A 71,589-nucleotide genomic window follows, 5' to 3' on the forward strand; every position below is an offset into this window, starting at 1 on the left:
ATATGCTTTCCTCCAAGCCATGAAAAGCATAGTGCAGCAGCATAGAAAGGAACACCCCAGAGAGTGGGTGCCAGCAAACAAACCTGCTTCACTCCACTCTGTCAGAGGTTGATCCATCAAACTGAACTGTGGGCTGCATGTTTTCATAGAAAGACCCTATCATACTGAATAATGTTGGGGAACAGCCAATCTTTACCAGGACCTTGAACAAACCTGCTCTGTGGACAATGTCAGAGACTTTTTTTCAGGTCAACAAATGGGTACAGATACAGTGGCTTTTGTTCTCTGCATTTTTTTTGCAGTTGGCAGAAGAAGAATATCATGTCCACTGTTGATCTCCCTGCTCTGAATCCACACTGATTCTGGGTAGACACTGTCAGCAAGTTATTGCAAACATTTCACGATGGTGCTGGCAAATGTCTTCCTGTTACACTGAGGCAAGATGCCCCTATCATTGTTGCAGTCACCCTTGGCTCCCTTGTTCTTGTAGAGAGTGACGATGTTAGTGTCACACGTGTCCTGAGGTACTTGACCTTCCTTCCAGCAGCACACTAGGAGTTGATGAAGATGTGATTGGAGGTATGCCAAACTCAGATAGGGGTAATTAAATATCATGCTTAGCGTAATATTTCCCTCCATATTTATATCATTGCATAACTGGCAACATGTAATATTGGGGTAGAAGAGTTGTCTGTTTTTGGGTAATCTATGTTACTATCAGAGGGGCCAAGAGTTTTGCTGGATCGTTAGTACGATCTGGTGTGGCACCTTTTGAGAAGAAAAGGGTTTTTTGTTTCTTTGTTTTGGTTTGTTTTTACCATGAGCTGTCCTTAAACAGAAAAATAAAAGAAGACCTGCTTGCTTTCAAAATGTATTTGTATAAGGAAGTTGATCAGGAATAAGTGTACTTAACATAGACAGACGACAGTACATGATTTGGAGATTTGAGCCTTGTTGAGAACAGCAGTATTATAGCTGCAAGGAACTAAATCCTATGGCATCAAGTCCTCTGATAATTCTTCCATGGCATTGGTAGCCAGACCAACCATACACTTGTTCTAAGTAGGCACTGCTCCAGGTGTTACCAAGAGACCTGTTAAAGGAACACTGGGAATTTGTCTGTTTTGTGGATAAACATAATTTTACCAAAACATTAGCCAGTATATTAATCAGTTGTCTCTTCACTTTTTAAGTACATTGTATAACTTATGAAATTTGAATTGCCAAAGTTATAAGAGCCTGAACCTGATTAACTAATAAATAACCTTGTTAGTTCTGCGAGGGAATAAAACATATAGTCTATATGTGTGACTACAGCGATGTTGCTGTGCTGTGATCTAGTACTTTCAAAAGGAATTACAGCCCATGCTATGACGTATATATGGTGCACGGTTATTTTTAGCAGCTACTTCACTGTAGTGGCACACTATACTGGGGGAGCACATCACTACAGCACAGGAGCTGCTGGTCATATGTAGACACCTGTGCATGCTATGTTGCTGTAGCGTGTAAACACGCCCTAAATTATGTCTTGCTCATAGCCTAGTGAATGTACATTGCAATGATGAAGTTCCATGGTATGGTTGTGCAAACATACCAAGATGTGCTTCTTGTCTGTAAGAACTTGCCATCTACTTTGAATCAAGAGGCAGCCAAGTGAGTGATAAAATGAGGAACAGGCAGGAGGAACAGGTAATACAGATAAAATTGTACCTTTTCAGGTTAATTATGGTTCAACATAATAGTTCTGATGTTTCAATTATTACTGTTCATATTTTATGTATGGGAAAATAGAAACTTGTATTTCTCATGTGCCTTCAGTTACAATGTGAGTTTCCCAGTTCCCATCTGCCCTATCCATGTTACTTCTCATAATGCATCAGTTTTCCTCCAGAAGCCAGGATACATGTAAAACTTGATTTTCATAGTTGTTAGGGGCTGGAAGGGACCTTACAGATCATTGGGTCTACTGAGCCTTTTTATCCAACAGTGAAATGCACATTTTTTTAGAAGATGGTGAATTTTGGAAATATACAAAGGAATCCAGGTAAAAGGAGACCAAAGACCTTTTCCAGGTCACTTTCACTTAGGCTAGAAATAGATGTTACTAAATGAAGCGCTGCAACATTGGGCAAATATGTCACCTATTGTCCCACCCCTTGATCCTGTGGGGCAACATGCAATGTGTACCCTACTTAGAGACATGCCTCTAGGATGCTTTTCTGTAAAGAGGAAAGGCTGCCTTCCATGCAATCCCGGGGCTGAAAATCAGCTGATTGGCAGTCCCAGCTGCAGGATCACACCAAAATGTTGAACCAGCACATCTCTCAGCGGAGCAAAGCTAGGTAAGAGTTTAAGAGGCCTGGTCCAATGCAAGAATTCCAGGGGCGCACAGAATTGGGCCACTCAAGCCCAGGAGTTCCTCTCCTTGGCAGCTGAAGAATGAGCTTTAAGGGAAACAGATGTCTGCTGTTAAACAGTGGCACAGATTGATACTACCTACTTTGCAGCCAGAACGTTTGGACATGTGTGGTGTGACAAGAACCAAGGATGTCCATTTGCTTGGCCTTCGTGCCACTATAAAAATTCTTATGGCAACACAAAAGCAACAAGTTTCCACTCAGATTTTTTTGTTTTCATTTTCTTTTTTTAGTCCTCGTTGGTAATGCACATGAAATGAAATAAAGTTCTGCTTTGGCTGAATAATCCAAAAAGAAAATAATTAAAAAATAAGCATTTCTCAACTACCCAAACAATTTCCAAAAATGCACCACTTTACTTCCAAATACATTTCTGAAGGAAACCTCCCCACAGTAGTTCCTTTTCAATAGATTTTGTTTAAAATGATAAAAAATGCACTATTTTCCTTTCTCTGATGAAGTCCTATAGTTATGCCTAGTTACATAGTTCCTTAAATATTTCCAAAGTTCCACAACCAATCCATCTAATACCCAGACTGTTATAAACATTCCACACTGCTAAATGGTGAAGAGTGGCTTGGTATATGGTGAGTTTTGAGAATAATTGCCCTTTGACAGTAGGGAAGTTCACTTTCTAGTACCACAGAAACTGCTGTAGGGTCTTATGGTTATAATCCCTATCTATCCTAATACTGAGAGAACATGGCTAGTATATCTGTTATGTGGTTAGGGCAGACTGTTTGTTTTGATGCATTATTTCCACTCAGGTAATGTGTACAGCAGTGATTTTTTTTCAACGCTTTTAGGTTCAAGGCACCCCTCAGAAAATGCCAGCCCTTAGGTTTATCTTATTGATTACAGAAAAATAATAGAACAATTTTTCTGTTGCAAAGAATTTGGGAAGACCACAGCAGGTCAGGATGTTGTTGTGTAAGGCTATGGCACCCTTGAAAGGATTTCAAGGCACCCTGATTGAGAATTACTAGTGTACAAAAATAGTCATCTATTAAGGGTTTAGCATATAGTATTGGTTTTAAGTTTAGGTCTGAAGCCTAATGTTTTTCCTGAGATGCCTGCTGAGCGCTCTTATGCTAAGTACAGAAGTTACACACAAATCAGTTTAAGTGATCAGAAATTGGTTTAAACCTGTAACAGAATGTAAGTTCAGTGCACATAAACCAGTTTCAAAATGGCTATTTTAAGATAAGTCTGATACTACGATCAACTAGGTTTAACTGATTTGGGTCAAACTTGTTGATGCAACTTTATCTCAGACCCCTTCCTGATTTAAGTTAAATCAAAGCCCCACAGCATCCTAGAAACTTTACAGCCCTGGGCTGGGCTGGGCAGTGCTCTCTGGAGCAGACAGCAGTGCTAGTCCCACCCCTCTTCCCCTTCCATGGTTCCCTGTGAGGGTGGAGGCAGCAGGACCAGCCTGCACTGGGCTGCCAGGTCTGGGTCTGCAGCAGGCTACAGCTGGGGCTAGGGCTGCAGGAGCTGCGTGGCTCCCTTCACCCAAGCTGGGTGGGGCTGTCATGGAGCCCTAGCTGTCTGGGACAGCCTGGCCCAGCAGCAGAGGTTGGGGGCTGGGAGGAGGTGCTGGCTTCCTGGGCCAGCTTGGAGGTGACCTGGAGCCTGACAGCTATTGTTGCACCCCCTGCCCTGTGCAGCACCCAGGGCTGCATGTGCACAACCAGCAGGGTGCTGTTCTGCCCCCCTCGCCTCCACCTGCCACTGCTGTACTACACCACTCTGGGGAGGTGGGGGGCAAGAAGCTTCAGCCCCACAGCTTCTGCCAGCATGTGGAGCTCAGGCTTCAGCTCCTGAATGCCTTGGAAGGCAGAAGGCATCCAGGGGCTGCAGCTGGATCTCCATGTGTGGGGCTGAAGCTCTCCCCACTGCCTCCCGGAGTGGCACAGCAGTGGCAGGAATAGGAGGAGGAGTAGCTGCTGGAGGCAAGGGGAAGGGGGCTTGGCCTGGCAGGAATATTTTTTCTTGCCTTGCCTCCAGCTGCAGCTCCAGTTCCAGCTCCTGCTGTACCACACAGCACTGCTTGGGGCTACACACGGTTCCCGAACAACTGGGGCAAGGGGCTGGCCACACCCTCCCACTCCCCGCAGGGTCCCTCTCTTGGAAGATGACAGGACAGCTCCCCCTCATGCCAGTGCTGCACACTGAGCATGCCCCTGCAGCGTGTCCCCCAGTTACTGTGTGACAATCTGTGCAGGCAGAGGGCAGCCCAAGCCACTGGGCCCTGCTCCTGCTCCTGCTCCTGCTCATCCTGCTGGTGCCCCGGCATACCTGTACTCCTGGTTTGGGACCCTGAGCTATGATAGTGCTGGGGACAAATCTAGGCTGCCATACAACCTCTGCTGATGGCTGGATGGATGCCCATTGCACTGCTACACGTTCCTGCCCCCTGCCACTGAGGATGATATTACCACAGGAATTGACACCTTCCCGGGCATCTGAGAGGCCATTGCCTGCATGGCCTGAGAAGCACAGACAGTTCAATAAAAAAAATCTTATAGTATTTCCCTCCTGCGCCTCTGTGTGCTGTGAGGGCGCAACCTGGGGCTAGGGGGTGAGCAGGCAGGCCACGCCACTGCAACTCCTCCCATGTCATCAGCAAGACATGGAAGAAAATTCTTTTGAAATTAATCTAAGACTTTATTGAAATATCAGTAAAATGAAGCAGAACAAAAGAAATGCAATGACAGCTAAAAACCCATCACCCTTCATTGGCCCTCCACCCCACCCTTGCACTCTCTGGCTCAACCTCACTTAGGTTTTCCTGTGGAAGGATGAGTAATTCATTCACTCACTGCTGAAAGCCTGTCACCCATCATTGGTTCTGTTTCCCCCCTGTCCCTGCACCCTCTGTCTCAACCTTTTTCCTTGGTTTTGCTATAGAAGTATAAGTGAGCAACTCACTGATAAAGATCCCATCACCCACCTGTCATTGTCCCCCTTCGCCACCTTGCAACCTCTGTCTCAACCTCGCATAGGTTTTCCTATGGAAGCATGAGCAATTCAATCACAGCTAAGAATGCAATACAACCTGTCACAGGGTCTTCTCTTCCCCACCTCCCAAGCCCCTTCTGTCTCAATTTCCCCTTTGTCCCTAAATTATACTAGTACTTTCATTCCATGGCTAGAGGAGGGGCGCCCCTCGTTCACAGGCACAGAACCTGTCAGTGAGTTTATCTCAATGGGGCTGTTGGTCAGTCGTTTAAGGAGCTCCGTTCTAAACTTTCCCTCCTGATGCCAGCTCCGCTCTGCATTCAGGCAGAACTTATCGGCCAGGTCAAAGAATCTTATTATACTGGCCATGATCTCCTGGTGAACTGCTGCCTCTCTACAATCTTTAAAAATGACTTGAGCATTTCATCACCCAAATGATCAGTGGCCTGTACTCACAATGGAGAGGGCCGCCACCAAAGCCTCCATCATGCCTTTCCTTGAATGTCGCTGCCTGCAGCAGTACTCAGACATTCACTAAACTCCAGTGTGTGCTGGTGTCTGAGCTTCACACACGTGTGGATGAGGTAGCTGGTAACAGGAAAAAAAACAAGCAACCAAGAGGAGTCCCAGCACGTACACCCCCATGTATGTGAAACATTGTGCGACTGCAAACAGTGGACATATTTGCCACTTCCAATTCTAACCCCCTCCCTCACTCACTCCCATCCCATCCCACTAAGCCCTAGTCACCCAAAAACATCTAATGTCCCTTTCTCATAACTTATAAGTCCCTGGGCATGGGGATGCAGAACAACTCCAGCGTCAGGTTCATGGTGGAGTGCTGCATACTCCTCCTTTGGGATGTTCAGAAAAGACCAAACAGAGGTTGAGTCAAGTTCAAGGTAATTTCTTTGTCTTGGTTCTTCATTTCCTGTAGCTGCTGTGAGCACTCATCCCCTGCCTCCAAGTGGTTAAGTGAAGGCTGGCTACTGCACTGCCTGCTCTGGTGTCAGGACAGTCTGGACTTTTGCTGGGTAGGTGATGCTGTGGCCACCTCTGGCACACCTGTTGTACTGAATGGTCATATGCAAGCATCAAAGGAATTGCTGCTGGCCCTTCAACCACCGCCCTGGCAGCAATTGCTCCTGGATGCCTGGCGTAGCTTTGGGTGTGTTAATGAGACATATTGGGAAAGATGGGGCGGCGACCTGACACCCACAGTTGCCAACCGAACCTGAATTTGGGGTTCAGGCATTCAAGTTCTGCTGGGTGCCCATGTTGTTTTACCACTAAGGGCATCTTGCGTAAAAAGGTGGTGCTGTGAGACCTGGCAAAACTATTAGTGTATTTTTAGTCTTGGGTTCTGGCACCTAGTTGTGGCTGTGATAATGGGACCTATTAAGAAATGGGGTGCGGGGACCAGACACCCGCAGCAGCCATTCAACTCTGCATTCAGCTTCAGCTGTTTAAGTGTTCTGCTGAGCACCTGCATTGTTTTGCTGCTGAGGGTGTCTCATGTAAAAAGAGGGTGCTGTGAGACATGAACGGCGTGTGCCCCTGGTGGCTGGGGGTTACGGTGGCGGTGGGAGCACGGTGGCAGCGGGAATGTGGTAAGTGGGGGGGCTCCCCCAGACTTCATTGGTGCTGTTGGCAGTGGGGGGTGGGGGAGTGGCAAGTGCCGAGCAAGGGTTGGTGACCACCTGCAGCCGCTGCCAACAGCGTCTACAGAGGCCAGTGGGAACTGTGGACCGCCCGCAGATGCCACCAGCAGTATCAGTGGCAGCGTGATGAGTGGCACCACTGACTGTGTTGACAGCGCCTTTTTACAGGTGGTGCACTGTCAGGCTTGGGGGTACACAATGCACCCCCTATGTGTCACCCCTGCTGTGAGACCTGGCAAAATTGGGAGTGCAATTTTCCTGGCTGCTTCTGGCAGGCGCCTAGCTCTGGCTGTGAAAATGAGACCTGTTAAGAAATATATGGCAGCGACCTGACATCCACATTAGCCACCCGAACCTGAATTTGGGGTGTTGCCATTTCAATGTTTTGCTGAGCACCCACATTGTTTTACTGCTCGGGGCTTCTCATTTAAAAGGTGGGGGTTGTAGACCTGGGGAAACTGGTAACATGACTTTACTGAATGTTACTGTGCTCCTGTGCTCATGGATGCCTATCATAGTTCAGCCACCCCAATCTTCAACCCCAACAATACATCCTAGCTGTCAATACAGTGAAATTGAAGACAACTAACATAAAATGCTTTGTTTGAAATATTTATTTAGAGAAGTAAGAAAACGAGGTCAGCAGAAGGTTGATCCAAGGAAGGCTCTACAGCTACACCTGGTGTGCTAAAACATTCATTACACACAAATACCTGCAAATGCAAGTACCTGCCAATTGTAGCGACACCGGGTGGGGAAAGGGGGCCCACGACACAAAAGCTGTAGCAACCCCCGGTGGACAAAGGGGCTCAGTACACATAATTCAGTGAATTTCTATGTATACGTGACAGATTTTTGGCTGTATTGGTGCAATTTGTGTTGTGTCAAACTAAACTACATTGGGATGTGGTTTAGTTTGTTATGATGAGGAATAATTTGGGACACCCAAACCTCGCATACGTGTAAAGTGCGACACCATTAAACTACACAAAGGGAGATTTTCATCATATTTATATGGCAACATTGTCACGTGTACAAGCACCCTTAGTTACAAGGAAGTTGGTATAAAGACAGAAGCACATGAAAGTGTTGCTTATTGGCTGCAATTTAAAGTTAGGGTTTTTTTTCCTCATTTGTGCATGCCTGTTTTTACTGAAACTGATAATCACAACATGGTATCAGAACTGGTGAAGTAAAAGGAACTTGGAAGAATTTGAGATTCAAACTACAGAAGCTGGAAGCTTGAGAGCACATGGAAGGACAAAGACCCTTGTGAATGTTCTGGCTGCTCAGCACAGTTTGAGGAGGACACCCGGCTAGTAACCTCACCTCTGTAGATCAAGAGTCAGCCACCTATGGTCCATGGGCCAAATCTGGCCTCCAAAGAGCTTGGATCCAACCCACAAAGTCTATTTCAGGCAGGGGTGCAGCGCATTTAAAGAAGCTGCATTAAAGCAGCCAGTCAAAGCCTTTTGCTGCCTTATAATTTAAAAGAGTGAGGGAGTTGGGAATTAGGAGATGGTCCCTCTAGTTGAGGGGAAAGGTTATCTGTTTGCTGCTCCACAATTAAAGTTTGATGTTATTTCTTTATCACCCTGTTTTTATTAAACCTGATGATTGCTACAGTCATAGTTGTTGTCTGCAGGTTGACAGTGGACTGTGAGAGTACATAAGAGAGGCCACACAATGCATTTTTTAAAAATCTTATGATTTTAAGCATCTAACCTCAATTTTTTTAACTTTAGAATTACCAATACTGAGCTTGTGTCCTCTGAGCATTAGTATAATAGACTAAAATTGATGCATTATGAAAAGTAGCATTAGTATAATAAACACATTTACAAACTGAGCAGACAGAGACTACATAGATCTGGAAAGAGGAAAATAGATGGCAGGGGGAAAGGAAAATAAAATGACAATGGGCAAAGGGAAAGCGCACAAAAGGAAAAACAGTTGAGTGAATGGTTGGGGAAAACAATCAAATTAAAATGCAGGGTCTTTAAAAAAAATAAAAAAGACATCCTGAAGTGAAAAGAGGTGCCAGTAGAATAGTGGTTGAGAAAAGCAATAGAAATGCATCAATTATTAAACAGTAATTAGACTAACAGAAAATGGCAGAAGAATATACCAGCTCTGTCATGCAGTGCAAAAGTGAGAATGTGAAAATGGAGTAAATGAATATTTTAAAAAGAGTATGAAAGTGCTGTAAAATAAAATAGTGGCTGCAGCTTGAACCCTCATTGACCCAAGCAGTGCTCAGATGTGATCTGAGGAAAAAGGAGAAGAACAGATCCCATGTGCTGAGACACCAGCTCTTGATGAGAGTTGTTTCAAGCCCCATCTTCACAAGCAAACTTGATAGGTGATTAGTTATCAGGTGATGACATGGTGGTAAAAAAGCTATGCATCCTGTTTACATTTCAGCTTATGATGTTGCTACCACCAGCAGAGTTATGACTATGGAGTTTGTTAGAATAGCCGAAGCCCTAGGGGATTCTATATTTGAGAGCTGTACGGACATCATTTGCAGCAACACGTGTGGAGTGCCATAGGGTAGCCATGCTGTTTTGTTTTGGGTACAGACTGTGTCCACCCTTGGTACACCCATTAAGTGTTTCTAGTCCTGCAATGTGTTGGACATGCCCTAGTGCCTGGCATAGCTTTCTGAAGCAAATGCAGCATCTGTATAGTTCAAAATGGCTTATGGCAGCTGCTCACAGATCTGGTTGTGTTCAGTTGCTTGCTTTGGACAATTCTTCCTGTGCAAAGTCCTTGTGTGAGCCAGGACGCAGCAAGCCTGTCCCCTCTCACAGCAGTGATGATGAGGCAGGCGAGCCCTTTGTATTTGCAATGAGCCTAATGCCCCTGAGTGGTGCTGGTGTTAGTGCTACCTGTGAGCACTGGTACTGGGAAGAGCAAGGTGTCTGGCTTTTATTCCTATATTTGGCTCCTTTAATATCTTCTTTGTTTGACGTGTTGTTGATGTTGGTGCTGAGCTGGATTTTGCTTCTTTTTTTTTTAGAAGCCAAAGATGGGAGCAGTGCAGACTGAGGGGGAATAATCTTCTGAGCCACTGATTTCTGATCCTTATGTTGCCTTGCACCCCTGCGGGGGAGGATGTGGTGAGCAGTAAGTTTTGAAGTACCAAGGAATAGATTTATCTGATAGATTATCTTGTATCACAAGATGAGCAAGAATAGTTTTTCAGTGTATCCATTAACTGATGCCCCCTGTCCTTGCCTTTTTCTTGACACCTTTCAGCAGCCAGAAGATACAGCAGAGACACTGCCCCCATCCCTGACAAACCTGGGCGAGACACAGGTTCTTGTCATGTGTGTAAAACCATCGCTCTTTGTTTGTGAAGAGACTCCTGAGGGGCTAAAATCATAACCAATAACTTTTATAAAATGCATGTTTGGGTACCGGCATTTTATGTTGGTCTTTTTGTTGTTGTTTCATGATACCAGTCAATTTTGTGTTATGGAGCTCTGCCTGGAGACCAGCGCAATGCCGCTCCTGCTGCTAGGACTTCAGACAGAAGTCTGCCGCGCGTAAAGCCGGTAAACTAGGCAGCGGCAAGAGCAAGAGGTGCCTGCGGCTGTTTCTGGGCTTCCAAACTCCTCGGTCCTGCGCTGCATCAAAGCTGGCTCCGAAGGACGGTGAGGCGGCGCCGGCAGAGCTGAGCGCACGGCGGCAGCTGCTCTTTGCTTGGCCCCGTCCCCGCTCGTGTCCAGGCGCTACTCGGACCCGGTGGAAGGGGACCCCGGCCTGTCGCTGGGGCGCTCGGGCCGCTCCCGCCCGCCGGCCCCGGGGCGGAGGCTGCGCAGGGCCCACACCCCTAGCGCCCGGGCCGCCCGGGCGGAGCCTCCTCTCCCCGCACCCGGGCAGCCCCGCCACGGGGGCGTGGCCTCACCTTCAGGCCCCGCCCTGCCCGTGACGCAGCAGCGGGTGCAGTCGGCGCGCGGGAGCTGCCAGACGTGCTGTGCCGGGCCGGGGCCGCGGAGCTGCCGGCGCCATGCGGAGCGCGCTGCCGCCGCTCGGCCGCTCGCTGCGAGGGGCGCTGGGCGGCGGGGCCGGGGCCCGGGGGCTAGGCGGCCCCTGCCCGCCGCCGCAGAAACCCGGGGCCGGGGCTCAGGTAACGCGGGCGCTGCCGCCCACGCGCCGCCGGCGTCTTCCAGCGTCGCGGCGCCGGGTCCCGTGCGGCCGCGCTCAGCCGGGTGTCGCGGCGGGCGCCCCGGGCGGGCGGCGGCGGGTCGTGTCTCGGCCCGCAGCCTACGCCCGGCCTGGGCGCCCCTACAACGCCCGCACGTGTCCCGGCCCCCGGGCTGCGGGAGCGGGCGCGGCGGCGCCAAGGTCTCGGGCCGGCTTCGAAGCCCTCCCGAGGCACGTGGGAGACACGAGCCACGCTTATTCCCCCCGGCCTGTCCGGGCGGCTGCTCTCGCCCCGGCTGACCGCCTCAGCGGCTTCCACACGGGTCTGTGACTTGCCCCAGGCCCGCGGGCGCTATCCGTCAGCAGTTTGGTGACACACGTCGAGGTCCTGAGACTGAGGGTCCTGAGACTCTGAGGGTTGACCCAGTGACCTCATGCAAAGACTTTGGAACCGCTAATCTGTCTCCATCTCATTCTGGATTAAATCAGACTGGCTTCCCTGGCAAGGATCTCCTCTGTCAAATTCCCTTCCAGATGCATATATATGTCTTAATTTGACCCTGTTATGATGAGTTAAAAAACAAACAAACAAACAAAAAACCATCAGTCATTTCCCATCTTAACACCTGGCTCTCCTCACAGATGGAGTAATGCAAGGTCAGGTCCTGTTGCTGGTTCATTTGTCTGGATTCCTGATTACACTGAATTCTAAATCAGTTCAGGATTCAGACAAACTAGCTTGAAGCTGATAGAGAAGTCAAAGAAATCTGTTAGAAAACAGGTGAAGTCAGTGTGACAGGAAGATGTTGGTGTATCTTCTAGATGTTATTAAATATAGCTTTGAACTTGCAGGGGAGATGAAGGATGGGTTAATTTGTGTTTAGTGTAAATGAAACTGTGGATGATGTCAAACAGGCAAGCTTCTTTGGGTAGATGTGGTATCTTTCATTAAAACAACCAACTTGTTGGAAAAAAGTTTTTTGCAAGCTTTTGGGCATAAGCCCCCTTCTTCAGGTATGGGGAGTCTCTGCTGTTCTGAGACTCCAAGAAATGAAGGAAGCTAATGTGGATGATGTTGGTCTGTCCAGATGAGAGCACTGAGGGTCATAAAGAAGCACCGGTCCTTTCTCAAAAGGAAGAGGAGGTGGCTCTGGATGAGCGCACCAGCGAAACTTTTCTGTAACAGCTCCTTGTCTTTCTGGTGTTGTAAGCTAAAAATGTGACCTTCCATTGGAGTCCTAGTTGTAATTATTCATTATTGCAGCATAAGGGTATCTGGTCCTTGACAAGGTTTCTAAGGCATTGTCTTGGCTTTTTTTTTTTTGGTGGGGGAGGTAGGGGGCTTTGGGGGTGTAAGGGAATTGGTGAAGCAGGGTGTTTGGAGGATGTTGAGGACCTTATCTGGCAGCTGTCATCTTCTGTCTTAGGTAGTCTCTGGCTTTCATGTGTATGTGGCTAGCTTGTCTTTGCTGTCTTGCTTAACTGTTAAACAGCATAATTAAAAGAAAAAAAATTGACTTTAAATCTGGCATTTTTTTTAACATTCATCTGATCAACATTTTATCAGATCCCTTGTCAATTATGGATTATGAATACAAGTTTTTAATTATGTGTTGATAGGTTATTTTTTTTAACAGGACCTTTGTCTAGTCTTGTTCATAATAAGCAGTTACACTGGGGGTTTTTCTCCCCATTATTTAGTGTATGACCCTATTTACTTCACACCATTCCAATTTTTTTTTTGAAGGCAGAGTCATTAATTTTCTTATAGGCTTTGTGTGACTCATTATTGTTAATATGAGGGTTCTTTGCAAATATGTATTTTCTTTTTTTTTTCATTTGAGATGAGGAAGCATTCTCATTGGGTGCATCTACATGTTCATTAATGTGCCATAGTTATTGTGCATTAAGTTTGGTACTTGGATAATCAAGTACTAAATGTCCAGTAACTTGTGCTACTGTGCAGTAGCATATTAGCACAGGTTTTGCCCAGCTACTGCGCAGTGTTATTAAGCTACTGCACAGTTTGTAGGGCTGTGTGAAATTTTGGCAGCTGTTTCATTTCGGTTCATTTTGGCACCCAAAACACTGAATCCAAAATGAAACAAGGCTCTGAAACATCTCCGAAATGAAACAAAACCATCTAAAATGTTTCAGAACGTTTTGGAGGTGCCCCTGGGAAGAGTCCAGCACAGCCCCGCAGCCCTCCTTTTAAAGTGCTGGGAGTCTGGGGCCAGGCAGGGCAGCCATGGGGTCTTCTCCTGTGGCTCCTCTGGCTGTGCCTGCCTCTGCTCCAGCGGGGGGAAGCCGTGGGAAGCCCCCATGGCTGCTCTGCCCGACCCCATCCCCTGCCCAGCCCTAGACTCCCAGCACTTTAAAAGGAGGGCTACAGGGCTGTGCTACTGCAGGAAAAATAAATCTCCGGGGGGACAGTCAGGTAGCCCCCTTGCCTTCCATCCCCGTGTGAAGGAGACGAATTTGAAAACACTGACCTTAAAATCAACATGTTTGTAGTAATTTTGCATATAGGCAAGTTATTACAGGTACCCATATGATTAGCTCATTCAGAATTGATGCATTTTACCTTTTTGAAACTGCTGCAAGTTTTAGCACAGGTACTCTGTAAACAGATTTTTAAGTGGCACTTTTCTTTTTTTTTTCTTTTTTTTTACCTACTAAGATATAGCACAAGCTATGCATGACATTAGTCCAAAGTCAAAAGGCTCATTATTTATCATATTTTCAGGCCATGGTAACCGCACAGTACAGCACTGTGTGTGTGTATTCCAGATACACTCTTCTGTCCCCCAGCCCCACCAAGAATCCATATACTAATTTGGCCTCTGCTTATGGCTGGAACCAGGTTATGAGAAGAGTAAATAGGAAGGCAATGTGATAGGTAAAGACACCCAAAGCATATACAGGACTAGGAAAAAATGCTGGCTTTAAGAATAGTATGTGTAGTCTCTAGCAATGGGCAAATCTTTACTGAAGTTAGAAGCCTAGCGGTCAGAAGAGCTCTAAAATAGTTGAAGAAAAAAATTGGGGGTCAGAGGGGGAGTTTAGGAGTTACTTGTCTGTAGCTATATAGAGAGGTAGATTGACCTTAACTTTGTGGAGGGAGTCTGTGAAAATCAGCTTTTCCAGAGCCAATGGAAAATGACATTATATTTTTTTAGCCTTAAATTTATTTGAAAAGGTATGTTACTTTAAGGAGGCTATTTGATCACTGATTACTGTTATAAGCATCCTGGAGAGAGCAGAACGATTGTGCTATCAGGGCAGGGTACTGTAATCTTTACTGAATGTGTGTAATGATGAAAATAATGAAATACTTTTTTCACCTATTTTTTGTCTTTATAGCCTCACACGCAGCCTACTTTTGGTTTTCTCTTTGACATCGATGGAGTATTGGTACGAGGAAAGACTCCAATTTCTGCTGCTAAAGTAGCTTTTCAAAAGCTAGTGAATTCTCAAGGACGTTTCTTGGTGCCTGTTGTGTTTGTCACCAATGCAGGGAACTGTCTTCGCCAGAAAAAGGCTGATCAGTTGTCTCATATTCTGGGAGTGCCAGTGAGTAACTCTTAATTGTGGGTATTTGGGGGGGGAGGGGTTGTTTGTTTTGTTGGGGGTTTTTTGTGTGAATTATAAAGGGAGGATCCTGCACTAAATGCATTTCAGTTTTTCAATTAATGATCTTTACTATTAGAAAAGACATGCTTTGTAAAGCCCTTGAAATAATTTGGTTGGAAGGAGTATAAGGGTGTAAGGTATTGCCACAAGCAACTACTACTAATGGAATTTCATAAATTCCCAATGGGACCCAAGTGTTTCTCACTACCTTGCTAAGGTTAGGATGATGGTGTTCCTAATGCCCTGTTCCTGGACTTGGCCAATTAATGGTGTGTCTTAGCTGATTGTACAGACCTGACAGTAAAAACCCTATGAATAAAGGAGTTCTAAAAGATAAAAGGGGTGTGTGATCTGTCCATTTGTAAGTTTTAATAATCTTAAAGTTTTTTTCTGCCTTGTATCATACTTAGTATTTTTGGCTAGGAAATTATGGCAAAAACAGAAAGATGCATCAAGGGTATGTTTGGGAAGCACTGTTTTCTACAGTGAGTTTTGGATGTTGCCCTGTGGGGTCAGGCCAGCTATCAGGATCTCAATATTGCACTGTTAGACAGGAGGGTGTGACACAATTGCACATATACAAACACACAAATCAATTAGGTGCATGCACATACACTACCAGCTCAGGCACACCATTGTCCAGCTATATAGAAAGGAGGCGTGTCATCTTCAGCTGGTTTGAAGTTAAAACAAAACTTAGGCAGTTAAAAGATATTTAAAGAGAAAAACCTTTGGGGGTGGAAGAGAGAGAAAATAGCATAAAGAGGTTGATTTGAACAGTTACAATGGTATAGTTGTCTCTTTGCTTATTAAAATATGACTTTGAATGCAGTTTTTACATACATCTTATTATACTGATATTCTAAATAGTATTTATATCCTTAAGAGAAGTATAAACAAACAACGCCCCCCCCAACCAAAATGCACATAACCTTTAATAAATATCATTTTGCTAACCAAGTGGAATCTAAAACTTTTTTTTTTTTTTGAGAATTGCTGCCCTTGTTTCAAATATCAGAACAACTTTCCAGTCCAGCTGGACAGAAGTGTTCTGGTCTGGGATCCACAGACAGATTCAGTTTTTAGAGGGGGTATTACCAATGACTTTTATTATATCTTTATGATATTCATATGTATTTAAACTGTGACAACTTCAAACAAACAAACAAACACAAAACATATAACAAGACAACACAAGCAAGACCATTTTTTTTTTTTTGCCATGGCTGTGATGAGGAAGATGCTGCTGGTGGTAATGAGGCCTCATGGTTTATTGATCACCTTTGATTACACTGTGGTTTCTGCAAAAGAAAACAAACACAGCTCAAAGCTTTTCCTTCCTGCTAGCCAAGAAGGGTGGTTGGCAGGATAGAAAAGACTGTTCACCCTATTCCTGAGGGTCTGGTGATTTATTTAACAAGGGGGCTCCCAAAATTAATTGCTCAGTGGAGCCCTCCTGAAAAACTCATCTTTAAAGTGACAACCTGGCCCAACTGCAACAAGGGCATTGGCATCCCTCAGAGGGACAATTTCTCCCTCAGAATTTTTGCTTAGAAAGCTTTTTCCATGTTCTTACATCTCACCCCCATTACCAATAAGGATATACTTCTACACTTCTAGGAGTGTAACACAGGCACAAAGCAAACACACAACACTGTTTTGCACAAACACCTCAACAATCCCTGCAATCTCTTGGCTTTACTTGTGTTACAAACATTCACAGTCTCTGGCACAGAACTTAGTCTTCTCTGCTACTGACTTCTTATTGGAGCAGTGATATAGGGAGTTGTACTTAACCCAAACAGACCATAGCATGACCTCAAGCACTCTGAGATCAGGACACAACTTTTCCTTAAAGCAACTGCAGCTTTTCCCTGCTCTAGAGCAGTCATTCCTAAAATTGCATTCTTACTCTTTCCTCCTACCTTCTCTAGCATTCAAACTCTGTTAATCTCTCATTCTCTCTTCTCTTTCTAAACACTTTCCACATCTCTCTCTATCACAGCTGCCTCACAGCCTGTTTTCCCTCTATCTTTTTCCTTTCCCTCTCTTTATCACAGCTCCTTGCTTTCTGAATCTTTCTGTGTAAGGAAACAAATCTGAATGAGTGAACCATGCATCTTTCCTAGTGACATTTTCTTTAACTCCCTCGCATAGGGCTGTAACAATACAGGTACAAGCTGGAAGCGGGGGGAGTTTCAATCATAATGGTTTTCAACCTGCCCAGACCCAGCACTTTTCAAGAACTGGATCTCCCTTATGTCCCAAATCTGGCACAAAAGGGGGAAGTCAGAGAACCAGGTTGCTACCCTTTCTACTTGGGTCTAAATACTAGACTATACTAACTCTTCACCGTAAACAAAACCCAGTGTCATGCACCAAACAGTAGCTTACAGCCAGCAATAAACTCAGAATTTCAGACATCTCAAAGCTCAAGACACAAAATCTCAAAAGCTTCAAAACAAAACAATCTTAAAAGCATTTCTGCTGGAGAGAACCTGCCTCCTCCTTTTTCACCCCCTGAGCCCTATGATCACTTATGCCTGGTCTGGGGGTCTTCTGCCTGAACATACTGGTTCCTGGACTTCTGTGCCCTACAACAACCACCACCACAACAACAACAACAACAAACACAATGATAACAACAAAGAAAGTGCTGTGGGTGCTCGAGCCCCTGTCCTGCAGGAGTTCACCTTAATAATGCTGACCCTACACTGGGTATGCCCACCCTGCTCTGGGATAAGGTCTATAATCACAACAACAGTAATGGTGTAGGTGTCCATACAGTAACAGCAGTGCTTCAAATACAACACAAACAGACATCGAATACACAAGCACACTAGCTCACCCAACCCACACTTCTCACTCCTCCTAATACCCGCAATATGCTTGTATTCTCCACCATAAAATGTTGTCCTGTGGGGTCAGGCCAGCTCTCAGGATCTCAATATTGCACTGTTAGACAGGAGGGTGTGACACAATTACACATATACAAACACACAAATCAATTAGACACGCGCGCACACACACACAACCAGCTCAGGCACATACACATCCAAACCAGCCTAGGCACATGCATACCTATCACCAATTCAAGCACATACACTATACACGCCAAAAGTTAAACACAGATCACTAATTCATATATCATGCACACAATGATATATATATGCACGCACACACACTCACCAGTTCACACATACAACCCACCTACACATACACACAGGTGAGTTCCTAACTTGGATGGTAGTGTGTATGTGTGTGCTTGGGGTACCTGGGATACTTGGGGGAAGGTTAAGGTGAGAGAGAGTTAAAGTATAGGGAATGAAAGTTGCCAGAACTGGGATTAGAACCGGTGGACTACAGAGAAGCTGGCTGAGGAAGTAAGGCTTACGGTTTATTTAAGGTAGACTGGGGCTGGAAACTAAGGCAGACAGCTGAGATTGGGGGGGGGGGAAGGGGGGCAAATAAGTGGTGGCAAGGAGGAGACAGCCAGGAAAGAAACTGAGGCAGAAACCTGGTTACTTAGGGGAAAAGGCAGTGGGGATAAGACAGTAGCAAAGAAACAGGGGGTTTGGAGGCAGAGAGGAGCTCAGGACAGGTGTTGGAGGTAGCAGAAAGCCAGAAGCAGGAGAGGGAGAAATGAGACAGAAGTTAGAGGGGCAAGGAGCAGAGATTGGAGCAGGGCCAAACCATAGTAAAGCAAAACCCAACTTAGGGGTCCAAATAAGAGTTTTATTAAACAGCCAACACACTACACAGCCCCATGAAGTTATTGGTACATGCACACGCACTGACAATGGCAGCAGGAGAAAGAGACTCAGTGGAAGGGTTGGAGTCCAGCTAGGGAAGAGAAGCAGAGTCCAAATCCTTGGCTGAAGAGGGGGTGGGGGGTGATAGGCTACCTATCTAGGCTGGAAAGGGGTCCTTGTCCAGGAGGTGTTGTCCAGAGGGGGGTCACCAGCAGGGCCTCTGAGTGGACAGGTGGTGTGGCATGGTGCTGGTCCAGATGGAGAGGGCGTCCCACTGGGTCTGTCTTCACTGCCTCTTTTTATAGGGGTAGACTTTGTGTGACACTAGTGACAGGAGGCATGCTCAAGCAAGGGTCAGCCCCTGGTGTACTGACCATGTGTGCTCCATGCAGGGATGTGCAGTTTTGGGTGTCTGTAATGGTAAGAGTTGCTGGTTCTGCAGGGTCTTTTGTCTTTCAAATGCTGGGTTCTTCTCTCTGTTCCTGGGTGAGGTCTGTGGTTCCTGTATGAGTCAATGCGAGGTGATGGCCTGGTCATTACAGGCCATTCAGTAGAGGCCTGCTACCGTTGTATTTCAATCATTCCCAATCATTCTTATTCATCTAGGAACCAATTTACCTGGGAGGGGTACATGAATCATACAGTTGCAACACGGGGGATGTCCAGGCAGAGGACCCAACATGGAGGCTTGACATACAAAATGGAAAGTTGACATGACTTATGCTAACTTACATATATAGGCCTAAAACAGTAATCAGACAATATAAAAGCAGTGCAAACATAATAATTATCACTTATAAAACAGTGGGTATTGATACCAAAATAGCAGGAAACTTATTTGCGAAGAGGGGAGAGAAAAATAAAACTTACTACCAATTATCACTTATAAAACAGTGGGTATTGATACCAAAATAGCAGGAAACTTATTTGCGAAGAGGGGAGAGAAAAATAAAACTTACTACCTAAAATAAAATGTTAAAGCTTATCCTACATCTTAACTTACTTATGCTTGTCTATAGGGAATAGAGAGGGAGAGAAAAAGTCAGAAATGGTTGGGGAAGGGGAGGGAATGCATTTTAAAATAAATAAAAAAAAACTGGAGGTTTTGCTACAGGATAATGAAATCAGAAACCACTGACAATAGTGTATTGATCAACCCTGTACATGTTTTTTCAGCCTAAAATAAAAAATGCATTTGAAAGAAATGGTGTGTTCTTATTTTATCCCAAACAGATTTCACAAGACCAGGTCATGCTGTCTCATAGTCCTTTGAGAATGTTCAAACGTTATCATAACAAATGCGTTCTTGTGTCTGGGCAAGGACCACTTCTTGATATTGCCAATTGGTATCCTTTTAAAAGGACATTTTATGTTTTTATTTTCATTCATCTAGTTCATCTTTTTCGGTGGAATGTTAAAATGTATTTTAGACAATGTTAGAAACTGAACGCAGTGTTTGTTTCTTTGTTCAAAACTGCTAACATTGTTGGTATGGTGCAGTACCTTTTCATTTTTGTTTTGTTTTTCCCCCTTCTTTACTTAACCTTTTTTATGCTAGGGTACAGAAGTACTTGAACTATGAAAATGACTAATCGCTTCTTAAGGGACTGCCCCGAGGATGAACCTTGGGATACTGTTATCTGGTAACTAGGAATGTATTTCAAGAACCATTTGACAGGCCTATTCTTGAAATAAACTTGCTTTTAACAAATTTTCTTTCTTGGGTTATATAGTTTATCCCTAATGACTTCAATTTTCAGAGTTAATTTCTCTAAAAGGGATTTTATGCTGTGAAGTCTGTCTTCAAGTTTGAAACTTCCCTTAGAAAGCAATATTTTTTGTTTCTTTTCTGGGAATTTGCATTAATGTTTAATTAAAAATAATGAGATGCACGAAGACAGGGGAGCTCTAGACCAGTGGGGGCAAAACCTATTTTTGGCAGGCTTGCCACAATTGGCCTTGAACCCTTTCTAAGTGCAACTCCAATCCCCTTTCCCTTCCTGATCTACTGCTCTGCATTCTGCTTCTTTCCTTGGTCTCCCTGCCTGATCTACTATATTTCTTTCTGCTTCCTGTCTATCCGCCACTGTGCTGCCTGTTCTCTCCCCAGTCTGCTGCATGCACACAGGCTTCTTGTGGCACCCATGCCATAGGTTGGCCACTCCTGCTTTAGACCGTTCTAATCCTTTTGTATGGCAGGCATTGTTTTTACCAATTCTGCATACAATATTATAAGGTGGTATTATGCATTTTACCTTTCATGACAGGACTATGTATAATAAAACATGATTGTCTGACACTGCAGAGGCTAAGTATTTCTTACAATTCAGCGACTTTCAAATCTCTGTTCTATTTAAAATGTGGAAGTGTAGATAAGACTCTGTTTCAGGGCTAGTTACGCTATTGAAATCCCAGTGTGCCTCCTGCCATGACACATGCGCGTGGCAGGAGGCACGATTGTGGGATCAAGCACGATTAGATCCTGTTGTCTTATCACTGGTGCAGGAGGAATCCAGAGTCATGATCCCAGGCCCCCCGTGCCAGCTTCCATGACTGTGGGGGTCACAGCATGGGCAGTGCTGGGAATGCTGTCACCATTGATGCCTTGTCAGGACATCAGGGGCAGTTCTGTTGGCTGCAGGGCTGGCCGTGGGGACAGCGATGTCCAGCGGTGGAAAGAATGCTTCCACTGCTGCAAGCCCAGCAGCTGATGAGGCTCGCAGCAGCAGCAGTTCTGGGAATGCTGGTGGTGCATCCCTTTGGCTGGCAGCCCCTCAGGTGATGGGGCTACCAGCCAAAGGGGAGTACTTAGCCACAGGTTTAATTAATGGCATGATTAGAAACAGCTGTAAATTTGTTAAAATTTTTTGTGAAATAACTTTGTATCTTATGGCTTGTTTTGTCATTCCCATAATTGGTTAAACATATATCTTGAGTTACAGTTTAAGGTATGGTTAATTCATTAATCTCACTTTAAGTATAATGTGTAGAGGGGGCCCTAGAGCAGGTAATAGTACCACCCACCAGAAGAACATTCTTCACGTTATAAATAAGACACACCTGGTACCCATCTCTTGTGGGAAGGAAAGCATTTTGGGCTATTTTGCTTGTTTCCTGGAAAACTTCAGCTTTCAGAGTTAATTTCTCTAAGAGTGTTTTTTACGTTGGAAAATAACTAATGGTGACATAATGTTTAAATAGCTTCCCAGATTGTTATCAGAATCCTATCTACTGTGCTTACTGGATAAAATGTTATGTGACTCTGCATTCCTGGTAGTCCTGCAAGAGCAGTGCATTAGAGAGTAAGAGAAACTCTGTTCTGCATGTGTTTTAACAGAATTATTGGCTAAATACAAGTTACAGCTAGACCAAATATGCATATACCTTGAGGACAAGAGGGTTGCATGAGTGACACTGAGGACATAATTAAGGAATCTACGTGGATATAGTTAAGGCCATCACATGATCTGAGCACCCCAGAACATTTATGCTTGGTGATGTTTATGAAGAAAGTAATTTTATAATTAGTCTTTTTATATATGCATTGAATCTGACATGATCTCCAAATTCAGTACCTTCTCACTAAATTAAAATTTTCATTAAAACTTTAAAAACAGATGTTCAGATTGGAATTTTATTTAAACAAGGCAAAATATGCTTGATACTTTGCTTACATTATCCATTTGAAAATTTAAAGCTAGTTACCAAGAATACTCTTTGGACAACTATAAACATTCAGGCATAGTAAGAAACAGCATGATGGGATCTCTTACATTAGTTTTCAAATTCATGATTGTATCTACAATATAAACCTCAGGTATAATTAGACTTATACTGAACATGTACTTTCAAAGATTTTAAAATCTTTATGAATGACTGAAATCCTGGTATGAAAGGGAGGATGTTTTTTGTGTGGTCATATCTTTTTATTGGACCAAGTGCATGATTGGAATAACATTGGACAAGCTTTTGAATATAAGACATACTTCATCAGGAAGAAACAAATGGTCAGCTTTTTAAATAGTTTTTGATCCTTCTTGTATTTTTGCATATGTTTGAGGGCAGGTTTTGCTAGTACTGAGCATTGGATGTTTATACTATTCATAAACAAACAAGTGTTCTTTGAATTACTCCATTAAGGTTTAGATTTAATGGAATTCTGTTTCTTAAGGGTATTGCTATGAAAATTAGAAGATTGCTTCATGATCTCATTCAGTATAGGAGGTTTTTCCTTCCCTTTCCTTTTTAAATTCCCCCCCCCCCACTTTTAAGGTAAAATTAATGGTTTCTTAAGGTACAGATAAACATCGCCCATTGAAGCAGACCAGTTGTGCTGGGACAAATCCTGATCAGCTTCACTGGGTGAAATGCATGTCGCTTGTTATCCTACTCTCTTTATCCTGTGGTACAACAGGCAATGTGTTCCGTGCTTGCAGATGTGCCCTGTGGGGAACCTCCAGGGCACATCTCTGCAAGCAGGGAGAGCTGGATCCTGCTGATTGGTGATCCAAGCCTGGGACCACACTGGAGTGTAGACACATTCCCTGGGAATCCCAAATGGGGAAATCCAGGCAGGCACTTTTGAGGTTCCAGGGACCCCAGGAATTCCTGCTCCCGGGGTGTGCAGGATTGGGCCCCAGGAATGCCAGCTGGGTAGGCTGAAGAGTGCAGGCAGTCCCAGGCTCCCTGTGCTTTTCCATCCTAAAACAGATGCCAGCCACAAGATAGCAGCACAACACACACCCCAAATTTGTGGCCATGACATAGGTATTTTTGGCATGAAAAGGGGCTCTGAGATCTGTTTGGCATTTGTGCCCCCATGAACATTTTTGTGGAGGCACAAAGGCTACATCTTTTCATATCCATAATTTCCTTCTATCAAAATCTAAATAGTCAACTAGCCAAAATATGATTTGCAAATAACATTTTACAATGGTTATTTAGCTATAACTTCTGATGAACTTTTAAGCAAATGCAAAATAAGATGTTATAGTGATGTTGGGTTTTGAAATGCATGCTTTTTTCCACTTCTGTCTATGTGAGCTGTCCTAGTAAAGCTACAAAGCAAGCCCAAATCCAAGTGAAGTAACTTTTTTCATGATATAGATTAAAATGAAGTTAGGGTCTCTGACTTTCTGTATTGTGTTCTCATGTGATTTGTGTTGCCAGGACTGTAACTTGATATATTACAATTTGTTGACTTTATGTTCTTAATTTTAAGATATAGAAATATGTAGGTATTTTTGTGTCCTTAACTGGAGTTTTACAGTTTGGGTTTTTGTCGGCCTATTACTATTGATATGCTACGGGAGATGTACCCTTTGCTGGATATGGTGGACCATGACAGAAGGCCTAAAATTTTGGTGAGTATTTATATTGAAACTTTTCTGTGGCTGTTGGCTAATACTCAGTATTGTCAATGACTACTTAGTAGCATTAGTTTATTCTCTTTTGTATTGTGTTTTTGAATTTGATTTCTACCTCAGTTCTTGGTTCACTGCAATGCTAAAGCTATTGAACAGATTTTTCTAATAGGTCATCTTGTCACTAGGATTCACATTGACTCAGTGATTGAATACTCAGTTGCAGCTTTTGATCTATAACCTAGTAGATTTATAATGCCCTCATCTGCCTTCTGTACCTGTGGCAAGTTAAAGTGTGTGTCTGTTGTTTCAGACTTTGGTAGTTTTATGTGAATTTGTTCTTGAAGTTCAGAAGAACAGGTTAAGACAAATGCTTGTCTAGAATGGCTTAGAAAGGGATGGTCCTGCTTTAATAAGTAGGGGCTTGGACTAGATGACCCTGAGATTCCTTCCTGCCTTACTTATCTATAGCAAAATATATACAAAAAACATTAGATTTTGTTCAGTTGCCTAATAAACTTCCCAGTATAGCAGACTTCATGTTTTTTGAAGAAAAGTGGAAGGAAGATTTTTTTTTTTTCTTCCATGCAGGATTGTGACAATATTGGTAAGGTATTACTGCTAGGTTGTGTGGTTAGTGATTTGTTATATTCCTTCCAAAGACATTGCTTAATTGCTTACCCCATAAGCTGTAACAAAACTGATTATACTGGCATATGTAAGCTTTCCTGATTTAAATTACCTTTAACTGAAATGGGACGGGAGGCTCACAGGCTTGCTTAATGAAGCCCTCTGTTTATTTGTAGCATACTAGGATATACTATTATCTCTTCCATACAGTGCCTCCCCCCACCAATTAAAAACTAAAACGCACCTTGTTTTTAGAAAGCAAAATATATAGGGTAAAAGACTTTCCAGAGCCCTGGCTGACTGTGGCAGAGTAAGTCTTTCTGCAAGCATAGTGTTCAAGAAGTACAAGAAACTGCCTGTTGTGGCTCAGAATTCCTGCTGCCTCATCCAGACTGTCTCCTGGCATGCCACAATTCCTGAAACAGTCTGGGTTCCCAGGGGGACTTATTGTGTCATGTGGGGTTAGGCCCCAGACACTTGCAAAGGTAGTAGCAAGATTGACAATATTTATTGTAAATAGCTTTTTATATGCATTTCTGTAGGTGAAGCATCATTTCCACATCAAAAGCCGTATCAAAATACTGTCTGCAGCTCACTTACTGCTTCAGCTACAAGTGACAGTGCTCAGCCCTTATTATGGCTGAGAGGGTTAACAGACCAAACACAAGTGGCAGGCATCTTGGGAGCTGCATCTTGTCTCCAGGCTTGCTTCTTTTCCAGCAAAAAAGGACAGCTTCTCTGCTTAATCGTAGAGAAGTAGAGATGGAAGATACATCCAGAGGTCACCTCCAGCCCCTTGCCTGAGGAAGAATGATCCCTATCCAACCATCTTATATAATCCATAATCTAAAATCTACATAAAACTACCATCAACCCTGACACACCGTGGACCTAATAGCCTAACCTGCCACAGGTAAAGCAGGGGAACCATGGCAAGCAACCTCCTGCTTCTATGAAATGTTGTCAATACATGCTCAGGAAATCCCAGATAGAACCCCCCTCTCTTCCACCACCACTACAGATGAAGGCAAAAGCCCCCATAGTCCATACCAATCTGATCATTCCTTCCTGACCCCTAAAATGGAGATTGATCTGACCCTGAGCAGAGAGGCAGGACCATCTAGCCAGGAACCTCCAGCTTTGGTCTCAGCAAGAGCACTGGCACACCCCAGTCAAAATCCCTATCGTTGTATGTAGCCAACCCCCAGTGTCTCTGAGGAAGGCTTAAAAACACCCTGCATGTATAGCAGAAAGAGTGTGTGGGGGGGAGCAACCAGCAAAGCCCAGAAGTATGGGAAGTACCCATAGTAGATAATCCCTGACTAGTGACTGTCCAACTTCTTGAACATCTCCAGTGATGGAGAGTCCACAACTTCCCTAGACAGTCTATTCCACTGCCTCACTGTTCTAACAGTGAAGAAGTTTTCTGGATATTCAGTCTAAACTTACTTGGCTGCATCTTCAACCTCTCCCCATATGACTTGCTTTTAAAACCTTTTATCATGTTTGCCTACCTCTGGACCCTCTAACTTCTCCATGTCCTTTTTAAAATGGAGAACTGCACACAGTACTCCAGATGAGTCCTCTACCAGTGCTGAGTAGAGACACTATTGCTTCCTGTGTCTTGAACATAATACTGCTATTGATGCATCCAAAAACTGCATTTTGCCTTTTGCAGCTGTCTCACACTGCAGACTTATACTAAATCTGTGATCTATCGAGACTCCCAAGTCCTTTTTCTGTAGTGCTACCATGCAGTCATGTGTCACGCATTTCATATTTGTTTTCTTTATTCTTCCAGAGATGTAACACCTGGCATTTGTCCAAATTTAACTTCATCCTGTTAGCTCTAGCCCAATTTTCTAATCTGTCAAAATCCTTCTGAATTGTGCTCAACTCCTCTAGTATGTTCTCAGTCCTTTCTGTTTTTGTGTAGTCTGGAAACTTGTGCAAGAAGCTTCCTGTGCCAGCATCCAAATCACCTGTCTTGGCCCCAGTGTTGAACAGCACTGGACCTAGGACAGACTCCTGTGGGTCTCCACTTGAAACCTCCTGTCATTTTGACATGGACCTATTAATAATTACCCTTTGCTTACAGCTGTTGAGCCACCTTGTAGAAGTTTTATCTAGCCTGCTTTTCTCCAGTTTGTTTTTAAGAGGGTTGTGGGGCACCTTGTCAGAGGTTTTGCTGAAGTCCAGATGCAATATATCCACAGTATTCCCTTCACCCACCCAAGTAGTTACTTTGTCAAAGGAGACCAAGTTTGGTTGACATGATTTGTTTTTCATAAATCCATGCTGACTGCTTGTGATAAACCTTTTATCCTCCAGATGCTTGTAAATGGTCTTCCTTATTGTATGTTCCAGTAATGTTGCAGGTATTCAGGTGAGGCCAACTGTTCTGTGGCGTTCCTCCTTTCCTTTTTTTAAAGAGGGGAAAACACTGGCCCTTTTCTAGTCCTCTGGTACCTGGCCCACCTCCCATGACTTTATGGAGATCCTTGCCAAGGGCTCCAAGATGTCCTCTGCCAGTTCCTTTACTATGCTGGGATGAAGTTTGTGTTGCCCTGCTGACCTGAATGAATTTAAACCTACCAAAAGCTCTCTGTCTCTTGATCTCCTCCCTCAGCTTGCCCCCTTCTTTATCCAGTTACTCCTTATTAGATGTCTGACTGCAGCTTAATTTTCTGTGAAAACTGAGGCAAGGTAGCTGTTGAGTAGACCTGTCTTCTTTGAATCTTTGGTTAGGAGTCCCCCCTGGCTTGTTAACAGGGGGATCTTTGGTCTTTGTTTTCTGGCCAACATACTTATAGAACCTCTTCTTGTTGTCCATAAGCTCCTTTGCCAGGGGCAGCTCATTCTGTATCTTTCCCTTCCTGATTTTGTCCCTGCAGGTTCTTGCTATTTCCTGGTATGTGTCCTTGGTGACCTGGCCATTCTTCCATTGCCCATACGCTTTCCTTTTGCATATGAGATGTATTAGAAGCTCCTTGTGCAGCCATGGTGGCCATTCTTCTTGTGCTTCCATTGTGTCGGGACAGTTTCTTGTCGGGTCTCCACTACTGTGCCCACTCGGAGCTCCCAGCTCTCCTAGGTACCTTTTTATCCTTTGATCTGTCTTCCCATGGCACCATACGTATTAACTCCGTGGGTCAGATGAAATCTGCCTCTTGAAATGTAGCATCCTAATTTTGCTGACCTCGTGCTTTCCCTGTCTCAGGATCTGGAATTTTATCACATTATGATCACTTCCTCCCAAGTTATTCATCACCTTCACATCTGTAGCAGGGCACTAAGGTGCCTGCTACTTGGAAAGCTGGAGTAGTGGCTCAGGTGCCGGTTGCTGGGCACAACCAGAGGAAGCTAAGGACACACACCTGTTTGGTCAGCTGAAGAAAGGGGCAGGGCCTGGCTCAGACATAAATCACAGGCCAAAGCCCAGAGGGGGAAGGCAGCCTGCAGCCAAGGAGGAAGGAGCTCAGCCCTGAATGTGTGAAAAGGAAAAGGGGCCTGGATGTGCGAGCAGCTAGTGACACGGGTGAGAGATGGAACACTTGTGGTGTGGTTTGGAGGATGTTTTAGCCATGAGGCATAGATTTGTGTTAGAGCCAAGGGGCTTGTGTTTTGGTGGTTGTTACACCGGAGGTTCGGGCAAGGCTATAAGGGGATGGAGAAGGCCTCGTAGGGGACCACATTAGAGTGTGGACCCCAGCCCCAGAGAGGGGGCAGCACTGCTGAGAAGCCCCAGAGAGAGGGGCAGCGACCGTGAAGCCAAAAGGTGCAGCAGAGGGAGTGTGCGTCCCAGACTGCCAGAAAGGACAGTGCAAGGGCACAGAGCATCTGCAGGGGCACAGCAGAGGGGGAGGTGTCATCCCCAAGTGCCAAGGCAAAGGCGTAGTATTGGGAGAGGGCTGACCCTGAGTACCCCGGAAGGCAGAACAAACAAGGCTGTGGAAAACCTGAGTGCCAGTGGGGCGCGGGGTGAGTGAGAAGCCCAGAGGGTGGGTAGCAAGAAGCCCCAGAGAGAGAGGGGCAGTGACTGCCGTTGAACACTGTGAGGTACAGAGTGAGGCAGGGCTCCAGAGAGCCCGAGTGGGACGAGACTGGGAAGGGACAGAGCATCAACAGGGCGCGGAGCGAGGCATGGCTGTAGGATGCCCAAGTGCCAGGGAGACCGAGGCGGGTCTGGCACATAGCAGGAAAACCATAGCCAAGGGAACGAAGGGCAGCCTCCCTACAATAAACGCACAAGATCAAAGACATGGTGGGCGAGATTCAGAGGGTGCTTAGAGAACACTTGGCACGGTACAGAGGGCACCTTAGGGGAGAGCACAGCGACCCTAGGGTCCCATCCTCTACCAGTTCTTCCCTGTTGGTCAAGGATAAGATCCAAGATAGATGATTCCCTACTTATATTCTCCACACTAGTTAGGAACTAGCTTGACACTGTTTGGCTGCATCGTTCTTCCAGCAGATCTCTGGAAAACTGAAGTCTCCCATCAATACTATCCCATAGCTTTTGGATAGATTTGTCACCTGCTTGAAGAGTGCCTGATGTACCTCCTTGTCCTGATTTGGTGGCCTATAATAAATCTGCACTGTTATATCAGTGCTGCATCACTTTTCATCTTCACCCAAATGCATTCTGCTTGACTATCATCTTCCTCCTGAACCAGGGAACAAGTGTGCACGTGTCGGACATACAAGGCAACAACACTATTGCCTTTTGTCCCAACCCTGTCCTTTCGAAACAGTGTAACCCTTTATGTTGTCATGTCAGTCCTCATAAGAGCTTTCCCACCAGGTCTCTGTGATATCAGTCAGATCATGATTCTTTTCACAGGCTGCAGCTTCCAGCTCATCTTCTTTATTCCCCATACTTCTCATCAGACACATTTTGCATTTTGACCTACTCGCTTCCCTTTTGCGCTACTTATTTCAGTCCTGTAACTCACTGGCTCTTTCCCAGAGTTAAGTTGCTTCTTTGAATCCTTTCTCCTCTAGACTGGGTGCTCAGTTGCTGGAGGGTTTTGTTTGCCATCCCCTGTGGAACTTAGTTAAATGCATGTGTCCCAACTGGCAAGGACTTTTTTTGTTTGTTTTTTGAGGGAGTTTTGCAGGGTTGGGGAGGCATGTTTTGTGTCTGGGAGGGAAGATAAAATATTCCAGTGACTGTAGGGATAGCTGTAGCAGCAGCAAAAGCTTTAAGTGGCTTTCCCTAAGACTTGTGAAGTAGCTACAAAAGATCCTCCACTTCACTGAAATTCTATTTCAATACAGCCTCAAAGGTCTAGGCACATGGGTAGCAAAGCTTGCACTAAGTTTTAAAGGTGTTGGTCAGAAAACACCAATTCATTGGAAGGATCAGTTCTGACAAAGCTGTTTTTGAAAAGTACTGGTGGGGGGAAGCTTTATTTTCTAAAAGTCTAGTTAACTGATACCAAAAAGTTGAAATCAAAACACAACATGATGAAAAGAAGTTTTTTAACTGACCTCATCTGAACATTTTTGGGTTATCAGTTACTTTGTCCAAATTCAGGGCAGAATTGGGGTTTTTTTTGGCTTTTTAAAAAATCTTTAAAGTTCTAGTGGGATAGTGAAGAAAATACCAAGCTACCAAATAGGAAATCATGCAGTGTAAACCATGTGTAACTTAGGGCCCAATGATTGTCTTTTAAAGTCCAAAATCTTATTGATTGAACAATCAAAATTCTCCCTGTTTTTCAGAGCAGGCAATCAGGAATGCTTAACCCAGGTCCATGTTCTCCATTGGAGATCATACACAATGACAACTCTTAAGCTGAGACATTGAAACTTAGTCCAGTGCAGGCTGGTGACATTTGAAGGTTGATGACTAAAACTAGCAAATACATCACCAGAGCTAGGTTTCATCAGCTATTTGTCCTTCAGTGTTTGACAGAAAACAGGGTTTGCTTTGCCCATCCTCAGATATTCTCGTTATTGTTGACTTGATGTATCATATGATAAAATCTTAAGAAAAATTCTGGTACATCTGCAAGTGTGAATTAACAAAACTATTGAAGTCCCTTGTTCTCTTATGGATATTTAAAGGTATAGGTTTTACTCAGTCAGTTGATATTTATTGATCACAGAATAGATTTCAGCAACTGAGAAAGCAGTCATATGTGAGGTCCATGAGGAAACTAGTAGGATGCTGATGGAGCAGTCTAACATGTTATAGTGCACCTAAAGTTTAACACAGTAGCTACTATGAGAAAAAAATGTTACTAATTGAGCTATAGAGTATCTTGCTCATCTCATGTGGGAAGAAAAAAGATTGATCAACGCTAGTAATAGTGACCCTTTCATGTCCTTAGAAATGTTAAATGGGAATGCAACAATTGGAGTAATATATTCTTGGTGTCCATGGGCCATGTTAATTCAGGATCATTTGCATACTATATTGACACAATACTTCAAACTAATCCTTCTGACAGTTGGATGAAGAAATATGCATTATCAATAAAAGTGCTCATTGAAGGTGTGAGGGGAGCCAAGGTATGCTTGCCTTAGAATATTCTACTATTTCTTAACTATTTTAGTCAGCCTTTGGCATCTTGAATATAAAATTGTTTTATTGCTTCCGTACAAAACAAACTAGTCTGTATGGCTTAACTGAAACAAGCTCCACTGACAACACCCCCACTGATCACTAACACTAATATTCTTGTTGGCAGTTTCTATAGCAGCCCAACTGTGTGGAAAATGAACACTTGCAAGAGAGGTGATCTCCTTAGGTTAGTTTTGGGGTTTCTTAATGGAATTAAGTGTAGGTATGTCTATACTGCAGCCATGAAGCAACGTAGATTAACCCATGCCATGCTCTATGCTGCTACTAGGATAGCTCAGCTAGTTAAATTTTAGAGCTAGCTTCAATATCTCTACACTGTGCTGCAGTCTCTCAATAACTCTGGTATGGACATACCCTAAGAAGCTTGCTGTATTTTTGCCATGGCTTTCTGTGTTATATGGCTAAACAGAGAACCTAGAGTAGCTTATCAATCTCTCAGCTTTCATGATTGCCAAAATCTATTGCTTAAAAGTTCAGGGGAAAAGTAATTTTCTTTCTTGTACTTTACAATTGAATAACAGGGTATTTTAAAGATAGGTTGGGGTTTGCTGAGTGACCCTGATAGGAGGACCGGGTGAGGCTGTAGGGGTGCAAGGAGGCCTCACGGGAGCTCCCCAATAATCTGGGGGTTCCTGGTGCCCAGTAAGGGCACAGCAAGCGGTGCCAGGGCGGCACAGTGATTGGTGCTGGAGTTGGCATGGTGAGCGAGCGCTGGAGAGGCATGGTGTGTGGGGTGTAGAGACTCCAGCCCATGAGGGCAGTGTTTGCCCAGTAGGGCATACGACCCAGAAAAGGGTAAGGGGGCCAGGCACGGCTATGGGCCACCTGAGCCCCGAGCGCGGGAGGCGCGCGAGCTAGGCCCGAGAAGACAGGTCTGAGGGCCAGGCAGGGCTAAGGCTGCCTGAGCCCAAACTTGGGAAGCCCGAGTTCAGGCAGAGAAGCGCGAGAAGCGCGGCACAGGCCCCAGAGAGGGCAGGGAAGCGCGAGAAGCGCGGCACAGGCTCCGGAGGAGGCAGAGTAGAATAGAAGGCTCCACGGTGAGCGATTGGCACCCTACCAGCGCAAAGCCCTAGAGAAGGGCGAGCGCGCGGTAAAAGTCCCAGAGAGGGGCAGGCACGCGAGAACAAGCCTGGAGAAGGGCGAATGCGTGGATAGGGGCCCAACGGAGACGAGGCACAATTAGAAGCCAGAAAGAGGGGCTGGTGGCATGACAAGCCCAGAGGCGCCAGGGAAGAACTATAAGAAACTGACCAGATAACGTCTGGTACAGCTGCAAGGCTTGGGGCGTGCTAAAGGGGAGGTTGGAGGCACAAATGGCCCCTAAGGCCGGGGTGCACCGAGTCACCCCATATGGAACGGGGAATAGTGCCAGTGTAACACCATGTACGAGGGGATCAAGGGCAGCCTCCCTAATTGAACAATATAACAGCAAAGATGTGGCGGGCGAGATAAGAGGGTGCTGGATCGCCCGTTTGACACGGTAAGGAGCGCTAGGGGGATCACGGCCGCCCCTAGGCTCCCCCCCGGTGACACTGAGCATGAGCAAGCCAAATGCCTGCTCATATTTTGTAGAATAATTGTGCCAAGTAAGCTTGAATTGAAACAAAATGGCTTAATTTAGAATGTAATTTAACTAGGTGAAGACTCTCCTTCAACTGCTATACGTTTTCTACAAGTGTTATACATGCTGTGCGGGAGCAGGTGAACCAGTGGACTGTGGAGCTTGCTGGGCTGGTCCCCCCACGGGAACACCTTCGCCCCGACGCCGGAAGGTGGGGCGAACATTTACCTCTTGCAGGTGTGTGGCAGGAGAGTCCGGCTCAAAAGCAGCGCCGGAACGGGGAGCGGAACTGGAAGTGCCACAGAGAACGGCGGACACCGGTGAGGAGGTGGAGGGGCGGATGCGCGCCACCCAAAGCCGGATCCGCACATTTTGGGGCAGCGGGAAGGCTCCACTGAGGTGCGTGAGTGAGAGGCGGTGACCCAGAGTGGAGACGGGTTGACTGCAGCATGCTGGAGCATCTGGCTCCGGCGGGAGCAGGACAAAGGAAAGCTCTAAAGGTCAAAAAGGGAAGACGGACTGTTGGTGGCATGTTCACAGCGTCGAGTCACGGGGCGGGCCCAGAGGGAGGGCTGAGGACGCCCATTGAAGAAGGCCCCAGAGAAAGAAGCAGGACCCTGCTTGAGGAGAGAGCGGGGCTCCAGATACGGCCGCTTTAGGCAGAGGCGGCATTGACATTATCCCTCCACCACTTCTGGTGAGGTTTGGACTTACACTAGAAGAGGGAACCGTAGAGAGGTTTCTACGCGGAGGCACGGGCGAGGGTGTAGGGGTGGAGGAGCCCTGACCAGCTCCCCGACGGACACAAGGTCTCATTTCTGGACATGCACGCACCAGACAGTTCATCTGAACCAGGAATCATCAAAGTTGTGGCAGGCGAGTTCGGGGCATGCAGCCCGGAGGGTGAGCTTCTTGTATCCTTAAGGGGCCACTTCGACTAAGCAGAACACCTCGGCTAGTCGACTTGCTCACACATGCTCAGTAACATTGCTAATTGCTTATCTGAACAAGCCATTACACTTCAGCTGTTCTTTTGCAAGTCTGGCAAGTCTCGTTTTTTATGAAAAGTCATTTTTTTTATAGGACAAAATACAACTGAGAACCTAATGCTTTCCTCTGGAAAGAAATCTTGCATTTATATTTGGAAGGAGATGATTAGGAAAGTGCATCTGTTTTCTGGCTTTATTTAATTTAGTTCTTTACAGAAACGTAAATAGATTGAATCTATTCCTTGCATGTTATAACTATCAGTGGAACCATACTTGGATAGAGGCACAGACAATAAAAGCCAGGGAGTGACTTGTTGAGGTTCAGCCTGTCTATCATAGAAAAGCTAGGGGTAAGGGATATCTGGAGGTCATCTAGTCCACTCCCTAACTGAGGCAGAATTATCCCTATCTAAACCATCTCATACAGTTAGTCATTTCACCTTTCACCTACCGAACAAAGATGCAGAGTTCAAAGTATTAGAACTTTTGTGGTCATTGGGTGGAGAGGGTAAGGTAGCTCTACCTGACTCAGGAAGTGCACGGGCCAACCAGAGATAAGGCTCTCCTAGACTTGGTCTTGGCCAAAGGAGATGATCTGAGCAACTTGAATATAAGGGGTAGCCTGGGTGACAGTGACTATGAAACCATCCCATTCACTATCCACTGCAGGGCAGGCAAATCAGCCTGCAGAGCTGAAGTTTTGGACTTCAAAAAAGTGAATTTCAACAGGCTCAGGGCAATAGTAGAGGAAACACTGTGGGGCTAGAGACTGAAGGTGAAAGGAATGCATGAAGAGTGGTTGTTCTTCAAGGATGTGATCCTCGAAGCCCAAAAGAAGTCCATTCCTATGCGGAGGAAAGGTAGCAGAAGGGCTGATAAGTCCTCTTGGCTTAATAGGGATATCATGGTCCTCTTGAAAAAGAAAAAAGAGGCATACCAACTATGGAAGCTTGGGACAGTCCCCAAGGAGGACTGTACAACAATGGCCTGCACTTGTAGGGAGCAGATTAGAAACGCTAAGGCGGTGACTGAATTTAAACTAGCAACAGAAATCAAGGACAATAAGAAGTCCTCCTTTAAGTATGTAGGGAACAGAAGGAAAACAAATGGAAGTGTGAGGCCATCCTACAACTCATGAGAAAGAGCTCCTAACACTCAGGAGAAAGAGCTCCTGAATCACTCAGGAGAACTGAACTCCTGAATGACTACTTTCCTTCAGTATTTCACTGGACTAAGGGGCAGGTGCCAGGTCTTCTGGCAGGGGAGGGAGAGGGGGTAGGGGGAGAGGTAGAGCTGCAAGCCCTGCCCCCTTCCCCCCAACCACTTTTCAGAGCTGGGCCTATGAACTGCACTTGATCAGCCTCCTAGGTAGTAGGCACAATAACTCATGGACGCAATATACACAGTGGAGTTCTGTCATGCTGCGTCCGGCCGGACATCTGACCCCCTAGGCACCTCTGCACTTTTACCTGCGCTGCTACATCCCCCCCTTTCCCCCTCTACCCCCCACCCCAGCCTGTCCCTCACCCCCTGATGCCTCCATTTCCATTTTCACTGACTGGCTTTCTTTCCTGCATTGCGGGCCACGCCATCCTCTGGCTTCTTTACTATTCCTTCCATCCAGGACCAATTGCAGCTGCTTCCTCAGCCTGACAAAGGGGTTTTCAACCCTAAAGCTTCCAAAGATATATTTTTTTAAGTACTCCTTGTTTTCATAATAAACATATATCTATAAAAACACAAGACAAGCCATCACACACCGTGAGTAACATCATATGTCCAACACAACACATCTTTACTGCTTGCTGTCAATTCCTTTATAAAAAGAAAGGCTCTGTGACAGTTCCCTTTGTGTACCTTTGCTGCTGCTGCTGCTGCTGCTGCTGCTGCTGCTGCTGGTGTTGAGCCAGCTAAGTTATTTTACTTGTTGTCATGTAAAGTGGTGGACTGGCCCTGAGGCTGTAGTGAAGGAAGAGGCCTCACTGGGGCAAACTGCCATATTGTGCAGAGGCCCCAGCACCAGGAAGGGTGTACCTTAACATACACACAGTGTCACCCACCCACATCACGAGTTTTGCCTGCTAGCAGCCAGAGGTGCAGGGCCCCAGAAGCCAGACTTCCTCAGTGAGACGCACACACAGCTGGCAGGCTTCGTGGCCTCAGCAAGGGCCACCACCCCTGCAGTTTTCAGCATGCTGAGCCTTAACACACACAGGGTCATCTATGTCACAAGTTTTGCCTGTCGGCAGTATGAGGTACAGTTACCCCCAAACCCCTACACCTATCTTCTTGAAACTTGGCAGGCTTTGTGGCCTCAGCAGGGGCCACCACCCCTGCAATTTTCACCCCCATGTGGTGTAACACACACGTGACATGAGTTTTGCTGTCAAGAATTTGGGGTGCAGTTCCACCCAAGCCCCTGAAATTTGGCAGTCTTCATGCTCTCAGCAGAGGCTACTACCCCTGCAAGTTTATCATGAATCAGACAAAAAACAGCAAAGTTACAGATATTTCATTGATTCCCCCATTATATCCTATGACCAGATCTCCGAGGCGGCTTCAAAGCTTGGGAGCTGCAGATGAAGTTCAACATTGAGAAGTGTAAAGCACTCCATCTGGGAACGAACAACCCCCAACATACTTACAGCCTCGGTGGCATCAAACTGACTAGCACCACAACTGAAAGGGACCTAGGGTAATAACAGACCATAGTATGAACATGAGGCGTCAGTGTGATTCTGTAGCCAACAAGGCAAACAATACTCTGGCATGCATCAACCGATGCATCTCAAGCAAAACCAAGGAAGTGATTCTTCCACTTTACTCGGCACTGGTGAGACCGCAGCTGGAGTACTGCATCCAGTTCTGGGCACCACACTTCAACAAGGACGTGGAAAAGCTTGAGAGTCCAGAGAAGAGCCACCCGTATGATCAGAGACTTGTAAGGCAAACCATATGAGGAAAGTCCAAGGGACTTGGGCCTCTTCAGCCTAAAAAAGAGACGACTAAGAGGGGACTTGGTAGCAGCTTACTGCTACATCAGGGGAATACATCAAGGGTTCAGTGAACAACTGTTCACCAGGGCAGCCTTGGTGAAAACCAGGAGTAATGGCCACAAACTGCTGGAAGACCATTACAGGTTTAACACTAGGAAACACTTCTTCACAGTTAGGGTGTCCAGACTGTGGAATAAGCTCCCTCCAGAGGTGGTGCAATCACCTACCCTGGAAATCTTCAAGAGGAGACTGGACAGTCACCTTGCTGGGGTCACCTGACCCCAGTTGTCTTTATTGCCTAGTGCAGCGGGGCTGGACCTGATGATCTTGCGAGATCCCTTCCAACCCCTTACAATCTATGAATCTAAGGTAGTACAAAACAAATACTCTGGCTTTACTTTGTGTAGCAGTTTTATAAAACATCTTAGTGCAAAATATTGTTTTAAAATGTGGTGTACCACCTCTATAAATGTTAATGCCTTGCAGTATCCCTGGTAGAAAAGTAATTATTCTTATTTTCTAGATGGGTAAATTTGGCAAGTAAAGACAGCAGAATTGGGAATATAGAATATACAGATTCAGTCTCTGCTTCTAGCTGTTGCCCCAACATCACACTTAAGTCCTACAAACTGTTACATTTTCTGCAAGGTGGTATCAAGATGTAATACTTACATGGAAATGTAAAATGCATCTCCTATCAGTGTTGCAGGGAACAGTCAGAGGAGTAATGCTTTGAACTTACTTCTGTTAAATCTAGGAGAAAATATTTACCTCCTTTCTTTTTCTCATTGCAGCACTCCCCAGCTGTGGACCTTCCCAAAATTGAGGGTCAGTTTGTCTTATCTTCACTTATCTATTCAGGGCTGGAGTGGTGGTGTAGCTGTGATGGTCCAAAAATGTGAGAAGCAAGGTGGTTTTTTGGTGAAAACTTCTTTTTGACCAACTGTATAGTTGGGAGACATGTTAGACAAGCTGTCAAGCACAAAGTGTTCTTCCTCAGGACTCACTTGGTGCCTGACAGCTTGTCCATAAAAGGGATCATCAAAAAAAAAATCACCAAACCTTGTTTCCACTTAGCTATTCAAGACAGTTACAGAATTAAGTACCATCATTTTACTGTAAACTTAAGCTTAATGTTGTAAATTATTGAATATCGCATTGATAACCTAGATGACTGGCTTAAAGAATTCTGGTATTTGTATATGAAATGAATGACTGCTGGAACCTATGATGTGTAGCAAAGTCTGCCCTTTTTTATAGGTGTGCATTTTTCACCCATGTACCTCTGAGGAGTAGGACAGGTGGTGAGGGGCTGCTTTCCTTCTGGAAAGGAAGGCTGGCTCTGAATGGAATCCAGCTGAATCTGTCTTATCCCACTCAATGCAGTAACTGACATGATGGCAGCAAAGCATTCTACTGTTTTGCTTCTAGCTTTACCCCCTTCACCTGTAGCCCACTTGAAACCTGGGAAGTAGGATACTAGACCCAAGCATGAAAGAAAAATGCCCAAGCCAAATCTATCCAGTGACTTATTCCTAGAAATCCAAAAAAAAATGAACTAAGAATATAAACATGCATATTGTAGATTTGTGAGAGGACAAATGGCAGTTCTGGTGGAGTTTAATTCAGCATATACCACACTGAATGTAATGCATGGCATTTTAAATGTTTTTTAATAACTATAAATTTAGTCTGAGGAGCTAATACTGTTCAGTGGGATGGGACAACATAAAGTAAAAAAAGTAATTGTGTCAAATGTATGCATTATTGTTTATTAAGTGTTAATTTCTGTGTTTATTTCTGGAACAAAGGAGGTGTAAAATAAAGGTAGATTGAAATCTATATGTTTATTGACATTCCATTGTTTTTACTGACTTTTTTTTTAAATGTACACATCTTTTTAAATCAACCTGACATTTCCATATATTTCTTATAGCAAATAATCTACAAGAGTAACTACATTACGTTTCACAAATGTTTTTATTCCTGCAGCTGTTGTTTTGTTTGGGGAGCCAGTCAGATGGGAAACAAATCTCCAGTTGATTATAGATGTTTTGCTGACAAGTGGCTATCCAGGAAATCCATATCATCATGCAAAATACCCACATATACCTGTTCTTGCTTGTAATATGGATCTAATGTGGGTAGCTGAAGCTCAGTCTCCAAGGTAGGTATTGCTCTAACACATACATGATTAAAAATCTGTTCTGGGCTTCTCCATATCCCTCATAAAAGTTCCAAATAAATTCAGGAAGTGTGTCATACTAAGTTTCTATGTGAACTAATCTTCACAGTAGGTAAAAAGGCCCCAAGCAGGGCTTTGAAGAAGTAGCAGGCTTGGCAATACTTGCAGATTATCACATACATGTTCTTGCAGGGTTTGCATACTTGCACTTTTCTACCAGTTTTTCCAAGTTGTAAGAGTTGCTTTAAGCCCTCAACCACTTTTCCTTCCCACATCCCACCACCAGATGAACATCTTGCTGGGATCATTTGACCCCAGTATTCTTTCCTGCCATGGCAGGAGGTCAGACTAGATGATCTGCTCAGGTCCCTTCCGACCCTAGAAACTATAAAACTATTGTATAGTATTGAGTCACCTTTCATTAGCTTCAACACTGCCATATAAAGCCAGCTGTACTCTGCTTAAAGCACAGCCAAAACGGTAAGCAGAAAAAGAATGGATCGTACAACCCTCGCCCTGTGTTGCTAATATAGATATTTTCCTCTGGCTAATGTAACAGTATTGTTTATTATCTAGTTTTATCCCCCATAATGTCATACTCTGACTCTCTCTCAGCTCAAAGCAGAGGTGTAGTGGTAAGGTTTACATAACTTTTCTGTATTTAGCAGCACCGTATTTCAGAAACAAACAGAATTATTACAGCTAATCTCCTCACACTTTGGCACCCTTAAAAGGCACAAACAGAAGTAATAATTTGTGCCCAGTCTGGCCCCTGAAAACACTCAACAGCCATGACCAAACACAAGTGTGTGGCTGCAAAGCACTTTAAAAGGGCCCAATCCCATGACAGTCTAAACCTTCATTGCATGAGGGTTCAGATGAAGACGCTCCAATATGGAATGTCTTCAGTAACTTGTGTCTGCGCATGCTGGGAGCAGGTCTGGACTGATGCAGCTCAGCCCTGTTCCCAGTACTGTCTTCAGAATGGGAGGGCAGGGAAGGGAGTGGGGAGAGTTTAGTCTGGAGTTTTTTCAGGTGGTGCTGGAGGGTGGGGTGGGTGGACTGGAGTCCCACCAAGGCTGGAGGGCTCCAGTCCACCCACCCCACATTGCAGACTTGCAGCTGCTCTAAATTGCAGCTGAATCTCCCAACCCCCAGGACCCAACAGCGAACATCTGTTAGTTCTGGGGGAGTCACTGTAACTCATGATATTTTGTGCAAAGCGCTGTGAGTTGCAGCAGGGAGCTGAACTTCTCTCTGTGCCTACAGGGTGGCAGGGCAGGTAGCAGCAGCAGAAGGGCATCCCTGAGAAAATGGCACAGCATGGTGCTTGGTACTGGCAGGAACTGGTCGGGGCAGATCTGGGAGCTTTGGGGTGGGTCATTACACCCCTGAATGAGGCAGTTGTCCCTGCCTGCATTGGAATGGGGTGACTGGAGGTACAGATATAGGTACTAGAGGAGGGCATTGGGCTCAGGACCCTGCTGTGCCCTGCTCTATCTGCTGTCTGCCCCAGGTCTGTACTTAAGTGGGAGAATGCAGCCTTGTCACTGTGGCTGCTCCTTCAGGGACTTTTGCACCGGCATGATCAGAGCCACTTGCCTCTGTGGCCTCTTCTGGCAGCTGTGGGAACGTGGGAGGATTGGGGAATGAGCCCAGTTGAAGACTGTGATCCCCTGCCCATCTACCTGTGGCAGAGTGCCTCACCTGCACTACAGGGACAGTTAGTAAAGGGCTTGCTGGAGGCCAGGAATCCCTAGAGGAGTAGCCATGGGCTTTGCTTGTCCATGGGATGCTGGAGCAAGCATGCAGCACCCAGCAGATAGAGCAGAAAGCACTTTAACTCCTCACATAGGGGCTGCCATGACAACCTTAAAAGGATCTTGTGGTACCCCAGTAGATGATCACTGGTTTATCTCCAGGGCCAAATCTGCTTCTGAGAGAGATGTTGCTGTGACCAGCACCCAGGGGGCATCAGCCTGACACTCTGATGGCCACCTATAAGTTTATCAGGGGTGACCACCAGGATCTGGGGGAACGTTTGTTCACCAGAGCGCCCCAAGGGATGACTAGGTTGAACGGTCACAAACTCCTGCAAGACCGTTTCAGGCTGGACATAAGGAAGAATTTCTTTACTGTCCGAGCCCCCAAGGTCTGGAACAGTCTACCAGCGGAGGTGGTTCAAGCACCTACATTGAACACCTTCAAGAGCAAATTGGATGCTTATCTTGCTGGGATCCTATGACCCCAGCTGACTTCCTGCCCTTTGGGCAGGGGGCTGGACTCGATGATCTCCCAAGGTCCCTTCCAGCCCTGATGTCTATGTCTATGAAATCCTTCCAATTCTCCATGAAGAACTTCTGCAGAGGTCCAGGTTCAGGGCAGTGGGGCTCAAGGCAGCCTCACACAGATACTGGACCAGATGCTGCTACTGTTGGGGTGTGGGGAGGTATTGTTAGGCACCTAGTGGAGCAGCTGCCAGTTAAGACCCTCATACATATTCCTGCTGCAGCAGCCCCTGATTTTTGTTGCCAGCAGCAACTGACAAAGGTAAATGGGGTGGTGAAAAGGCTGGCAGCTGCAGGAGGGGATTAGTAACACCTGGGGGTATGTTGTTAATCCCCTATTTGCTGTCCTCCCTCCCACAGCAGTGGGTCTGCCCCAGCAGCATTCTGGTAGCCCTTCTCTCTGTGCTCAGGGTTCATGCCTGCCCCACATTTCACTGCTGGTTTAAAGATCTTTACAGCAGAATTTACTGTGTAGAGAGTAAATTTATCTTCTCTTCTCTGAACCTGCTGTTTGAAGGTAGAACCTTTCCTAGGATTGCCTCTGTACTGAGCTGAATCTGTAGTGTTAATTCTCAAGATGTCGACAGGTGAAAATAAAATATGAAATTTTTTCCCACCCTTCTACCTTACCACCTCCTTGTGGCTGATGGTGTAAACCTCAGGGAGAAGGTGAGGGAAAATTACAAACTTGTAGACCACATTTTAGTCTACAATGTTCCCTTTTGTGGGATGTCCATTAGACAAAATTTCCTTTTCAAGGTAAATAACTGGCCCTTTTCTAACGCATCAGTTCTTACAAGTAGCCTGTCGGATCTTCTGACAATCTCTTTGTTAAAAATAACAATCTGCCCAATACAGTTCAAGTGCTTTTAACACATATTTGTAGACATAGACTTGTAATGTACACCAGTTCTTCACACAATTGGATATCTGATTGAGTGCAATCAAGCTGAATTGTAAAACCTTTGTATGTATTTAGTTCTCTGAGGAATTACTTGGCAATAATCATCCCTGCATTTAGAAGTAGTAGGATTAAAGTCTTGAATGTTGGTCTAAAATGATGAGCATCTGGCAAATTCTGAAGAGAGAATTTTGACCTCAAAACTTGATTCAGTTAAAATGTTTTATGATGTTCTATTACAATTATGTAAATGATTTTTAATAGTGAAACATGTTTTCCAAACATTGCTGCAGTGTTCTTGTGCAGAAAAACGTGAGGTTCACTGACTTAAGCCTTCTTTTTTTTTTTCATTTAATTTTTTTCATTTTCCAAATAGAAAACTTTGGATATTTTCAATGAAGTCTTTTTAATTTTTTTCTTAAAAGTCAAGATGAACGTTGTCTTGTAAATCATGTGTCCTGTTCTGTTGAAGTGAGTGTGAGTGGTGCTCTTGACTTCAGCAAGGGCAGCCTTGGACTTTAGTTAGTACCTAAAGTCTACGGTCAATATTGGGCCATAATATTTCCTTTACTAAAGAGCCAGAATTTGGATGAAGACACAAGCTTGTTTCTTCCTTAATTGGCAGTGACATTAGCATTGGCAAAAGCTAACATCCATCCATTATTGGACCATAATGACACGATCATCCAATAATCGCCCAGAGCAATTCCAATCAATACCTAAAAAGGGATTTAAATAGAAATATTTGCACTGATTTATTTGCCACTTGGAAGAATCCCAAATGGCTTATTCTGAGACCAGAAACACTATACCATACGCATAAGCTCTAGACTGCCTTCCCATAAGCCCTTATTTTGTTCTGTATTATGTGCTTTTATTTCATGATATGTTCAAAAAGAAAGGTAATCTGAGTTTTCACATTAGTCTTGCATTTGCACTGGGACCTAAATGGCCTTAGCTCACCAGGATGGTTTTTAAGATATTGCTGTCAAGTTGCATTTTAATATGCTTGAGTGTTGAGATGCTTTATTGTGAAGTTTTCAGGAAGCAAGCCATTTAAGCCACTAAACTCAGTTCAAATGAACTGTATTTCCAGTCTTTTGGAAAACTGTGGTCATAAAGTAATCTGTATGGAATGACTGATAAACAAACCTCCTTAAGATGTGCCTGATTATGGAGGATTTCATTAGTCCTCTTGGCTAGAAATTATATGATCCCTAAAGCCATTCCTTAAACTTGGCAGCACAACAAATTTGCCTTTCATTCCTGGGGACCGCTTTAATCTAAACTGTTGCACTGATCTTTGCTGTTGGCGCCAATATCTCAGTTCACCAGCAATTGGGTATAAAAGTTGCCATCACTTTCACAAGGCATGTTGGAAATTATGGGCTCCCGTGTAACATTTTTTCCTCAAGAACAGACCAATACAACTTTTTTCTTTCCTTGCAGTACCACAAAATAAACTTTAGTATATTTCATACAGTCTGATCTAGGGAAACTTGCATGTAGTTCTGCTTGATTTTTTTTTTAAACATCCCTTCTGCTAGTTCTTCTCTATTGCTGAAATTCAACAGACTTTCTTGTAGAAAATGTATGTCGCATGCAGTGCAGTGCATTCCTTTAGAAAGTAAAGCTGTTTGCTTGAAATACAAGAAATTGTTGATGTAGTCTGCTTGGTTCCACCTTTAAAATCAGACCATGCTGCTGCTGTTCTTTTACAAACTGCTACTATTGATCATTGTCCTTGATCCAGCAGTCTCTTGACCACTGCTACATTTCAGTGGAACAATTGAAGAAATGTGGCGTATAAACTACCTATGTGATCAGAGAAAAGCAGTTTAGACTAGTATTGCTTAATATTGCCAAAAGTCCATTACATTGCAATCTCTAGTTTATTTTTTGTATTTACCTAGATTAGCTTGGTTTGTAATAGTGTCTACCTCTCCAGATTTGGGCATGGAACATTTCTGGTTTGCTTGGAAAACATTTACAAGAAGATCACTGGCAAGGAACTGAAGTATGAGGCTTTGATGGGCAAACCTAGTGAACTGACCTATCATTATGCAGAGTACCTCATCAGAACACAAGCAGCAGAAAGACAGTGGAAGAAGCCTATTCAGTCTCTTTATGCTATTGGGTAAGGGATTGAATCATTAAATATGGAGCTGTCAGGAAATGCTTCACAGCACAAACAATAGCAATAAAAATGGTGTGGCTTCTACTATTTTGTTTCTATTGAGAGAGGGGAAGAGATATGATAAATTGAACTTTCAGATTTTCTGTTAAACAACTTTTTGTAAAAATCTGTTTCTGATTGGAAAGTTGCTGATGTCAGCTCTTAGAACAAGCCTTCTTAGCTGGCAGATTACTCACAAAGCTTTTCCCCTGCATTGGACTCTTTCAAAGGAAGCAGTTGCATCTTTCTGTGTTTTTATTCCCTCCTTCCTTATCGCTTGCTTTGGTATTCCATTTCTCCATGTGGGGAAGTGCTTGCATCTAGGGGTGCTGCAATTAGAAATTTTTGGGGCTGATATAGATAGCTGATTTTTAAGGAGGCATATTGGCCAATACTGATCCAATTTCTGATATGCAGCCTGGCAGCTTAAAGAGCAGTGTTTGGCTGGTAGGTCTATTGTGGTGGAAGGAGAACAGGAAGAGAAGGGGTATGGGGGGGGATGCAGATCAAGGCCCCTGCAATGAGGGAGGGAGTGGGGCTGGGGTTGCAGCTGGGGCTGGCACTCCCCAGCTGGGGCGTCTGCAGGACAGAACCATGGTTCACCTGGGGGGCGCAAGGAGGGGAGGGTCAGCTCCCACTGCTGCACGTACCCTGGGAGGGCATGGGGGGCTCGTGCCTCTGGATTGGGGCATGGCATGGCGGGCTACAGCTGTATATCTGAAATAACTCGTGAGTTGCTCTGTTGATGAAATCATATTTTTGGCTTTCCAGGGACAATCTAATGACTGACATCTATGGTGCTAACCTTTACAGTCGTTACCTTGAAGAAAAGAACTCTAGAAAAGGTTCCAAAGCACGTGTTCACGCCAAAGTTGCTGCAGGCACAAGATCTACTACTGTTTCTCAGGATGATGAAATAAGCAACACTTGGGAAAGTGAACTAGCATCTGCCACTGCCACTAGTTGTAGATCCATTCTTGTCTGTACTGGAGTTTACAACCCTCATGCAGAAGTGTCCTCTAGTACTGGGGAGAGTGTAACTGAAGCAGTGTTCCACGGTCACAGAGATTTTAGATTTGATCCTGCCTTAATTGAACCAGATCATATTGTACCAGATGTTGATGCTGCTGTAGACCTGATCTTCCAACTAGAGAATTTTGCACCTAATTGAAAAACCAGAACTCTCTAAGGATTTCCTAGCTCTGTGCTTCTCTTCCAAAAGCAAATTGGGGCATGTAGCACAGCACAAACTGTGGCTTCCTAGCACATTTAACCCTTTAATTTTAATACTTTTACCAAAATACTTCCTATGTGTTTTAATAGCACTTCATTGTCATCCTATTCCACCCTTTATGTGTGTGCATGTTTTTAAGTTTGTCATCTTGTATACTGTCTTGGGTAATTCATATTGTGTGTGTGTGGGGGGGGTTGTTTTGTTTTGTTTTTAATTCTCAGATGTTTACTTCATTCCTCTGTTCATTTGCTGAAAGAGTTAGTCTCTAATTGGGCACATGCAGGAGTTTGAGGAGTGGCAACTAAGTAGTTCAAATAACCCAAGTAGATTTTGGCTGGTGCAGTGCCCTGCACACTTCTCTGGTGCTCCATAAGTAATGAGCTTTCCTTTCTATACTTTGCCTCAGGTTAAAAGCAAGTAATGCGTATCCTTGACTCTCCCTCTCTGTACTTGTCCACTCTTAATTGTATATCTGTATGTACATCTCTTTCCACGTAGGCTTGCAACTACAATTGCTGCCCTTAGCTTTTTAGTTTGCTCACAGGGATGCCCATGAGAACTAGTTTAAATGCTTAGTAGCCAGCACCATCTTTGGAATTTCTGGTTACTGAAACAGCTGATCTAAGAGGGAGATTAAACTGGGGTTTTCTGTATAGTGTACCAGAGTTGACTTTGCTTTTCCATAGTCTCAGAAATATATGAAAATGCTATAATCCATATAACTTTAGTTACGAATTTTAACTATAGTCATATTGTGAGTACTGTATTTTTTGCATATGACATACATATTTCCCCTCCAAAATCAGCCCCCAAAACTGGAGGGCATCCTAAGTGGGAAAGCTGGTTTCTTCATTGGAAGAGGAGCACTCTTGGAGACACTATTGTATGCCAAGATATCTGCCACTTGTCTGGCTCAGCAAACTGAAAGAGTGGAGTCCTGTTAAACCTCTCTCAGCCATACCTATTGGCTGAGCACCATAGATTGTGCCTGAAGCAGTGAGTGACCTGCTGGTATTATCTTGATGAGGCTTGTGATGTGGAAACACTTTATTTACAGGAACTTTTTAAAGAACTAATTACAATAAAGAATTAACATTATTGCTGCCCTTGCAAAGGTCTAGGGCATACATTTTAGTGATGTGCCTCTCCCAGACTGTCTCCTGGGATGCCACACTTCCTGGACACTGTGTTCCCAGGAGGACTAACTTTGTCACACAGTCAGCCATAACTCTGAAAAAATCTTTTTTCCCTACATTGTGCCATCCAAAAACAACTTGCCTGTTGTATGCAAGAAAATGTGGTATTTTCTTCATTCAGCTGAATTTATGTGCAAAATGTATGCAAGAACTATTTGGGCAAAGACTGCCCAGTTTTTTTACTTGAAACTTCAAACCACTGTGTTAACTAACCTGTCTCTGCTTTAATATGCAACAGAGTTTGTCTTTTGTTGTGGTACCATATGTTTATCTTAATGGGTCACTGATCTTCTACCTATTTTGGTATGTAATTTATTTTAGTCTGTTACTGTTTTTATAAAATGTTTTTTAACATTTAACACAAAGAGAATGTCTTCTGAAACACTGTGCCTTAATCTGTTACAGCATAGTGGGAAGTGTACTTACAGAACAGGCTTTGTACCTGTCCTAAAATAGCTAACCTAACTATAGCAGAGGTTGCACCAATGGGACAGAAACCTCAGTTTAAGTTCTTTTGTCACTTCATGCCCATGGAATCTGTGGCTTGGAAGTCCACACAAATAAATACCAGAGTCAGCATCTGTTGCTAAGCTCTTTGTACAAATGAAACACTGTATAGACTAGGTGAGAGGAACCAAAAAACCTTAAATATTAAGTGAAAGAGCCCTGGGTGCTTTCCACTTTATTTCACTAGCACCATAATTTAAAAAAAAAAATCTAACAAAGTAAACGAGGCAAGAAGATTGCTGCTGTTAAGTCTATTTTGAGAAAGTTTAGTCTTCACAAACTTTTTGAATCTCTTCTCTATCCTAAGCATTGTTGATTCCCTCACTCCAAGTGTGGTCAAATCAACTTTATTGCATCTTGTTGACCTCTGTTAGTCCACATTTAACAATTGTGTTTTGAGTGGAGTGTTTTTTGCTCCATTGTTGTAAGAGCACAGTGGACACTTTTACACATGTTGGGGGGTGGAGAAGGGGAGGGGGACTTTAATTAGAGTGGCTCCAGGAGTTGCTCTAATTAAAGCACTGCAGTGTCTGGTATCAGCGTCCCCATATTTAAAAATGGCAGCAGGGGCACTTGAACTAAAGCTTGTTTAATGAGCTTTAGTTCAGGTGCTCCTGCCGCCAGTTTTTTAGGTGCAGGGACGTGGATGCATGTGATGGGAGGCTGCTGGAGTGTGTAATTACCATGCTCAAGCAGACTCGATCAATCAAGCAGCCTTCATGCTCATGTACAGGCACCCAATAGTGTTTACTGCTTTTTTGGCTCTGTATTATAACAAATAGGCATATGCCTGTTTCTCAGCAGTATGGTGGAACAATTCTGAGTATTGAACATTTACAGATAGAGACTGTAGCTAGGAAAATGTGAAAGACCAGGACATGCATTCTGCCATGAAGGCATATTAGAGAATTTAATGGTTGCAAGAGGAAACTGTTTGAAACAGCCTCTTAACATTCAGCGTGGAGAGAACAATGGAGGTGGATGAAGAAAAGTATCTAATTTGTTCATGTGTTTGTGGCTTTCACATATTCAAAAAAAGAAGCAGCTCTCACACTTTAGCATTTACTCTCTAATTTATAAATAAATAACACATGCAGCTTGTTAAAATTAACTAAAATATTAACTCCTACTTCAGATATCTTGCAAACATTTTCTCAGCAGATCTGTTAGCAAATAATTAGGGTATTTTGCTACATAGCTATTACTCACTAGTGCATTCAAGCTATTTTAATCTAGCTAGATCAGGTATCAATGTAGTGTGGTGATTTTTATAACCAGTGTCTAGGAGCCCTTGTCATGGACTTGGGTCCCACTATTTTTAAATGCTGAGCAAAGACTGTCCCTGTCCCAAAGAGGGACAATCTGTATAAGATGACAAATAGATGCTGATGGACTGGGGGAGGAAAATGTACAAGGGGATGAGGTGATTAGCACAATAAGGGTGCATCCAGACACTTGCTGCTCAAACCACGTGTTGCTCATTAAACCATGTACAGTAGTAATTTGCAGCATGGAGGCAAAATTTGCTCTTGGGATTTCCTGGGAGCAAAAAAAAAAACAAAAACCTTGGAAAAAAAAGCAGTGCAAAGTATGAGAAAATAGCATTCACTGAGACAAATGCAAAGATGGGGCTGCCTGCTTCCCCATCTCTGCATGCTGTGGGGTCCCCCCACACTGAGGCACAGTGAGACAGGGAAGCACCAGCCCAGTGCTGCCTTCTTCCACATATTGAATTACACTGCGTCCCAACCAGCTGCTCTGTGGCTGGCTGGGGTGTAGTGCACCTTGGCACAGGGAGATGGGCTGGGCTGCCTGATCCCCCATCTCCACATGCCTCTCCTCAGTGGGTTGGGCTGCAGGGTGTGTCAGTCTGGGGACTGAAGGAAGAGGTAGTTTTGCAAATTTTTCAGAGAGCAATTACCAAGTATGAAGCAGAGGCACAGGTTTCAGCTACCCAAGTACCTAGGATCCCTGAGTGGGCTTGTATAGTTTTGTATTTATGATCTATCCTGCCATGTCTTTGCTCTATTGCTACCTAAACTAGCTAGGTTAAAATGAAGTTGAGCATTACAGTGTAGACAGCCTTAGAGAGGAGTGTGGTTACTAGGATTTGTTTTAACTTCATGGAAATTAAAGTGATGCTCTAACAAAAAAATATATATATAACCCTTTTTGTTCTGTGGCTCATGTTAACCTTGCAAATGATGCAGAATCCTAACTTTTGTACACTGTAGAGTAATAAAATCAATAAATTATCAAAATACTTGTGGTCTTGGCACATTTACTGCACTCGGTGTGCTCCAACCATCGTACAATAATTTGAAGCATAATGGGGGATTTTGTTTGGGAAATGGAGAATGAATATTCACATATAGGAATTTCTAAAAGAATATCTCCCATTGTTGATTACTGATTGAAGGGTCTTGGTTACAAGTCATCCTGAGTGCTTGGTGAAGATGGGGATTCTTTTTAGTTATTCCACTGGGAAGGAGTCAATTGATATTATGTTAATCTAGGTGTTGCACAAACAGCGGTTCATTCCCTGGAGGCGCGCAGAGATCACAGACACACAGACATCAGTCGGCACTTAAGGGTCTATTTGCTTGGAAGCAAGGCCAGAGAAGGGAGCTCAGCTCAGATCAGTCTCCGGCCCCTGATTGTGTTTGCAAGCGGCATTTATCTTCTCAAATCTCCTGGGCGCGTGCACAGACACAGAAGTTCTTGCAGCTTACTTCCATTTCATACAAACATACATGTAACTACATCATCACATACATCGCATGTATAGTATAATTAGTCATTTGAGTAGGGAGGGCAGAGAGGTAAACATGCAACAGCTAATTAAGCATGCTCAATGCCACAAGGGTTCATCAACAGTTCATTCCCCAAGGCTATGCAGTTTCTGTAATCAGTATGAGAAAGACTAAGGAGGGAGAGGGAGAAACCTTGGGCAGCATTCTTTTCTTATCAAGAGCAAGATGCAAGCTGTGTAATTCTAACATAGGTAAGAAAGAGACTAAGAAGGACAATGTTTTCACCTGTTCCTGTCAAGGCAGTCTCCAAAGCTGACATTTTATAGCTGGTGATTTTACTTCTAATAATGCACTTCCAATTTCTCCTGTTCCATTGTTTAAATCTTCTCTCCTTTTCCCCAACCCCTTCCATTCCTCCCGCCATTTCATTTTTCCACCAGTCTTAAGCTCCTAAACTTACTGCACTGAAATAGGCAGGATTTGTAGCATTGCTCTCATTGTATTTAAGCCTTAAATTAAGGAAGCTATTGCACAAATATATTAGCAATTGTTGATTTAAAATGTTCTGTAAAGATGGTTAAGGTAAGTGACCAAGACTTCAAGTTTTTATTTTAGGTACCTAATGTCCATGATTGAATTCTGTGAAAGTTGTGGGTGTGTTGAATCTGCATATGTGAACCTAAAGCTACTTTCTGTTACATCTACCAGTATCAATGTACCAGTTTCAATGTGTGTATAATTTTACTTTGTTTACAATATATTCTGTGCCTGCCAGTCTAGCAGAACTCTTTGCGATACTCATGACTGGAGTCATTTATCTATGGGAATTAAGCATTCAGTTGTCTTGGAGGACATGTTCCTGTATAGCAGACCTCAATCTTCATTCTTTGGATGGGCAGGTTTTTATTATTGATACCATTGTTCCTTTTAAAACCAAAATTGTCATGTGCATGTTTTTTAACCTATATTAAACTTGCAGTGTTTTAATCCCAAATTATATACACTTTGGTACAATGTGTGCTTTTTTTTTTCAAGAGTTTGAACAGCAGTTAAAAGAGAGGGTTTAATCAGAATTAATATAATATACTGTGTATAAAACACATTTTACTTGCTTTTGACATCTCATTGTGTCTCATTTCATGAAGGACTAATCTACAGATTGAGAGAACCCTTTATCTATGTATATGTTTGGTTAGACGTAATGATTCAAAATAGATGCCTACTTTCATTAGTTCCCTACATTTATAAAAATCAGTTCTATGTTGATCACTGATACTTTTGGTCTGTTTGAATGAAGATTTATTTTCAATCTGTGAATAACTTTAAATGCTATTTTATTTATTTTCCTAATCTATTTGCATAGAAGTGTAATGAGAGATGACCCTCAAACAAAAACCAAATATTTTCTGTCTTCAGCAAAGATAATTGCTATTCCATACTGATGTAAGTGTATGCATCTATAAAGCCAATTTGTTTGTAATAGTAGGAATCTAAGCACAGATGAAACATTATGCCATGTTAAAATTTGGTGGAAATTTGTGGGAAAGAATGCTGCTGTTTTCCATAGAGAATCCAGCCCTCTTCCATGGTGCTTGCTGGGAGAAAGTCCCTACCTGTTTAAAATATAATCAACAATCTTGGTCACAAAGTTAATCTAAAAGCATGTGAATACTATTTGAACTTCTAAGGACCGGCCAGGTGTTCACTCCAGAGCATTCGCTTAGAGGCTGAACGGCAGTCTGCAGGGAGGGCAGAAAGGGTATGTAAAGATAGAGAGCGTAAAGGAACTGTTTGTTCTGTACCATACCCTGTTTCTGCTTAAGCAGCAGGATGAGAGCTTATCTTGATATGTGAGCACACAAATATGTTGTAACTTTTGAACTAATTGATGGCTACATGGAAGATTTGCAAATTGGCTTATCCCAAGGCCATCTTGGGAGTTGCTGATAAACAATGTGAAGAGGGAAAAGGTATGCAATGATTGGAGCTCTTCCCTAGAATGCAGTCTCCCTGGCAACATGTCTTAGCCTCATAATACCTACTTCCCACTCTGTTATTGGAACCAGAAGCAGAGTAACGATGAAAAAAGGCAAGTAGGAAGACTGGCTAGAGCATGAAATAACCAACTGAAGCTGAAAGATTTTATGAACTGGAAAGTGAGGCTGAGGGCAAACCCAGTGAAGTACTGAAGATGCTTCTTGTGCTACATAGAGGGGCCAAGCGGCCCGTTTCACCTCTTCCTGTGTGAAATTTGTCCTTTTGACTCACTAATTGGGGAAAAGGGGCTATTAATATGATGATAATCAGAGTTGAATGGTAGCTGCCTTCAAATTCACTCCATTCAGTGCAGAATGCTAAGATTGAATATGCCCATCACTGAGCTGCAGTTTTAAAGCTGAGGAAGAAAACAGCATTAAAGATGTGAAAATGTGCAAAGACTGTACAAGGCAAGAGACTAATGCACTGTACTTATTCAAATCTAAGTCAACCCTGAATTTAAGGCGACCCCTCAATTAGGTTCTATACATGGAAAATGTATTTATTGGTTACAATTTTTGAGGTATAGAATCTAATTATTGGAAGTTGTCTTAATTCACCTCCTGGGTTGCTCGGGGGGGGGGCCAGATCAGGTGGCCCCTTGCCTTCTGCCCTACCACTTCTCCCCCTGCAGCCTTCCTGTGCCCCCACCATTGCTCCCACCTCCTCATAATCTCTGCCTCTTTCCTCCTCCTCTCCAGTCTCTGCTTCTTCACCCCCCACCTCCCTTTCTCCTCTGCTGTCAAAGACTGCTTGGGCTGTATTCCCTCCTGGAGCACATGGAAGCTGCTGATTGGCCATGCAGAGGCCATGTAGCAGTTTTGGTGCTGCTGCTTGGCTGAGCTGAGGCCGTGCAGCAATGTCGGTGCTGCTAACTGGCCAAGCAGGGTACAGAGTTTGTATATGCTCTATGCCCAGGAGGCAACCTAAGCCTGAGCCAAACTGTGTCTGACAGTAAGCAGGGGAAAGGAGGGGCCTCCCACACATGCACACCATGGAGCATTTGTATAGATGCCCAAGGAGACCATTGTAGTTAAGGACAGCATGTTCATAAAATGAATTGTAGAGATAAGCAGAAAACTGTTCTGTCCTATGAGAACTTCAGAGTTTTTCTATCTTTTCCTGAATTGGGAGAAAAAGCGAGTCCCAAATTTTTATGAAACAAAAAAATGTTTATCAGTCCAAATTATTATTATTATTTTTTTACTATAAAAAGTGTTTAAATAATATTTTTGAATCTCTAATGGAGATCATTCTTTATTTAATGTCATGTTTTTGGCAATTCCATTTTTTTTTAAAGTACAACTAGACATTCAGTGAGACCTCTTGTCCTGTTGTTGAATTAAAAAAATCGTGGTTCGTTTCTCGGGAGGTGGAAAAAAACTTTCAGCTACAGACACACTTTATTAGCAACACAAAAGATATATATTTGCAAATAGGGTCAGAGGGAGAAGACAAAAGATCAAATCCCTCTGCCCCCGAGCACAATCATTAGCAGGCTTTTATCCCCCCTCTCCTGACCACGTGTGTAGAAGGAGGAATTTTTACAACTCATTTCCGGTTCATACAAACATATATGTAAACATGTCGCTTCATACGTCCCATGTGCATTATAATTAACTACTTAAGTATGCGGGGCGGGTAGGCTTAATATGCATTAGGCTATCACGCGTGCGTAGATGGGACCCAAGGTTACTCAAGGTTCAACCTGAAGGCAAAAATGGCATTTGCTCTTATCTTAGCCTAGGAATGTGGGGTCATGAAAGAAAGTGTGATTTAGTGTAACAAAGAGATAGTAAATTTGCAGGACAGAGAGGGAGTGATACCTTAGTACAAAGGGCTTTTGGTGGTTTTTCCCATCAATTTCCAACCCCCCCCTTCCCTCTCCCATTAAGGAGACAAGGAGGGGTAGCAGCTGTGTTTTTTTTTTTTTTCCTAAATCTGCTATTGATAATGCATTTTTAATAATATTTCTAACAATATCCCCCCTCGAGATGCTTTCTGATCTTTACTTCATTCGGGCATATCAAGATAATTACGAGGAATTTTTCTGAGGACCATGACCTTTGCAGCAGTCTGTGCTTTTAGAGGGACTGCTGCAACCTGCATTCCTTCCACTGTGGTGGTTATCAATCTAGTGAGACAAGGAATAAGGCAAGGGATAAAAATCAAACCAGTTAGAGCACACAAAAGCACAAACCCTACCTTTTTCCACCAGGGTCCTCCAAATAATTGAAACCACCAGTCCTTATTCCATGTGGTTTCCCACGTTTGTATTGGTACATGGGCTATTTTTCTAATCTCTTTGGCAATCTCTAAGACTGCTTTCCCGTTGTCATCTATTTGGAGGCAACAGTTAGAAAGGTTGAGCTTTCCGGAGACTCCGCCTTCCTCTGCAAGTAAATAGTCTAAGGCCATCCGATTTTGGTATATGGCTGCTCTCATCTGAGAACTTTGTCGGGCCAATAACTCGAGAGCAGTGGCGGTCTGGTTAGTAATTACTTCCAAGACTGCCTGCAACCGGATGATTCTATTCAGCATATATATTGGTGTCCGGTATCCCCAACTCCCATCATTAGCCCATGTAGCTGGTCCATAATACTCAATAATCCTCTGAGGGGGCCACTCATCCTTCTTCCACTTTTGGGAGCTACCCTGTGTCAAACTTACATCAATACTTCTCTTGGCCCTTTTCCAATCATCATACAAAGAGACTCCTAGCTTATTTCCAACCTCAGACGGTAACAAAAAGAAAGCTGGTACAATTACTCCCATATAGCAAGTTCCCGTCCACCCCTGTGGTAGTATTGTATAGGCCCGTCGTCCGCAAATCCAATAGTATCCTCTTAAGGCCCTATTTTCTCTATTGGTGGCATTTGGAGGGGCCCAACCATAGGGCATCTCGGGAAACCCCAAGCCTCCTTCTGGACCCAAAGGACCAGCAACTGCGTGGCCTCCTTTCATGGAACATTCCCATAGCCCATCCTGGTTCTTGTCTGTACAATCTGTCCGATCATCACTTTGATTTGTGGCACTCCAATATTTATTAAACCACACAATTGTTCCATTGGGATGCTGCCACACTAGCCGATTATACCCTGGGCTATTAGGATAATAAAGCCGTTCTAATCTTGTAAGGTTCATCCACCTTACTTTTAAAGTCCATATGCAACGGCTGTGTCCCAACCTTTTTCCTGTACCATTATTACTGATGCAATACTCTCCTAACGCCACTTGGGAAAGTTCCCAACTGTGGTTCTCATCCCATTTTTGACTAGTACTTTTAACATCTGCCTTACTACTTACTAGCCATTTCGGGGCCAAAGGAAAAGCCCTCCAAGGCCACTGGCCTCTGGCCTCCCGAAGCCCCCCACAGGCCCAGCAGTTGGTAAGATTAAAAGTACCTGCAATTCTTTCCATCATATCAACATACAAATTTGTCCCTGGGGGAGCAATTTGGGAAAGCGAGGGTGTGAGCCAGCGGTTAAGGCTGCTCAATTCTGCTTCTTTCATTATGCAGATAACAACAAGGCACATTAAGATTCCCACCATATTTTCCCTTTTACTTTCTTGTCTAATTTTCTGAGCTTTGATTAAGCCGTCTCAGGCGCACTTGGAGATCACCAGTAGGTTCACAGCTCCACTTGCTGGCTTCTTGTTCCGAAGACGACTCAGCTTCCGGAGTGAGTTCGTCTTGGGAGTTGTTGTCCTCTGACGCTTGTGGATGTCGTTTCACACGAGTATGGTGTATCCAACGATCATGGCCAGTAATCTTTACAGCGGTGTGGGTTGTTAGAAGTACCTGGAAAGGGCCACTCCACCTCTCAGTCAAAGGCTCCTTTTTCCACCGCTGCACCAAGACCCAGTCTCCCGGGGAGAAGTCATGTACCGGTACATCTAAAGGCAGACGCTGAAAGGAGGCTGCATACCTGTGAAGAGAAAACAAGACAGACTGCAAGGCAATAACATATGTATGAAGTTCACTATTACCTAATTCAAAAGTTACATTCTCTCGCATCCCAGGAGGTAAGACTCGAGGCGGCTTGCCAAACATAATTTCATATGGGGTCAATTTGAGGCCCCGTCGGGGAGTGTTTCGAATACAAGTAAGAGCTAGCGGCAATGCTTGAGGCCACTTAAGGCGTGTTTCAATACAGATTTTGGTGAGCAAAGTCTTTAAAGTTCTATTCATGCGTTCCACTTGTCCTGAACTCTGTGGTCTCCATGGTGTGTGTAGTTTCCAAGTAACCTTGAGAGCTTGTGCGACTTCTTGAACCACTCTTCCCACAAAGTGTTGTCCTTGATCCGACTCGATGGACTCAGGCAGGGAATACCGGGGAATGATCTCCTGTAACAAATACTTCACTACTGCAGCTGCAGTGGCAGTCCTGGTGGGCCAAGCCTCGACCCAACCAGAGAGCTGGTCTACCATGACAAGTAAAAACCCGTGATGTCCGGATCGTGGGAGCTCGGCAAAATCAATCTGCCATGCCTGTCCAGGGTACGCTGCCCAGGGTCTACCTCCCATTGGCACAGGGGGTTTTCTTCGAGGGTTTACTTTCTGGCATGTAATGCACCTGGTAGCAATGCGCTGAGCTTCTACATATAGCCCTGGGGCTACTGCTTGGCGGATCATTAGATCACCCATGGCCAAACCTCCCATATGGGTTCTTGCATGGAGCTGTTGCAGCACCTCCCGAAGCAATGGCCTGGGTATCATGACTTTCCCTCCTGGTACTATCCACCACCCCTGGGAGTTCTTTTCTGCACAAGCTTTCTGTGCAAATTTATCTTCTTCAGGGGAATACTGTGGGACTAAATCCTGAACGTATGGCCATATGGCATGGGACATAGCCTGCTTGGATACCTCTTCCGCTTCTCCCCCAATAAATGCAGCTTCCTTTGCTGCTGCATCAGCCTTTGCATTTCCAAGCTTATGCTTTTTCTCAGCAGCCTTCCCATGGGCCCGCACATGAATGACTGCTACCTCTTTAGGCTGGTGGAGTGCCTCTAGTAGTTTGATAATCTGGGGGCCATTAGCAATCTTATTCCCAGAGGCAGTAATGAAACCCCTTTCTTTCCACAATAGTCCGTGCGCATGGACTGTAGAAAAAGCATAGCGAGAGTCAGTGTATATATTAACTCGCTGGTCTGTCCCCAGCTGTAATGCTCGGGTGACCGCAGTGAGTTCTGCGGCCTGTGCCGACCATGAGCTCGGCAATGACTCCCTCCATACTACCTTATCCAAGGTTACCACTGCACATCCTGTTTGTCTTTTTCCATCGATGACAGAGCTGGAGCCGTCCACAAAGTATTCAACATCTGGGTCTTCAATTGGGTCCTCAGCAAGATCAGGTCGCACCTGCGTGGTCTGATTCAGGACCTCAAGGCAGTCATGCGTCGGTTGCCCTGGCTCTGGCAGCAAGGTTGCAGGGTTTAAGGCTGTAGTATGTTTGAAAGTAAGTCCTGGATTAGAGAGCAAAAATATCTCATACCGTGATTGTCTGGAGGGGTTAAGAAATTTCCCTCCCTCAGTCCCTAGGATCTGGGGAACTCCATGAGGAGTGAGTATTTCCATATCCGCACCCATGACTATCTTCTGGGCTTCTTCAACAACCACTGCTGTGGCTGCCACAGCCCGAAGACAGGCTGGCCACCCGAGTGCAACTGGATCTAGAACCTTTGAATAATATCCCAGGGGTCTCCAGGTCGGGCCCGATGGCTGTGTCAGCACCCCGATGCAACCCCTCGATTCTCATGAACATACAGTCGATATGGCTTTTTACTGTTTGGGATGGCTAAGGCTGGGGGCTGGGTTAATGCTGCCTTCAGCAGATCAAAAGCATGCTGCATTTCTTTATTCCATTTCCATTTAGTGAGACTCTCCTTAGTCAGGGATTCATACAGTGGTCTAGCCTTCCCACCGTAATCTGGTATCCATAGTCGACAGAACCCAGTTAGCCCTAGGAATGCTCGCAGCTCCTTGGGTGACTTAGGTGGGGTTAGACCTTGGATTGCCTGTATGCGATCTGCACTCAAGGCTCTGACTCCTTTTGAGAGCTTATATCCCAAAAATGTGACTTCAGGCTGACATATTTGGGCTTTTTCTCTAGAGACTTTATATCCTTTTTTTCCCAGAGTGTTTAGGAGTGACCTGGTGGCTTCCTCGCAGAGCTGCAAGTTTGGGCTTGCAACTAGCAGGTCATCCACATACTGGAGGAGAGTCACTGCGGGGTGTGATCCCTTCCATTCCCCCAAGTCCTTCTGAAGGGCAAGTCCGAAAATATGGGGGGCTGCTATAAATCCTTGTGGAAGAACTGTCCACATGAGTTGGGCTTTATGGAAAGTATCTGGATCCTCCCATTCAAAAGCAAACAATTTTTGACTCTCTCGGTGAAGAGGAATAGAGAAGAAAGCATCTTTCAAATCTAGCACTGAAAATATTTCAGCTTCCCCCGGTACTTGTGTCAAAATCGTGTGAGGGTTCGGGACTACAGGATGGTCTGAAAGGACCTTCTTATTTACTGCCCGTAAGTCTTGGACCAGTCTGTATGAGACCCCATCTGCCTTTGGCACTCCAAGAATGGGGGTGTTATAGGGTGAAGACCCTTCCACTAGCCATCCGTACCTCTTGTATTTCTCTATTAACGGCTTGAGTCCAGCTCTGGCCGCTCGGCTGAGTGGGTACTGCTTTACCCGGACGGGCCCCTCCCCATCCTTGAGTACGATCCTTACCGGGGAGACGAACTTAGCTCGCGCAGGGGTTCCATCAGCCCATACCGAAGGGTCTACTCCAGTCATGTGATCTTCTGGACTTACTGCAGGGCGTCGGTCCTCCAGGAGAGCCATCTGATAGTTCGAGCTCTGCTTGACAGGTAGCTGGACCACCATCTGATCGTCTCTGAAAAAGATTTCAGCTTGCAATTTTGTGAGTAAGTCCCGCCCAAGGAGTGCAACCGGGCAACTTGGAGAATACACAAAGGAGTGCTCGAGCAAATGATCTCCCACCTTGGTGAGGAGTGGTTTACAAACAGGGAGTCGAGTTTGCATTCCCTCAATCCCTTCTACAAGTACATGCCGTTCACTAGTTCCTGCACAGCGGGGTTTTTCTGGAATCATTGAAAATGTAGCCCCAGTATCCACCAAGGCTTCAAAGTTTTTGCCACCAACCCTAATGGTTACCATGGGATCTTCTCGGGCTCCAACCCGAAGGGTAGTGGTCTTAGATCCCTGTCCCCTTCATTCTGAATCCTCACCCTTGTCTTCTGCCTGCATGAGGTGACCTCTCGGTTCCCCCTCTCTCTTCTCCTTCAACTTCGGGCATTCCCTCTTCCAGTGTCCTTTCTCCTTGCAATAAGCACAAACATCTGCTCCCACTCTTTCTCCCTTCCTCTTCTGTATCCCAGCCTTTCCAGGGTTCCCTCCAGTTATAGCAGCTGCTAGTGCTGCCATCTGTCGCTGAGCCTTTTTATCCTCCTTGCGCTCCTGCACTTGCTCACGATTCCCATACACCTTATATGCAATTTCCACCAGCTCTGAAATCGGTTTCCCAGCACCTCCCTCAGTTTTCTGTAACTTCTTACGGATATCAGCAGCAGATTGACCAATAAACATAAGATTTACCATGCGCTGGTTATCTGGGGCTTCTGGATCCAGATCTGAAAACCTGCGAAACGCCTCATACAGCCTCCCAAGGAAAGCTGAGGGATCCTCCTCTCTTCCCTGTCTCACCTCATACAATTTAGACAGATTGGTAATCCGAGGCACTGCCTTTCCCATTGCTTCCACTATAATTCCCAAATACCGTGCACTCAGCTCTCTGCCCTCTGCAGTATGATTGTCCCATCTCGGCTCTTCTACAGGGTAGGTATCACGCAGAGTACGACCAGCAGCACCCTCTGACTCAACTCTGGCTGCCGCAATACGCTCTGCTGTACCTAACACTAATCTCCTCTCCTCCGGGGTTAGGAGGGTCTGGAGCATCATCTGGACATCAGCCCAAGTGGGTCGATGAGTCTGCCCAATAGATCGAAACAAATCCCTCATCTTTTCAGGGTCTTCACGAAAAGAGGGGCTCTGATTTTTCCAGTTAAATAAATCTGAAGTGCTAAATGGGGTGTAGACAAAAGTTGCAGTGCCTCCTTCCCCAATAACCTCTCGCATCGGACAGTTCAACACCGGCTGTGACTACAGGCTTGCGCAAATAATAACCCTTATTTCCTGATTCAGATGAGGCACTTGGCTGAGGCTCACGCTCTAACTCATTAGGTATGCATTGGTACGTCGGTGGTGGTCTCTCTGAGGGAGGGGGTGGTGGTGCAGAAGGACTGGATGCCGAGGAGGCGTCTGACTCATCTTCGCTACCCGACAGGGCAACCGGAGCACGGGTCCGGTACTCAGCCAATTCAGAATCCCCCCCCTCATTAGACTCAGGAAGTACAGGCGGCCCCCCCCAAGCCTTTTTCTTAACAAGCATCACATGAGACTTTGCTAAGTAATTCTTCATCCAAGGTGGCTGATTTTGAACCACCCACAACCAACAATCAATATAAGGAAACTGATTCCAATACCCATTTTGCATAACAATTTCATGGATAGCTATCACTTCTTTTAGCACAAAGGATCCTTTCGGGGTCCAGTGGACCCCAAATGTTGGCCACTCGAGTTGACAAAACTTAGTTAAATCACCTTTTTTCATTTTTATTCCATAATCGGCCGGCCTTGCAAATTTATTAAAATAACGTAATAAGACTTTTAGAGGGGTATCAATATTGTTTTCTACACGAGAGCTATTCGTACCCATTTGCCCACAAAAATGCGCCCAATGCACACCAAATACCAAAAAGATCTCAACAACAGATGATTTACAATGAGAGCTAAGCCTAGAATTTCTCAGCAAACTTACACATCCTTTGTTTTAGATCCGTACACCAGATTGGGCAAAGGGAATTCGTATACTCACTCAGATACCCCAGAGATCTCGATCCAAATTCCAAAGTGTGTCTGCCTCTCCAGAAACTCAGAATTTACATAGGATACTTCCTTTAACTTCCCGGATATTTGGACTTAAACCTCAAATACCAGGGTGAGTCCAAAGTCGGCTCGGTGTGCACAAATCCCTGGTACCGGAGGTGCTCCGTCACTGAATTCCGGGGTAGTCCTCGAGAAGCCCCACGTTGGGCGCCAATTGTTGAATTAAAAAAATCGTGGTTCGTTTCTCGGGAGGTGGAAAAAAACTTTCAGCTACAGACACACTTTATTAGCAACACAAAAGATATATATTTGCAAATAGGGTCAGAGGGAGAAGACAAAAGATCAAATCCCTCTGCCCCCGAGCACAATCATTAGCAGGCTTTTATCCCCCCTCTCCTGACCACGTGTGTAGAAGGAGGAATTTTTACAACTCATTTCCGGTTCATACAAACATATATGTAAACATGTCGCTTCATACGTCCCATGTGCATTATAATTAACTACTTAAGTATGCGGGGCGGGTAGGCTTAATATGCATTAGGCTATCACGCGTGCGTAGATGGGACCCAAGGTTACTCAAGGTTCAACCTGAAGGCAAAAATGGCATTTGCTCTTATCTTAGCCTAGGAATGTGGGGTCATGAAAGAAAGTGTGATTTAGTGTAACAAAGAGATAGTAAATTTGCAGGACAGAGAGGGAGTGATACCTTAGTACAAAGGGCTTTTGGTGGTTTTTCCCATCAATTTCCAACCCCCCCCTTCCCTCTCCCATTAAGGAGACAAGGAGGGGTAGCAGCTGTGTTTTTTTTTTTTTTCCTAAATCTGCTATTGATAATGCATTTTTAATAATATTTCTAACAATATGAAGAGCTTTGGTTTGGATGAACTAGTACTTATATTTATAAAGTTTGTCAGAATTCCCAACCAGCTCAAGGACATCTGGTTTTTTTCCTACCTGTTACTATGGAATTTTTTTGCTTAAGCTGCATAACTACTAGAAAAACCATAGGCCAAGATTTCAAATGAGAGACTGAATATGGATTTCAGGGCAAAAGGAATCCTTAGCAACTGTTTTCCCTAAGGATACAAGATTTGGGCTGCATTTCCCACTGTACTTTCTAAATTCTCCTGTAAGTACATAATTAGCTTGTGCTTATCTGAATATGCTGCAGGTATCTTCCTGTATGAATTCATAGTGGGCAGCTGCCTGTTCCTGAAGTTGAACAAAGGCAGACCACATTCAGTGTTTTAAAACAAAGACCATTATTCCATTGTCCTCTACTGCTAATGTAGAGGAATTAATGATTACCAAGATTTACCAAGAGTATGAAAAGAGTAGGGAGTACATTGAGCACTCAGTACATTTTTCATAGTTGTGTGTGCTTAGTTCCATGCAAATCGGATCACTAAATCTGCCTATGTTTGTCACTGGACCTTACCTTAGGGCAGTGAGACTCTCTCTTACACAGTTGCTCAGTAGCTAGAATACTAGCTCCAGATGTGGAAGTGCCCCTTTTGGCCTGAGAAGACTTAAATCCACATCCCCCAGGGGAGCACCCCAATTGCCTGGTTGCAGGTTGTGGGATGCAGGCACTTCCTGGCACTCCTTTTGAAGCTGCACTAACATACAAAAGATTGGACTGAAAATGCACAGGGAGAAAAAACCCCCAAAAAACTAGAACTCTTGGTTCCAAAATGATACCTTTTATTAGACCAACTGGAACATAGCAAGAAAACTGCCCTTTTCTGCAAGCTTTCGGGGTCAAAGTCCCTTTGTCAGGCTCTGGGAAAAATGTAGATGGTACAAGATAGTAAAAAGTCCCCATAGGTAGGAAATAAACTTCATTTTTGCACAGAGGGAGCTGAAGATGGAAGGCTGTCCCTCTGGGTCCATGAGAGTATTTTTGTGAGCTGTGTTGAGTAGCAATTTGATGTGTTGATCATGTAGAATTCCTTCCCTAGAGGTGTCAGACAGCAGGCAGGGAGGTAAAAAAAAAAAAAAAAGTCTCAGCAAAAGTTGACCTCAATGTTTTCCGTTTTTTGTGTGCTTTTGGATACTGAGCTGAGTCAATTGGGCTCTAGGGGGTTTGAGGAGTGAGGGAGCCTGAGTGATGGCTACTCCCTCACCCTTAAAACATAAAACAACCCCCCTCCCCCAAATGGGAATGTCCCGAAGGATCTAATAAGGCCAGATCTCACCTGGAGATAGAAGGGAATTATAAGAAAAAGACAGATGTGAAAAAGAAAAAGTATCCTGGTCATGTTTGAACTATTCAGTCACTTTTACCCTAAATGGTATATTATCTGAGACTAGATCCAACTAAATATTCTTAAAGTAAAAATTAAGAGTAACATACAATGGTGGGAAATAACCATGGTTTGTCTGGTTGTGAGCTGGTTATAGATGTTAAATAAATGAATAAATAAATCATAAACACAATAAAGAAAACTGTATAACCCAAATAAGACTCCAATTCAATTGATGACGTGATTTTTGGGTGTCATCTGAGAAAGATAGAGAAGCGGTTATAACCCAGATAAATCGCTATGTAGACTGCCAGTGTCCGACTGCAGAAAAGAAATTGAAGTAACACCTCCCAACTAATAACATCCAAATTAATCAAGACGTGGCAGGAGAGAGTTGGAATACGGGCAGTCCTCAATTTACAACGTTTTGAGTTACAGTGTTTCCCACTTGCAACATTTATAAATTGACACCCTGTTTCAACTTTCTGACATCAGTTTCGACTTTACAACACTTGATCTGTTGCCAAGCCATGCCAACAAACAAGTTCACTATGTCACTGGAGAATATCTGTCCATACTTCCTTGGACATTTTCTTTAAGGAAGTAGACAAGACTCCAGAAAACCCTGCAGCCAAGACTCCTGAGAAGACTCCAGCCAAGAACCCTTCAAACCTCCAGCCAAGAGCACTCCAAAACATTCAGCAAAGTCTCCTCAAAGAAGTCCTTCCAAATCAGTGATTGCTATTTACAATATAAATACATTAATGTAGCTATATTACTCATCTATAATTGAGTGAGTACAAAATTCTGGGTTATTTTTGGTGAAAATAGGGTATCAGGCCTTGGTTCAGGAACAAATCCCCCATTTATAACATTGTTTCCTATGGGAAAATCGATTCCGAGTTACAACGTTCGACTTATGACAATTGGTTCCTGAAAACTGCGTCTTAAGTCTGAGGACTGCCTGTATACCGCAAGAGTCCCAAGACTGAGCAATCTGAAAAATAAGGTACTAAAATAAGACTTCAGACATCACACAGGGGCATATTTTTTTAAACTTGAAACACGCTTTCAGTGTTGCAGACATTAAGCAAACTTTTTTCAAGAATTTAATCAGTTTAGAAACATATTGCCGGTGTTGCTATCACTTACTATCTCACGTATCTTGAACTGGTAGGAGAATTTTACTGGACATGAGATTCAGTGTTCAGTTTCTCTATTTGTAAGAGGAAAATCTGCATGAGCCACTGGAGGGCAAAAGAGGAAAGCTATTCAGCAACTCTTTTTCGGGTAGTCATAGCTCTTCACGGGCAATTTCTTTGGCTGTTGCAGGAGGAATAACAGGTAGAGCTGCGTAAGTTTAGAGGGAATTTTCTTCTTCCAGCAATAGAATAAGGACATTAGGCTGTATTTACTATTAAAAATGCTGATTTTCAATGGCTTTCTAGACGTTAATCCATGTACTAACAGCATCAGAGCTAAGTTTATGGTTTTTTTACTTTAAAAAGAGTTTCCTTTATTCAGTGGTTCTCAACCTTTTTAGATTCAAGACACCCCTCAGAAAATACCATGTTTTAATTTTCACTCATGTTTTCACTGCAGAAGCATAATAGAGCAAATCTTTAGTTACAAAGAACCCAGAAAGAAAGACCACAACAGGTCAGGAAGTTTTTAACACTGAATCATGTTTGCACACCTAATGGCGCTAATATATGGCACCCTTGAAAGGATCTTGAGGCACCCCAAAGTGCCACTGCACCCCGGTTATGTATCACAGCCTTAATTGAATACAAATTCCCTACCATTCTTAGTCAAACGGTGACTGCTGTGGAATCCAGGAGACTGTGGCTGTTGTGGGTATTAAATTGTTCAGATATAAAGAAGGGGACATAAAGTATTGTGAATATTAATGTTGCTTTAATTGGTACTTTTACTTGAATTTATAGTGGTCACATATGAATAGAAAAACCTTGCCTCTAAACCCAGTAAAGTATGGAGAGAAGCAGGTGATGCACAAAAATCTGCCCATCTTCTATTGTTCTGGACGTGGTTGACAACACACAGCGAAACTTTACTGCCAAATGTCCCTGACAACATCTTAGGTACACTCCATTGTTACTTGGACATGAATGTACAGTGTTATACAGATTAGGCTGAAGTCAGGATGATGATTTGGAGATAGAGAACAACAGCAACAGTGATTTTGATTTCTGTCTTGAATTCTGTATTTATGACGGTGATAATCATAATTTCAGTTCCATAAGAAATCACAACTAAGGGCAGTCCCAATACTAATTGAAGAGATCATAAAAAGGGAATGAGGAGCTCCTGGAACATGGGGAAATCAGGCGAAGCCAGCAACTTCTTCACAGAAGGTAGGAAAATGGGTTACCATAACTACTAAAACTGCAGGTTACAGCCCAGAACAACAACAAACAACAACCACCACAACCACAACCACAGCAACCACAACCTCCACCACCACCTGCAGCGTAATTATTGGGACCAGCAGACCTGGACAACATCAGGGAGTGGTTGTTTAAGCATGCTCAGATGGTTGATATTGAGTAATTAAGATGCGGTTAGCTTTTACAGCATTGTTTTACTGCACTATATTTTGATGTTCTCCCATGATTCATCACTCAGGGATCAAAAAGAGTTTAGATGATTACATGAGGGGTAGATGATTATATGAGGGGGCAGCTAAAGTCCCTTCAGGTCTTCACAAATGGAGCCCGTCATGATACAGGTGAAATAGGCAATTAGAACATCCCTGGGTTTTTATAAGACGTTGTACACAACCATGCTATACTGCTGAGGTAACAACTACCCTAACACAATATCTTAAAATGGAGACAAAAACGAAACAAGAGTGACCATACATTGACGGCTGTGCCCTAAATGAGGGGATGTAATTGTACAGCAGTATCCAGATCGACTATGTGGAACTTCTGCCACAAACAGTGAAAAGTAATAGATATCTGTTAGCTAATTCTTTTATAAAATGCATAGAAACAGTTCCCACCGGAGCTGACCCTAACCACGGCTGCTACCAAAGTTCTGACAGAAGGAGCATTCAGAAGGTGAGGCATTATCAAGAAAGTACCTATGTACTTTCAGACCTGCCAATACCAGTAGCACAAATGAATGCAAGGGAAACAGTACACACAATACCCATTGTTAGTTTGGGGTAATTGTAAGTTCCAATGACAAATGCAGTAATAACAATGAAAGTGTATCCCCCCAAATTTCTTTATTCTTAATGCTGAGCAGTGGATCTGTGTGGATGTGTCAGTGATTGCATGCTCGGTCCATGGTCTCAGATGACCATGCATGTTTAAATATTAATTGCTATGAGTTTGCTCTCAGCCCATCACTAGCTCTAATAATTGTTCCATGGTAGTGTAAGCTGGGTGATGGCCCAATAGTTGCCACCCCTCCCCAAATATCAGGGATGGTATGGTGAGAGTGGGGCAGGGCTTCCGGCCAGCACCAATTTACTTTCCAGCCAGCCCCTGCTCCCCACAGAGCAGCCTGTGGTCCCAAGAAGGTTTAACACTTAACTGATTTAATTATTTACACTTTATTTACAAGACAAGAATAACAGGAAAGGTTATTTACAAGTGAACTTATATGGCATAACCAGAATCACAAAACAAACCAGAATGTATTAGTCAACCCTTGACTCAAGCACCACAGGTAGGTTACCTGGCAGCTTTCAGTCACTGCTGAGATGCTGCAGCAAGGAAGCAGGGTGCTCACTTCCAGCAGCTCAAACAGTCCTCCCAATAAGCGATAGACTGCAACAGCGCAGGCTCTTCTGGTCTGCAACAATCAAATTGTATCAAACCCCAACCCCTCAAAGAGGCTGAAGGGTGACCTTCCGTGGCAACCAAAAAGGCAAGCAACAAGCAATAGAGTAAGCTCCTGCAGCAATCAGCATGACCCAAACACAAAGCTCAGGGACTCCATCCTATGACAATCAGCTGCAGAATAAGGGATAGGACTGAGTCCCCTCTGGGGCAGTCAGTGGCAGAGGGTCAGCAGCACAGGCATCTCCCAGGGGTTGCTGCTCTAAACCCCTGCTCCAGAAGACTGTCCCGGCGCCTCACAAGCCTTGCGGCTTGCCAATCCCGCTCCAAGCGCCGGCCTGTGCCCCGAGTTCCCAGGGACCCTTGTCCTGGCACTCTGCTGCTCCTCAGGATCCCAGTGCCTTGCCTGCTGCTGTCCCACTTCCCCGGGGAAGGTAAGCAGTTTCCTCAACCCACCAGCCCAGCTCCCTGCTCCGGATAAGGATGCTGCCTGTGCTCCTCGCTGCTGCTGCTTCTCCACAGTGGAGGGGGGGCTGACTGCCACCCCTAGCCTCCGGGACACCCGGCACATCCAGCACACTGCAATGGGGCCTTGGGGCACCAGCTCTCTGCCCCAAGGCCTGGCCACAGCTCCCTTTCTGCTGCAGGGCTGGAGGCATGGCCAACCGTCGCTGCCTTCTTCTCCCAGGGCCTTTGAGGCTCTTCAGAGGGGTCTCTGTTTCCTCTGCTGTGTCAGCTTACCCCAGCTCTTCTTAGGCCTCCTGCATTGTTCCCCAGAGTCATTGTCAGCAGCCCCCCCACGCCAGTTCGGCTGCTTCTTTTATCCCCCCCACCCCCCAGCAGTCGCTTTCTGGCTTGCAAACCGGCCAACCAGGGCTCAGGGTGGCTGGCCCACAACTCCAGCCATCTCCCTTCCATGCGAATGAGGGGACTGAAAACCCCTTCTTTAGACTGGCTTCTCCTTTTCCACAGGGCAGGGCTCCCCTGCTCCACCCTTGGGGTTGCTCAGAGTTCACTGGCACTGTTTCTAGCTGCTTCAGCCTGACTTACAAATGCAGAAGTTCCCCCTTCTTTGGCAGACGCTGTGCCCTGGAACATCTTTGGGTATGCTAGCCACAAGAAATACAAGGTGGCACAGCTGCTGGACAAGCTTTGTGGGCTTAGGAGAGTGGTGTTATTTGACCTTTGAGTTGATTTCCCATGGCATCAAAATCCATGTTTCTGAGCTGAACAGTCTGCTGCCTGTAGCCTTCTGCGATTTGTAGGTAGTTCATATGTATGTTTTGTTGGAGATTCTGTAAATGGTCATGGCAGACAGACCGAGTATTGCTGGTGAGTGGGCAACATGCTGGGCAGCAGAGGGGACCTCTGGGATATAAAAACTGGCCCCGATAGGAGAGAGTTGGAGATAAGAGGCTCTTATCCACTGCACCCTGTCCCCTCTGGTGAATCCATCAGAGCTTGCCAAGCTCCCCAGCTGGGTAAGATAAGCCTCACCCACCACAAGGTAAGAGTTCTGCTGTCAGGCAAAAGCATAATAATCTATTATCTTCCTTGTCTGTTGTACTGTTTGTTTGCCTAATAAAATGGGGTTTGAAAAAAAGACCTCCATCTCAGACCAGTGTGCGCCGAGAACCTCTAGAGTTTCAGAATGAACAACACTTTCTAAAGAAGAGGATAGGAAAGACCTCATCCTGTGACTGTAGATTGCATAGCTATGCCAACCATTAAAGAACACACAATTTTGTATGAGTCTGGCTGTGCCTGCAGTGCTTCAAGGGTTTGTGGTTAATTTTTTATCAAAAACAGTGTGAATGACAGACAAAATAATTTCAGCTGGAGCTGTTAGCTGAGCTGTAACTCTGGTGAGGTCCTTAATTAAGCTTTCATTTTTGGTTTCTGCTGTTCTTTGTGGCAGACTCAAAAGCTGTCATCATTCTAGCACTAATATTAAACATGCCTAACAGTTAAATTCATTGCTACAATTTAAGCTGTTATTGCATATTTAAAATCAATTGAGTAGCCATTCCATCCTCCTAGAAAGGAGGCCAATAGCTAGCTGATCAGTAGGACTTTAGCCCAGCCTCTTGTTTTGTGGGAACATATTTGTAGGTATAAATTTTTCTGCCTAAACAAACGAGTTCCTGATAGGAGAAAAATAAAATAGCTCATGAGCTTGCAAAAATGTAAGTGCGGCTTCCTGCAGGATGCAAACTGCACAATGAAGAGAGCTTGGCACACTGAGCTGGCTGGGGTGCAGAGAGGCTTGCAGACAGAAAGGGGCTGTCCCGCACTCTTGGGTCCTAGAAAGGAAGTGTTACAAAGAATGCAAAAACAAAGCTGTGAAACTTCCGAAGTGATTGCTTACAGGCACCTGCATAAATGAGCATGGATTTACAGAAACAACTCGTGTCTTTGCAAGCTTTTCCACTTTTTTCCAGCCAAAGCGAAGGCACTGTTTAAATGACAAAGTCCAATAGGTGTCACAAGCCTGCCCCTTATATCTGCCCCTTGGCTATAAGTAGTGATTCTGTACAGAGCAGAGCAGCACTTTTTCTAGCCTTTTGTTAACTTGGTTGTTTACATGTTGAAAGCTTCATGATGATGTCTATATGAAATGCATGCTGGGGAAATCTGGATCACATGCCTCAGCAGCTGTTGCCACAGTCAGAGGATCATGTGTTCTTTTACATGGCATAGAGCACTTCGGGATGTGTTTCCACAGAGAGACCTGGGTGGTAGGATGCCAAGCCAGGCCCGTTATATTGACTCAGGCCATATACACAAAAGAACTGTTAGACCCTGAGTTCAACAGAGCATGCTATAAACTTGGTACAAGTTGGCATGCAGGCAAATGTATTCCTTGCTGCTATTATGCTGTCAAAAATGTTACATTATCTCTGAGGCTCTTTCTTCCACAGCAAACTTTTTCATGTTGATGGTTCCAAGAATGTTACAACAGTTTTGGGCTTGCCTGTGTTTGAGACCTGCATTAATCATTATGGCCTTGTTTTAGAGCACTGGATTTTACCATTTTTGACTTATTTGAGATACAGTGTTTTATTTTGGTTTCTTCACACACGTGGACCATATTGTGGGTGTGCACCGACAAGATCAGTAGGTATGAAGGCTTGACAGACTTCACCACTGCCTGTTAGGCTTGTACTACAGATGCTGTTGGTATCAAAGGAATATCCAAAGCAGCATGTATGCCAATGGCCATGTAAAATTACATCCAAATAAATAAGGTTAAGGCTGTGAAGTCAAGATGCCCCTGAAAGTAATGAAGTAATTTGTTAAGGAAGAGTTTGAAAGCAGGTAAGTATTTTGGGGGCAACACTGAGTCAGAAGCTCAACTGTGTTCTAACATAGTTTCTTATCCCCATGGGAAGTTCCTGTGGTCTTACTGTAGCACTCAGAAGGGTAGTGTTGACATGGCAATGCAGGACCTGATCCTGAGAGGTGCTTTGTACCAGTCTATGGAAGAAATTATTGGTGCATTTCACAATAGCCTGGGACACTGGATCATCAGCCCTGGTGCAGGGCCATTTTACTGTAGGCTACTGCAGTGCTTTCATAGGTGGGCATAAGCCAATCACACTTAAGTCAGAGGAGGATTATGATGCTTGGTACTGCTAAGAATTAGGCCCCTAGCTTGGAAAAGAAGGATCTATTTTTAAGTGTGCAAGTGGCAATATAGCTAAAAGGTGCATAAGACAGATGGAGTGGGAGGAAACTTGCTCTATTTTAATTCAAATATACTAATTAGTAGGGGTGTGCAAAGCTGGCCCTATTCAATTTGGATTGGCCTGAATCAGGGACAGTGATTTGATTAATTGATTCAGATTGCTGTCCCCGATTTGATTCAGCTGAATCTGAAGATATAATGCTGATTTGGAAAGATTGAGTGATTCAGCCATAGACACAACTTTGTTTTTTCTATATACCCTGAGGTAGCAGGCACAGCTCATGATTGATGCAATACTGGGGCACATGGATAGCATCCCACAGGAGAGAGAAAGAGAGAGACAGAGTGAGTGAGAGTGTGTGTGTGCGCGCGCGCGCAGGAGGTGTCCTCCATGTGCTTGGTGGCGAACCCAGAAGTGGACCAGAAGCATCGTCCGCCGGTGTGCACAGGGGGGGTCAGGGGATCCCAGGTGCCCCCCCCAGACCCAGGAGGCACCAGTCACCAAGCCAGAGGGGCGTGGGGGGCCCCCCATGTGCTCCCCAGCAGACCCAGAAGTGAACCAGAAGCGCTTCTGGTCCACTTCCGGTTCTGCTGCCAAGCACACTGGGGAGCCCCCCGTGGTTCTGTGGGAAACTTCATCCGCCGCAACACTGCAGCATTCACAAGCCCCTGCTACCTAGAGGTATGTAGAAAGAACGTTTAAAGCTGTCTCTATGTCTGAATCTCCAAATCTTTCTGAATCTCTTCAAATTGATTCAGAGGGTTCCGATTCGATTCGGAGAGATTAAAGGGTCCTCTGATTCTATTCAGATTAGGAGATTCAGCCACCAAATTGGGCCGAATCTCTGCCTAATTGAATCGGGGACCGAAGCTTCGCACA

General features: G+C 44.5%; 1 protein-coding gene across 3 annotated transcripts; it reads left to right on the forward strand.

The window, feature by feature from the left end:
- The first annotated feature begins 10,983 nt into the window (after positions 1-10,983).
- LOC149855738 (haloacid dehalogenase-like hydrolase domain-containing 5) lies at positions 10,984-49,464 on the forward strand. 3 transcript variants are annotated; one of them, XM_090022359.1, is made up of 8 exons: positions 10,984-11,180; positions 14,561-14,770; positions 19,816-19,928; positions 23,852-23,945; positions 37,508-37,541; positions 38,706-38,880; positions 44,036-44,224; positions 45,035-49,464. In XM_090022359.1, exons 1-8 carry the CDS (start codon positions 11,061-11,063, stop codon positions 45,432-45,434), a joined length of 1,335 nt encoding a protein of 444 aa, XP_089878485.1. In that variant the 5' UTR covers positions 10,984-11,060; the 3' UTR covers positions 45,435-49,464. The 3 variants fall into 3 exon arrangements, with proteins under 3 accessions (XP_089878485.1, XP_089878487.1, XP_089878488.1); XM_090022361.1 differs by lacking the exon at positions 44,036-44,224; XM_090022362.1 differs by lacking the exons at positions 19,816-19,928; positions 23,852-23,945.
- The last annotated feature ends 22,125 nt before the right edge of the window (positions 49,465-71,589 follow it).

The sequence above is a fragment of the Crocodylus siamensis genome, chromosome 11 (genome assembly GCF_052110815.1).
Source record: "Crocodylus siamensis isolate JL-2025a chromosome 11, ASM5211081v1, whole genome shotgun sequence".
Lineage (NCBI taxonomy): Eukaryota > Metazoa > Chordata > Crocodylia > Crocodylidae > Crocodylus > Crocodylus siamensis.

What these genes read in the sequence shown, in the direction of transcription:
- LOC149855738 (XM_090022359.1), top strand. Translation starts at nt 11,061, where the DNA reads ATGCGGAGCGCGCTGCCGCCGCTCGGCCGCTCGCTGCGAGGGGCGCTG. An exon ending in AACCCGGGGCCGGGGCTCAG is followed by an intron (nt 11,181 to 14,560) that starts GTAACGCGGGCG and finishes TTGTCTTTATAG; the next exon opens with CCTCACACGCAGCCTACTTT. An exon ending in GGACCTTCCCAAAATTGAGG is followed by an intron (nt 37,542 to 38,705) that starts GTCAGTTTGTCT and finishes TTATTCCTGCAG; the next exon opens with CTGTTGTTTTGTTTGGGGAG.